The sequence below is a fragment of the Aulonocara sp. 'chitande type north' Nkhata Bay genome, linkage group LG11 (assembly GCF_057382095.1).
Source record: "Aulonocara sp. 'chitande type north' Nkhata Bay isolate Kocher_YH1m ecotype deep benthic linkage group LG11, A_spYH_male_GT1.1, whole genome shotgun sequence".
Classification (NCBI taxonomy): Eukaryota; Metazoa; Chordata; class Actinopteri; order Cichliformes; family Cichlidae; genus Aulonocara; species Aulonocara sp. 'chitande type north' Nkhata Bay.
In genome coordinates, this window is record NC_141354.1 from 7,370,119 (window position 1) to 7,442,207 (window position 72,089).

General features: G+C 39.9%; 3 protein-coding genes across 4 annotated transcripts in view; 2 read left to right on the forward strand and 1 right to left on the reverse strand.

The window, feature by feature from the left end:
• The first annotated feature begins 7,092 nt into the window (after window positions 1-7,092).
• On the forward strand, window positions 7,093-50,508 carry tgfbr2b (transforming growth factor beta receptor 2b). Of its 2 annotated transcripts, XM_086310328.1 has the most exons (11): window positions 7,093-7,357; window positions 17,950-18,088; window positions 18,209-18,399; window positions 19,035-19,061; window positions 37,786-38,102; window positions 38,179-38,427; window positions 38,521-38,634; window positions 39,301-39,438; window positions 41,323-41,464; window positions 47,768-47,895; window positions 49,363-50,508. In XM_086310328.1, the coding sequence occupies exons 1-11, from the start codon at window positions 7,273-7,275 to the stop codon at window positions 49,621-49,623; spliced, it is 1,791 nt and encodes a 596-aa protein (XP_086166454.1). In that variant the 5' UTR covers window positions 7,093-7,272; the 3' UTR covers window positions 49,624-50,508. The 2 variants fall into 2 exon arrangements, with proteins under 2 accessions (XP_086166454.1, XP_086166455.1); XM_086310329.1 differs by lacking the exon at window positions 19,035-19,061 and having other exon boundaries at window positions 7,094-7,357.
• A 5,289-nt stretch (window positions 50,509-55,797) lies between these two features.
• LOC147318405 (voltage-gated potassium channel regulatory subunit KCNG4-like) lies at window positions 55,798-62,346 on the reverse strand. The gene is made up of 3 exons (XM_086309831.1): window positions 62,242-62,346; window positions 59,578-60,357; window positions 55,798-57,040 (listed from the first exon to the last, which is right to left on the reverse strand). The coding sequence occupies exons 2-3, from the start codon at window positions 60,304-60,306 to the stop codon at window positions 56,162-56,164; spliced, it is 1,608 nt and encodes a 535-aa protein (XP_086165957.1). The 5' UTR covers window positions 60,307-60,357; window positions 62,242-62,346; the 3' UTR covers window positions 55,798-56,161.
• Window positions 62,347-69,196: 6,850 nt separating this feature from the next.
• Window positions 69,197-72,089, forward strand: part of LOC147318406 (acidic amino acid decarboxylase GADL1-like) — a 7,389-nt gene continuing 4,496 nt past the window's right edge. Inside the window, exons 1-3 of the mRNA XM_086310330.1 lie at window positions 69,197-69,299; window positions 70,737-70,915; window positions 72,058-72,089. The exon at window positions 72,058-72,089 is cut by the window's right edge and continues 95 nt beyond it. Coding sequence (XP_086166456.1) covers window positions 69,281-69,299; window positions 70,737-70,915; window positions 72,058-72,089 — 230 coding nt within the window. The 5' untranslated portion in view covers window positions 69,197-69,280. The remainder of the gene's footprint in view (window positions 69,300-70,736; window positions 70,916-72,057) is intronic.

Sequence of the window (72,089 nt, forward strand, 5' to 3'; positions counted from 1 at the left end):
AACCATCACTTTTGTTGTTCCAACAGTCTTGGAGGGATCCATCCAATGTGGGTTAGTGTCAGACCAATAGCGGTGGTTTTGTTTGTTAACTTCACCATTCACAATATAGTTTGCCTCATCACTGAACAAAATCTTCTGCGTGAACTGGGGGTCCTGTTCCAATTTTTGTTTTGCCCATTCTACTACTAGTGTATATTATGTTATCCAAACTTTGGTAAACTTACAATTTGTTCCTGAAATCTGTTGATTACCAAGCTGTCACATTATGGTGTGATATTTCAAACATTTTAGTTTCTGATACAGAGAAACAGAGTAGGCCAGATTTATTTCAACTCAGTGTTACAACCAAATATGTAATAGACACGATGGTCAACTGTGTCCATTTCATGCTTTGTCTCTCCAAAACACGAACTGGATACATATGCAGAAGTTGCATCACCAGCAAGGGGAAATTATATATTTAAAGCCATGAAGTTGGTAGTGAGCAAAAATTACATGAATTGCATTCCAGAGTGCTTAATCATCAGAAACAATTTAATTACTGCTACCAAATAATTAAACTGAGTCCTTAATCTCCCTCTGCTGTTACAGCAGATTACTCCAACTTAACACTACTTCTGCATACATGTCCTGCATGCACGCTTTCGAGAGGCAAAGCATCAAATGGACACGATGGACCAGCATGTGTATTTCACGCTTTGATAAGAGGTTGTCTGTTTTCACCTTGACTACTGGGATGTGGTTTCTACTCCTCTTACCAGATGTACCACCATGAGTCAATCCAGTTCCAGCATGGCCAAAGGTGAAAGTTGAAAGGTACTTGCCTGCTCATAGGAACATACCAATTTCTTGATAGTTCCTTGCTCTTTGTGCCCGCTTAAACCCCTTTCTATGTATTTTGATTGTATTTGACTGTAAGACCAGAGTCTTTCTTATTTGTTTTATTAGAACGGGGTTGTCAAAACATGAACTCGAACAGGGAACGTGTTAAAACATGGCTGTATTACAAAAACATGGGAAGACTGTGTTTCTGATATTTTCATTAATAGTGTAATTATGCCAGTCAACTTATATAAATATATAGATCTTCAGAAAACAGTACAGTACATACCGGACTGTGTGGAGTTCAACATTTTGATTGCTTTTGTGTAATTTTACTGAGTAAAGCAAAATTAGCATTCAGATCTGGATCCAAATGAACTACAGGGCTAGATTTTGTCCCAGTGCCAGGTCCTTAAACATAGCGTATCTGCTTATAAGTCTCCTGCGGCAAAAGAAACTAAACAGATACCACATGAATCAAAATATTCTTTTAATAGCGCTCCAAAAAGTCTGTCCCATCTGCATCCAAGTTTCCATTGTTGCAAAAATTCCCCAGTCCAGAAAACCGGGAAAACATGATGAATCTGTTCTGTTGGAAACCACATAAGGTTTTAATGTGTTGTCATTTAGTATCACGTACAGCTTGGTATTGAGCTTTTTGGGCCTGTTGTACATGACAGTTGGAATTAATACTGAAGAGATTAAACACACCAACACCTACACATACTGACTCATCCTACACATCACTGTAGTTCTTGGGAATCAATTTACCACAAATAACCTCTTCGCCTGAATGCACTCCTGTGATCTCAGAGGACAGGTTTGCCTTATCTACAGTTAGTTTCCATGGAAATACATTTTTCCTTGTTTTCAGACTCTCTGACTGATAACTGAATTTTAGATATTATACTAGTGTCATGATCCGAGTGAGCGGAGGCCGTATCTCTGGGGCAGCTATGTTTTCCCGTGATATGCTTGTCTATGGAATTTGTGATATATCGTATTGAATCTAGTAGTGCCAGTGATGTTGATCTGCTTGATATGAACCCGTACTGACTCTCTGTGAGTGGTTTATGTTTATCTGTACATTTTTCCAGTCGGTTCTTAAACAGTTTTTCAAGAATTTTTGAGAACTGAGGTCGCAAAGAAGCAGGCCTGTAGTTTGTGAAATGGTGTTTGTTGCCAGACTTGTATGGAGGTACAACGTTTGCTATTTTCATTCTGTCTGGAAATAGAACAGTTTGAAATGATATGGATTATAGATGTATGTAAATGGTTTTAAATAGCCTCAATGATGTTTTTAACCACTATCATATCAACATCTTTACAATCCAAGGATTTCTCACTTTTACATTTATTTTTTGTTTAACAATTTCAAAAGCTTCTATTTTCATCAACAGCTGTGAGGAACACTAAATAAGGATTTCTGTCTATTGAGGTATCCAGTCTTTCCTCTGCTTTCCCAGGATCAGTGATTGTTCCTGCTAAATTTGGTCCAGCAGTTACAAATTCTTTTCTTCATGGTCATTATCAATGAAATTCTCCTGTGGTGCAAACCCACTGCTTCAGTGACTCTCTGCCCCAGCACTGTGACAAGCCAGTCACCTGTGTTCACCTGTAGCCCCAGTGTTCCCCACACTGCTTTGTAAAAACGGTGATTAGCCAAATGTCACCCCAGTGATTTCCCTCGCAAAATTGTGTGGTATTCTTTGTTTAAAATAGTGTGTAGAATAAAGAATTGTGAATCTGATCGCTATTTGCACATTGGCATCTGGATTTGGGTCTTTCTCTTGTGGTGGTCAGAACAAGATGCATTTCTGGAAGTGCTGTAACCAGGTTTAAGAAAGTGATTTCTCAATGCCATGTGCCAACACAATGCAGAACAGCTAACTCAACGCTACTCCCACAGACGTCAATTATCACATTAATAGTCTTACTGTGGTTCCTCTAAAAAAAAGAGGGCAAAGCAGATAACGTGTAATTTAGACTCATTTAAAAAATATTTGTTTGATCTGGAAAAGTAGTGTGTTACGTCTTTTTAAGCCCCCTGTAAAGCTAGGACTATTTCTCATTAATCAGGAAAAACAGGAACAGCCCCAAGTTTCTCTTCAGAGCTGTGTCGAGCAGAGTATTCATTTAACGTTAACTAGCATTGACTTCATGAATCTCTTGACAGATGAAATTTTAACCACTGGAGAAAAAATTAAACTCTTTTATTCTTTCAATCTTTCTGAGTTAACTTTAATAAGGTTTTCCTCTAAACCATCAATTTGCCGTTGTCTACAACATGGGGGTAGTTTTTAAAACAGTTAACTAATCATTTGCAGAGGAATGGTTCATTTCAAGTATTTCAGTCAGGTTTTAGGATTTTTTTTGCAAGCTACAAATGATCTGGCTCTGACAGTGGGCTCATTTCTGTTCTTGCTCTGCTAGATCCCAGTGAAGAACTGGATAGCACTGATTTTATTACAGATATTAGTAAACATCATTGTTGTTAAAGGCATTGCTCTACAATAACTGGAAGCATATCTACTTAATATACTTGAATTTGTGCATGTAAATGGGGAGTCTTCCCTGCAGACAAAGGTTAATCAGAGGCCTACAGGCATCCATGCTAGGATCAATACCTTGGACAGTATTATTACCAAACACTGGATACATTTTAATTGCTATGTAGACGACACTCAGCTTTATTTATCCATGAAACCAGATGATATACATCAACTAGTTAAACTATAGGCATGTCTTAAAGAAGTGTCTGCACATAATCAGACTTTTTTCCACTCTTGTGTTCTTAGTGTTAGTTGTAGATCTTTTAGAATGAAAAGTCAGATATATTAATTGATTCGCGTCTAGAATACACACCTTGCTGAGAACAGAGGAAAAAAAGAATCTTCCCATTTAACTTTTTTGTGATTTCCTGCCTCTTCTGAGATAAAAGATGCCACCCAAACACATGAGATATTAATGGAAAGCTCAGGATGTCCTCCATTTAGCACATCAGGATTTAGGGTAGCTAAAATAAGAACAAATGTCCATTACACAGGACATAAATGAATAGTCTGGTTCTCAGGAGGATACAGAGTTAGTATAAATCAAAAGATTCCCCCCCAATCGAGAAAGTTTGCTTAATATTGTTTGGGTCTGCATCAAGCCTTTCTATGATTACTTAAACTATGGAAAATATTGATATTTTTGGAACGAGGTCATAAAGAAAAATTTAGTCCAAAGGTCATATAACATATTTTCGGACTTTTTACAAAGGAATGCGTAAAACACAAACAACTGCAGTTTTGGAGTAGATACCAATGTCTAAAACACATGAAACAATAGTATAGTGTAATAAACAGCAATACAAGAGAAAAGACTGCTGGCCAGAATTATCATACCAAAATAGGATTCTGGTTAAAATCCCAGAAAATTCCCACTAACTAAAAAAAAGAGAGGAAAAAAAATCTTATTTTTAGACATTAAGGGAAACTCACTGTATTTGTACCTTCTGCCTATAAAACATATTCTACTATTGCTGTCTCGTGGGATCTCAAAACCAAAGGCTCGCTGGGCCCTGACCTGTGGCTTTAGGAGCAAGACTCTGGAGCACTGGTAGAGAAGAGGGGTCGAGAGGCGGGCTGTGAGACTCTGGAGACTGTAAGGCTCGGTTCCAATGTTGGTAGAGAGCAGCATGTTCAGACTTGAGCAGACAGATGGGCTCAGCTTCATTACCTCTCTGTCACTGGGCTCAGTGTTTGTGCTGCAAACAGTGCCACACGTCTGTCAGCAAGCTCATCAGTCTCACACACACACACACAAACACACACGCACAGACAGCTCAGTGTTCCGGTATTGCCATATGAATACATTCATTTTAAAGTTTCATAGTCAGTCACTTTTGGTTACTTAACTGAAAAATTGTGAAGTGTGTGTGTGTGTGTGTGTGTGTGTGTGTGTGTGTGTGTGTGTGTGTGTGTGTGTGTGTGTGTGTGTGTGTGTGTGTGTGTTAATCTTTCATCTAGTAGCATGAGTTGGACATACAGACATGCAGTTGTGAAATAATCTCAGAACATCTTCTCAATTATTGTGCTTATAATGAGTTTAAAATGCTCGTTTCCAGTTCCATAGTTTTGCTTATGGACTCTAGAAAAGGTCTGCATGACTCACAGTACCAAATACTCCTTGTTTGTATTATGCTGGGCCTTGTTGCAGCTGCTCAACTTGTCACTGTCTGAAACAAGTTGTTTTAGCTCTCAGCAATGGTTTCAGAACCTGGTGCTCTGAAACCATGCAAGGTGTTACCACCTCCTCCACAGGCTAGAGTGAAGGGTCGAAAGGCAAAGTGTAAACCTAACCACCAAAAAAGAATCTCATTCTTTACTGGAAATGGCAACTACACAGTCACTTGTTTCAAAAAGGTGAGATCATTTGAAGTAACTGAACACGATTTATGGGATGACATGAAATACAGAGTTTGAGTGATACACTATTTGATGACTAGATTCTGTTGAAGCTCCATAGCAGAAGATAGAGACTCCAAAAACTTATTTTTTTATTGAACTTATGCATACACACTCCAGCCCTGATGAGAATGGACAACATAAACATCTGCAACAGAGATTACAACTGGAAGTCTCTGTTTAGTAACTATTACCTACTACCTACTGTGGGTCTTACAGCCGGTTTAGTCTTTTTATAACAGTCAGTGCACAACAGTGTCAATGCTGTCCCTTTTAATAGCTGCATAAAAAATGCACTGAAATGCTGACTGGAGTGAAAAACCTCAGCCGACAGGAAATATCTAAGGTAAGGTACACTTTTCACTTCAGAAGACACAGAATTGTTATGTATATTATAGAATTTCTTACTGAATCCCTTGCAAAAAAAATGCTAATCAGATTATTTCCAGGTGATCAAAATCAGACACTGATAAGAAATACTATTCTGTATTCATAATTCCAAGATTTTCAACACCACTAATGCAAAGGTGTAATCTGGGATGGGGTGTAACACAAAGTGAAAAAAAAAACCCTATTAATCACCGCATAGTTAACGTCAGTAAAACGCCATTTATTTTAAGATTAAGGCAAACCAACCAATTAGGATACAAATAAAACACAGGGAAGCGTCAGAGTCTCTGAAGCCAAAACAACAAACAAAACACAACTTTCTAGCTAAAAAAAAAGACCACTCTTTCTGCAAGAATACAATCTAGACAGCATACATACGAGTGGTGTAGATAATGTGATAGCTGATGTACCTTCCTGGTGCAGTGTTGACCTTTCCCGATGAACATGGTGGTACTTCTTAAAGGAGTTTCTGTTTTACTCTGTGTGATGACACAGCCTCCACCATGTAAAAAAAAAAAAAAGGTAAAATGGCCTGCATTTGTATAGCGCTTTACACTACATTCAGTCATTCACACACACACTGGCAGTGGCAAGCTATATTGTAGCCACAGCTGCCCTGGGGCGCACTGACAGAGGCGAGGCTGCTGGACACTGGCGCCACCGGGCCCTCTGACCACCACCAGTAGGCAACATGGGGTTAGTATCTTGCCCAAGGATATTTGACATGCAGCCTGGGATCGAACCACCGACCTTTTTGCTGCTGTTAAATGAGCATTTTTGTCATTTTTGAAATATAAATTACTATAATCTGTTTCTTAATGTATTTTCTTTTAAAATACAGTGTGTGTATTTTTTAATATTGTAATTATACAAATCTGTAACTATGTGGATATTAGATAGTTTTTAGTAAAATAGAACCCATCTAGAAAGGCAGGGAAAGCCCTGTAACTTACTTTAAAATGAAATATGTTCCTTTAGTCTTATCATAAGGTGGCATAAACAGTGACTGATTTAAATATTCTCATATGCTCATATAATATAAATGGTGTCCCTTACAAAATAGCGATCCAAAAAGAGAGGTCTGTATTTTTTGTATGTTGTAAGAAAGAAGAAAAAAATTTATTTGTGAATGTAAAATATGTAATTTACTGTGTCCTGCAATCTTTAAATGTAAACTTTCTGGCAGTTCTGTATAATTCCAGAACATTTCCTGGCGAAGTTTCACAGATCACACACTATTTAAATATATAATGACTTGTTTACTGTTCCGATTTCCAGTATTTGGGTAGGCGGTTACACACACACACACACACACACACACACAGAGAGAGAGAGAGAGAGAGAGAGAGAGAGAGAGAGAGAAAGAGAGAGAGAGAGCCCCTCCTGCCTCCTCCGGTTTCCTGTCAGAGCAAAGTGAGTGTGCTTGCTTATAAACGGTGTGAGAGAGTGTGTGTGTGAGTGTGTGTGTGTGGATGGTTCAGCAGTGACTCTCCAGCTGCTGAGCGGAGTGGAGCGCACAGCGTAGCGGACGCACAAAGCCAACTCCCTGGACTCTCTCGTACTCCGCGGCTCGTGTGACTGAGAATCTCGGGCAGGGGGACACAGAATCATGAAGGCACGGCGCTGCTCTCTAACTTTCCGCGGAGTTGTATCAGCCTTTCTCATATCTGTGCTGCTGGAGCCCGGGGCTGCCGGTGAGTTACACAAACACCGAAGTTTAACAAACTTTCTGCTTGTTCGCTGTCACGCGCTCTGGTGTCACTATATAACGTATTTAACGCGAACTCGGAGTTCTGGAGCTGAAGGGGGCCGGGGGAAACCTTTCTCTCTGGCGCTGTTCGCGTGGCTCTCCGCAGAGCCGCGAACAGCGAGGTGTAACAGGTGACTCAGAGCGGGCAGAGACGCTTCTCAGCTCTGCTGCCCGTGCAGCCTGAAGCGTACCCACAGAGCGCCTCAGAAAACTTTCCCTCTCGCTGTCAGACCTTTCACTGCTGAGGATCACAGGTTTTAGCAGACCGAACGATTATTTTAAACAGGATTAGGAACAATGATAAAAGGTGTGTGTGTGTGTGTGTGTGTGTGTGTGTGTGTGTGTGTGTGTGTGTGTGTGTGTGTGTGTGTCTGTGTGAAAATAATGGTGCAAAAGTAAGCTGCGTTGTACAGAATCACATTTCTGCCTCTTGCGCATCCATAACGTCAAGACTTTTACTTAAAAGGGTCACTCCACCTATTTTAGGCTTGCATACAGCCTGAACAGGTTTAACGTTTCTTGTAAAACGCACTAAATAGTTATAATAGCATTATGGAATCTGTCAGCTGGAGACCTGTTAGTGCTAAAAGGCAAAAAAATGTGTGCATCTTCTGAGGTGTTCCGGTTCCTCGCTTTGATCAGAGTGAAGAAATGTTTTCATCCATTAGGAGTTTGACTTTTCTCTTTAGCTGTTTGCAATGCAGTAGTGCTTCTTTCCCTCCCAACATGCCAATTAAATAGATCTGGCCACTTTCCATCTGTGACACCATGACAGTTGTCATGTTAGTAAACCACAGAAACTTCCCCTTGTTGACAAGCGGTTAGCTCAACTGTAACAATGTTGACAAGAAGATGAAAACTGGAGTCGTGTATTTTGTTGTCCTCATTACACTTCTCCTTCCCTTCTCCCCCTCTCTCCTGTTTGTTCCTGCCCTCCTCCCACAGCAGGAGCCTATTTTGAACCTGGAAATCCCGCATACCACAAGGACTGTGTGGTCCTGCTGCATTACGTGTCACAAATAGACACACATGCACACAAGAGCAAGAAGACATACAAACTTGTACCCACATGAAGACACAAGCTCACACATAAACTTATTCCATGCCATTCCTCCAGAGCTCCTTGAGCTGCAGGAAGCTCCTCGCTGCTCTTCCACTACTGGACCAGCTTGACATTTTTGGTTATCCAAACAGCAGAGCTGGACTGTTTTTTATCTTCTCCTACTTTTTTTTGCTTCCGACTGATGTCAATAACAATCCGCTCAGCAGGATTTCACAAGGTTTCGTTTTCCTTCATTTCCAGGGAATCTTCATTGTGTTGAGGCAAATGTCGCTGTGCATTTCCTATTTCTTGTGCACAGTACTACGTTTAAGCATGGAAAATATAACTTTAAGCTGCCTGAGTTATGCTCCTTTGATTCCTTTTAACCATATTTGTCAAGTCTTCATTCTCAATACGCTTCACTGGAGCGTTCGGATTCTTAGAGACGAAGGAGGGATGGAGGAAGAGGGGAGGCCGAGAGAGGGAGTTAAACAGGAGGAAGATAAAGACAGGGAGGAATGAGAGGATTAGGGCCAAAGTGGAGTGAGGGGTGGATTAAAAGAGGTGGGAGGATAACTTTCAGGAGCAAAGGGGGAGAGCCCAGCCGCCTGCTGTGGCAGTTATGTGGCCCCGAGCTGCCTTCTGCCAGTTGTCTTTGCACATTTCAGTGACAGCGCTGCAGGGAAAAGAAGAAGGGTTCTTGTTTCAACTCAGATTATTTCACATTTTTATTTCCTGTGTTGCTCCAGAAAAGTGTCAGCAGTAAAATCTCTTTCAGGGTTTTTTTTATAGGATTACTTCTGAAAGCGCTGTAGCTTCACATTGAAATGTGAGCTCATTAGGCCAAGCAATGCTGTCATACCTGAAAGCATAGTTCTAATGTCATTATACTAAATGTCTTAAAATGTTGTTTTTTATTAATTATTTTACAATTTTTTACACATGAAACATTCATGAGTGAGTGTTTGAGCACAGAAATCTTTCACTTCTACTCACAGTAAGAATGCATTTAATTTGGAACAAATTAATTCAGAGCCTTGAAGTGATACAAACCTATTAAATGTTTGCCTGGTTTGCAGATTTTTCCCTTTTTCCAGCAGTCCTTCCTGTATAACGGTGATGAACTGCAGTCAGGTTTCCTGCCTGTCCTCCTATCCACACTAACGTCCTCAGTGCTTTGGAAAAATGGGGAAAGAGGAAGAGAAGCAGGGAGGAAACAGTTTAGCTGATGTGATAATGTGCTCTATATCCTTTAAGTTAGCATTTCTGTTTCTATATATATTCAATTCAAATTATTTCAGTTTTATTTATATAGTGCCGAATTGCATCAACAGTCACTTTAAGGGTAAAGACCCTAGAATGATATGGAGAAAACCCCCCAACAATCAAACCATCCCCTATGAACAAGGACTTGAACATGGTGGTACTTCTTAAAGGAGTTTCTGTTTTACTCTGTGTGATGACACAGCCTCCATACACAGATTTACTGTTGTCCAGATAATGTTAGAGACCACTGGATGTTATGGGATGCTGGATGTTCTTGCTCTAAGCAAAGAAGAAATATCAGTACTATAAAGTAGTTAAAATGATTTACGTCCATCACACCAGTGTACAAATATGTTTAAAAATGTTCATGACTTGTTAGTATTCCTGCCAAGGCTCACAAGAAGACATATCCTGTATATGCCAGTCTGGATGAAACCTTACACGAACATCATCACACAAATAGCAATTATTAACAGAAGTTAATAACCACTGACTCAGCCACTAACAATTTTACAGATGAAGCTCATTGATTCTTAGTGCTAACATTTTCTTCTGCAACATAACACTATTTAACATGCAAATCTTTAACATGTCAAATTGTTTGCCAAAAGTGAACAGTGATGAAGTGGCTCCTCACTAGCACCAGTGCAGGCACTGACAGGGACAGTGCATTTTTGGAAATGCAGTCTAAGATTATAGGTGGAGCCTTCCGCCACCAATTGATGGTTAGCTCGTCTCAGTACGTAGTACGCCAGTCCTGCCATTAGGCCATTGAAGTTGCTCAGGTCAGTTAGTGGCCGCATTGTGTTGGCTGATTGAAATGGATTTTAAACACCATATCATTTATGCCCTTCTAAATCATTAAGCACAGTTGCTGCTAGAAAAACTGTTTAGCATCCAGAATTTTATAACACTCTTATTAAAAAATGTGTACTTAAGCATACTCCATCTGGATAGTAGATACTTCTCAGTCTTTACTTTCTCTGCCACTAACGAGTAGGTATTTATTGTGGTTATTCATTGGTCTGACTGCCAGATGGAAGTCAGTCACAGTAGCATGATTTCCCTCCTGCAGCACAGAGAGATATTACATTTCAATTACCGCTCCTTCAGAAGCCATCAAGAGCATAGTTAATGACAGCCCACACTTTTCCCCTCCACTTTCTCGAGACGCACTGAGGTCACTTGTGTTTTCATACTATAATCCTTGCACAAGGACTCGCAGCAGGGAAAGAGTGCAGCAGTAATAAAAAAAAGACGCTTTAGAAGAGCTTTAGCAGCTGGAACAATGACCCAAATCACAATGCAGACCTTCATGCACAGTTACCCTTTAACTTGCTGCACCAGTCTGCTGAAACTTCAAAGTTAAAGCTCTAAGGCTGCCAACACCACCCATCGAAGATCAGAAGTGCTGGTAACCTAAATTCAGAATTTAAAGTGATTTTTCTTTCCTAATCTTTGTTAAGGATTCTGTTATACCCTGTGCAAAAATAGACCTAAAGTCACTGTTAATGAGCTCTTGATGTGTAGTCAGTATTGCACAAGAGCACAATAAAGATCCATCACCATCGTAAAATATTTGTGCTCAGCGTGTAACTCTAGCTGTGTTACTTATTCGGATTGATGTAGTCTCGGTGGCACTTTGCTGCACTAAATCAGCCACTTTTATTTGTCTCTGAGGTTGTGTGTGGGTGTGAGCGCTCTGCTATTTCACGCTCTCTGTCCTGTTCCAAACTAGGCTCAGTGTGATGGAATGTGCCTTGAAAATATATTAACTGTGCTTCCTGTTAAATGAATAACCCAGTCTGTGCAGACTATGATCGAGTGTCACCCACCCATGTGAACACACACTGCGAGTTGAGGCCTTGCAGTTGGTACTGCATAGGGAAGGTAGCGAGCATCTGTGCATCTGGAAGCCAAATCCCTACTCTGGTCTGGTCGGGTTTTACACTTTGACTTTGCAGAGTTGATCTGACGATAGTGCAGACTGCAGTTGTTTTGTCTGTACCTGAGATTTCAGGCCTGTGAGGGCTGTTGTTGTTTGGAGCTGGGGGCCCCTTTCATCAGATGGAATTGGTTATCTATCATATCAGTCGTCATCTTTCTTTACTCACTCTGTGAAGGAGTCTTTTAAGGATGTGTTTATCTGAAAAGGAAGTAAAGGAAGTAATCTAGGAATTCTTTACAGCAGTGTGGATCATTAGCTCAGGTAGAGAGCTTAAGTGGAATCTCATGACCGGCATAAACTGCTTTATTTGCACTTCTGAGTCAGTGATTGTGAATGATTGACTCAGAAGTAATTGGACAAATACACATGATGTCAAAGTAAATCATGATGCTCTCCCGCTGCGACCACTCTCGTGCCATCCTGTTGTAGCATCCATCTGCTTTTAGTCTGTTTCTCGGTAAGCAGACTGCACTGAGTTCAGAAGACTGACTACCTCATCTGGTGGTCAGATTTTCGAGCTCTTCCTCCCTGAAACCTGCTATTGAGATATATATTTTACATCTTTGACCTGCTGGAGAGCAACCCATTTCCACCAGTAATTCAATTACATTTTCAATTCAATTTTATTTATACACCACCAAATCACAACAACAGTTGCCTCAAGGTCCTTTATATTGTAAGGCAGACCCTACAATAATAGAGAGAAAACCCCAACAATCATATAAGCAAGCTCTTTGGCAACAGTGGGAAAGAAAAACTCCCTTTTAACAGGAAGAAACCTCCAGCCGAACCAGACTGAGGGAGGTGTAGCCATCTGCTGCGACCAGTTGGAGGTGAATTGATGAAGACAGGACAAAGACATGCTGTGGAAGAGAGCCAGAGATTAATAATAACAAATAATTAAATGCAGAGAGGTGTTTAAAGACATAGTGAGTTACAAAGGTGATTGAAGAAGAAAAACTCAAGCTGAGCACCTGAAAGATGAAGACTCTGCCTCCCATTCTACTTTTGGTCATTGGACTCATTCTTATATAGCGCTTTTCTACTCTCCCGGAGTACTCAAAGCGCTGTATACAACATGCCACCCATTCATACCCACTCATACAAGCACTTTCTTCTATACTTAAGTGCAATCTATGCATTCACACACAGTCAAACTCCAATGGACGCATCAGAGAGCAACTTGGGGTTAGTATCTTGCCCAAGGATACTTGGCATACAGACTGGGGAAGCCAAGGATCAAACCATCAACCTTCCAGTCAGTAGCTGATCTGCTCTACCACATGAGCCACAGCCACCCTTTTCACTAGCTGGGCTCACAACCTCAGGACGGCGCGGCACGAAAACGAGAACAGGTGTCATATATAGACAAGAACCAGAAGGGGAATGTTTGGAGGTGTGGTCCCACTCCTGAAATTCAGATAATTTATGTCTAATCAAATACTCAACAAGTAAGCCCGCAGTCTAAGAGTGAAGTGCTCTAATGGGGTTATATGGTACTATAAGGTCATCAAGATAAGATGGGGCCTGATTATTTAAGACCTTGTATGTGAGGAGCAGGATTTTGAATTCAATTCTGAATTTAACAGGGACCCAGTGAAGGGAAGCCAATATAGGAGAAATATGCTCTCTCTTTCTAGTCCCTGTCAGTACTCTTGCTGCAGCATTTTGGATCAACTGCAGGCTTGATCCTGATATTAATGAATTACATTAGTCCAGCCTAGAAGTAATGAATGCATGAACTAGTTTTTCAGCATCACTCCCATAAGAGTTTTTCTTTCTCACTGTTACCAAAGCACTTGCTCATTGGAGGTCATATGATTGTTAGGACTTTCTCTGTTTTCTTTGCATTATTATAGGGTCTTTACCTTAGCCTCCTAGGACCTGGCGTCCACATATGTGGACATCACAAAATACTCAATTTTACTCTACAAGCGCCCCGATATCCACTTACGAGGACATTATACTGCTACTGTTCTCTCGAAATTTTAAACGAATATCCTCATATGTGGCTCTCATTTTTCTTAGAAACAAAAATTAGGTAAAAAAAAAATCTGGTAATTCTTTGTTTTTACATTCATCGGGCCCCAATCAGCCCAAATATCAAAGAGAAATTAAAAATGCATGCCGTGGAAGAGTTCGGGTCTTAGGAGGTTAGAGTATAAAGCAAAAAAGGTAGAAAAAAGAGGGAAGAACCCCCCCCCCCCCCCCCCCCCCCAATTAAAAAGAAAACCCAAATAAAACTGAATTGAATTGAAAATTGACTGATAATTCAAAAGAAGGGCACCTTTGTTCAAAGCCGATTAGTTGCCCCTCATTAGCAGCCAATCTCAGCAGCAGTGTGTACCTGAGATAACCCAAAGAGCTGTGGATTCATTATAAGTTTAAGTGGCAAAATAAGGACAAGTGTAGGAGAGCCACTAAAAGCTTACCAAGGAGCATACCAAGTATCTTGTGCTGAATCCTCTGAGGTTTGAAATATTATCAGTTTTTGACGATTGCTACGTTCCCCCATGCTGAGGCATGATCTGGATTTTCTGCACACTGTTTGTTTACTATGATAAAGCTTTTTTGAGAATCCATAAGACTTTTGCCAAAGGCAAAATGCCTTTGACGTGTCTGTAGTTTGAAGTCTAGTTTCACTATGATCAATACTAGCTACATTGCCCACAAAGTTTTTAGTGATAAAGAAAACATATTCAAATTAGAAACATCAGAAAGGGTCCAGGCTGCAGTAACTTGGGTTTTTTTGAATTTTAGAAAATAAATAATGGGTATTGGGTATTTTATTACGAGTCAGATTCAAGCGGCTCCACTGCAGTTTTTGGTACTTCTGCTCATGAGTTCATTTTTCAGCCCCAAATCTTGGTTTTAACCTGAGGTGTAGGAAAAGATTAAAAGTTCAAAGTTCTGCTCAGTGAAGCTGAACCATAACAGCCTTAGGAGCAGACCTCCCAGCAGAGGAAGGCTTTCAACAACACTAAAACCATCCATGTGTACCACAACACCTGCACACTATACACAGAGCTTCTGTCCCACCCAGAATCTAAAGATTATTTGAACACGAAGCCACACAGAGAACTCTTCCTGCCCTTCCCAGATTTCAAAATACAGCCATAAAGCCTAAAAAGCCCTATGTCGTCTCAGGAACTGTCATATGACATCGTGGCTTAGCTTTGTTTTTTACATTTTCTCCTAGGCCAGCAGTTTGGCAGCTTGGAGCAGACAGGTCTGTTCATGTCACGAAGCAGGGAAAGATCAGAGAGGCGTAGGCGGGTCGAGCCACGCAAAGGAGAACGGCAGACTGTGCTGATTACACGAGCCACCGTACCACATGCAATACTTCTCAGATAACAATCATACAGAGATTAGATCAAACAATATCTGAAAGCTGATTGGGTTTTTTTGTGAAGAAGAAATGAAGACAGAAGAGGCTGCTGTGGACGTTTGTCAAGACGGAACATGAAAACCGATCTCAGCTCAAACTTTGTAAACATGAAAAACACATCTATTAAATGACAAACGACATCACGTGACGTCATTACCACTTCTAAGTCTGTGGCCCTGTTTCTAATGTCGCTACATCATGCGTCAGATTCTTTGAAAACCTTGTGAGTCACTTGCACAGTTTTTAGTCACAAATTGATTCTTTTATCTCTAACTTCCTATAAAACTTAACCGTTTACAACATAAAAGTACAAACTGTTTTTCATTCATGGATTATAATTTAAGAAAGACTTTGATTTATCACTTTTGAGTGCCTTTCTTTTAGTGTACAGTGTCACATGTACCTGGCAACAAAAATGCTCACATGCAAGTTTATGGTTATGTATCTGAAGCATCTAGAGGAAAGAAAATGCTGTCGCTTGATAAAGGCTGACTTTTCATTTAGTTGTGGTTGTCTGTATTGGTGCTTAAGTGTGGTTTTGACCTGTTTCTGTATAGCTTCCTGGTTTCTGTAGGACTCATTTAGCTCATTTGTGGTGGCTGATCCAGGTACAGAGTGTGGCTGTGAGACGGAGATGTTTCCCTGCTAGTGGCTGTCTATGTTGACACTTCATGGTTCAAACCTCATTTAGGTCAGGCAGATGATGCTTTCATGTTGCTCCGCCCTACTGTTTGTGTAACTAAACTTTAAAAAAAAAAAAAGAATAAAGACCTTACATACCAGATGCATAAAATCTGTGCAATTATTTTATGCGTTACAAATGTTTTTCAGACTCACCTATTCTTAATGTAGTACTAGTGTCACAGGACAAATGTAAATAAAAACGTCCACCACTACTGAAGTTGTCAAACTATACTACTACTAGTTGCTGCTCCGGGTCAGTCACCAGTGTGTAAATATATTACATGCCAAGTTCGTGCTCAAAAAATTTGGAAATGCGTGTCGTTTTTTCACAAACATTCAGTGTGTAAAGGTGTTTATTCACCAGCCTCTGATATGTGAAAAGCTCCATTGAGGAACCCACAATATTAGCAGTGCAGAGACCATTACAAACATGAAAGAGGAGTGAATAGTTTAAGTAGCAGGAAAAATAATAATATGAAATAGCTTGCTAACATTTCCCTAATGTGAACTATTCTTTTTTTATGCCTGAGACAAAAAATTACCAGTCAAATACTACTAAAGAACAATATTACCGAATTCTGTTTCAGTACTCATGATATTTAAAAATTTTCAGCTGTAGTTATTCATTTAGATCAGGGGTGGGGGAACCCCAGGCCTACAGGCTTTCGATGTGTCCTTGATCCAATACAGCTGATTTAAATGGCTAAATTACATCCTCAACATGTGTTGAAGTTCTCCAGAGGCCTGGTAATGAACTAATCACTCAGGCGTGTTGACCCAGGGTGATATCTAAAACCTGCAGGACATCAGCCTTGAGGCCTGGAGTTCCCCTACCCCTGATTTAGATTGTATCAAAGATTCTGAGCACATCTTCTGTGTGCCATTTATGTATATTGTTTTTCCTTTATACTCAGACCTGCTAACCTAGGGAATGCACTCAACTTTACTAAGAACACACTGGTCCCCCTTTGCCTTCAAAACTACCTTATTTCAACCATGATAGAGAGTGAATATACTCTCATTACCTCCATTTTTGTCGTAGCATTTGCTTTCATGTATGCGTAGGTGTTAGTAAAAACACGATAGCTTAAAAAGTTTTGAATGAATTCTCATAAAACTTTGTTAACAACACAGTAAACTTTGCTACCAAGGTCTTCAAGGTTGACTTAATGAATTATTGGTCAAAAACTGACAAAAAGACTTGTGTGTCATGTGTATTGCGAACGTATAGAAAGTACTGTATAAAGATTTAAAATCGTGTCACGTTTGACCTGTGACCTCTACTTCAATGTCAATAGATATATCTGGTCAAAGTGATAATAATCCTAGAAAGAGCTATTTAAAACAATGTGTCTTACTACCATTGTTTGTAATTACAACATACAGGCATATAAGGGGAATGATATGGGGAATTCTCAATACCACCTTATTTTAAGACCTTGCTGTGTAAATTAGAGTAACAGGTTATAACCTGTTACTCTAATTAGAATACGTGTACAATGTTAATAAATGAGTATTAATTTTTTGGAAGACAGGATAAACTGCACATGTACAATATATACATATTAGTTTTATCAAAATTGGTTTCAACAGGTCAAATAACAAAAACCTGCACTCTGCGATTGTTTTTACTGAACTACAAACTCCTTAAAGTACTTTTCAGTACTGCTCAGACAATGAGCTGCCTTGGCAGAGGTTTGCACTCTCTCAGTGCTTCTTGTTACTAATATATTAATTTGTTTTGTCTTGACTTTTTAAACTGCAGTCTTATTCTATACCTACTTTTCTCATTTGTTAATCATGAGCTCTTGTTTAGTTTTGGTTCACGTGTAGCTTGGTTATGTGGTGCATTTTGTTTCAGTATATCATTATTGTCCTTACACTGTGCTTACAGCACATCAAACATTTTTTTTGTGAATCGATTTTTCAAAAAAGTTTGGCTGAAACTTTAGGTCTTTAGGCAGAACTTTGGTAATGTTTGGAGAGTACAATTCCAGGAATTTGCTCCAGCAGTCATAACAATGTCAATGCTCTGAACATAAAGCCCACAATGTGATTTTGTTCTAATATATATAAAACAATATATCAAATTTGTGATAGTGCTTGTGTTTCTTGTACAGGCAAAAAAAAATTGTGACTTGCTGTATGGGACAGCAGCACTTGATGAAACATGAAACTAATGCGTGTTGTTGTGTGTGTTATTTGCAGGTCTTGTTTTTCAACTACATGAACTTTGTAAGTTCTGTGATGTGGAGCTTACCTCCTGCAATGGCACAGGTATCTGCAAGACCAACTGCAGCATCTCATCCATATGTGAAAAACCAACTGAGGTCTGTGTTTCTATCTGGTAGGTATCCAAGAGAAGTAAGCAATCTTCATCTCTTAGATGTGATTAACTAAGTGGATGGTATCCTGATAGTTCTTAAGGTATACACTGTTAAACATTATACCTCAATGTGTGTTTAAGGAGAAGGAACGAGACAAACTTGTCCATCGAAACTCTCTGCCACAACCCAGCAGAGCCATTGTACGGCATTACCCTGGATGACTACAACAGCACCACCTGTGTGATGAAGGAAAAGAACACAACAACGGGGTTGGCTCATTTCTGCTCCTGTAAAGGAGCAGAGTGCAACGAAGAGCTAATATTCTCCCAAAGTGAGTACCTAAAATTTTGAAGAAGCTTAAAGCTGTAATTAGATTTTCCTGAAGCCAAGGAGAATAATTCCTGGAGTTCCACAGTTTAGAATGTTTCAGCTCTTTGCTTTGGTTTCACAAACTCCAGCTTCAGTGCTCACATCTACTTCTTGCAAAATGCTAGCCAGTAACTGTTAAAAGTAGTGGTTTGCACTTCCATTTATCAGAAAATTCCAAAGGACTGTAGCTTCCGGTAACTGTTTGCTAACACCATTAATTTCACAACATGTGCCTTGAGACAGTTGTTGTTGAGAATTGGGACTGAACTCTGTGTGTGACAGTGTTTACAGCTACCTCAGCTCTTTCCTGAGGCCCAAAACCTAATTACTGCTGCTTTCAAGTCTGATACTACTTCTTAATGATCCAACCCTGCAATGCCTTCCTTACCTGGTCTGTGACACTTATCCCCGCGCGCAGTTATACCTGCAAAAAGATCACCAAAAACTGTTTACAGACATGCAGGCTCAGCAGCTGTAGGGACCAAAATGTATTTTTTCATTATTGTTCTGACTCACATTTGTCACGATGGTGATATCAGTTTCTAGTAGTTGCTACAATGGGTGTGGTTTCACCTTATTTACCTGGTTGCTCAACAGGTGATAGGATCATTGAGGATGGAGAGGGTAAGTAGGGCTCAGGTATTTTCTGCTGACCGTCTCCTCTGGTCCTGTTTTCATCACTCATTGGCTTATGGCAATGTCTTGTTCACTGCCAATTCATTCATTCATTCATTTATTCTGTTTCCTTCGATAACATCATCATCCGTCAATTCGTAACTTGTTGGAAACTGTTGTGTAGTGCTGTCACAAAAAAGTTTGGTTCCTTCTCTTGGACTTCTTTTTTTGGACAGCAAAAAAGTACAAAGTACAAAAGTACATTCTTTGAAAAATGCGGTGTTTTATATTCTGGTCTCAGTATTTGACTACACAGGAAAAAACACCAGCTTTCAGCTAACCAAATGCAGTTAAGTGTGACACAGTTAAGAGAAAAAGACGCATTTAGCAGATAGATTATTTTATAGTGGCTGCACAGCCCTTCCTGCTGACATGCTTGGCCAGTTCTAAAATGGACCGGCTGTTAGAACAGCACATCTGTATTCCTTTGTCAAGTGTGTCAGTAGCTCTTTGATTCTCCACATTATTTGTTCAGTCATTCGCCCATCCCTGGTACTTTCATTTATTGATACCCGTTCATTCTGTCATCTTATCACCCCCACCTTCTTCTCCTCCTACGCTAAGCTTGTTTCCAACCACTGACAAGGAAACTGCTGTGCGTACCTTGGCATGTACAGTAAAGCTGCTTGCGAAGTTCAAAATGTTGTGGGCCTACTTTTTTTAGGGTCTCATTACGGTTGCTACTGTCTTGTGGAATGATTTGAGAATCCACCGTCACCGCAAACAGGAAGTGGAAACGCAATACTCACACGTAATGATGTTTGGGGAATCCTCAGTGTGGTCATAGAAACACAGCTGGGTTCTGTGTGCCTCTCACAGTGCTGAGAGGAAAAAGTGGGTCTTTCTCAGTGTGTGTGTGCGCGCGCGCATTGTCGTGTAGGCCAGCCGCACTGTAGAGCTCAGACATATGGTTTCCTGTCTGTGTTTAACTCGAATCAGAAACATCTCTTGCACATGGTGAAAGGCTGCGTAGACTTGCAGCACCTCTGTGATGAAGTACAGCTGTTTACTGTTCTCCTGCGTCAGTCTTCTTCTTCCCACCTTATTGACTAAACCGTATCTTTAAGTTGCTTTGTGGCAGGATGGTTACAAACTGAAACACATCAAAACACCTGCGAGCTGCATTTGCTAAGCCTGAGCTGCTGCTTTGTTTCCTTTAAATTCTCGCTTCATTTGTGTCCCTAACATGTAGCAATACCATGCAGAGGCTTTTGGATTCATGAGCTTTGACAAGTCTCAGCCTCCTGACATTCAGTTGTCTACCTTTGTTGCATTGTGCCTGTATCTAGTCACTTTCAAAATCACAGCTTAGACAGGCTACACATGCCATCTTCATTAGGTAAGACTTGAAAAGTGCTGTACAACATCTGTACCTAAGTGCTTTCGATCTGAGATTCACACTCTCATGAAAAGGTTGGAGACCAACTTGTGCCCAATGATACTTTGATCAATCCATGTTTTTTACTTTCATCTCAACATTTGAGGTTTGGCAGGTATACTGTTAGTTATATAACCATGTTAGACCATTTATTGATTTTTAAACAACACAAGTGGATAAAAACAGGGAAAAAAAGAAGTTAAAATGTGTGCTGCATTTGAAAGTAAACCTAGCTACAGTCTACAGCTAGGTAAAGTAGACTTTCTACTAAAGTTTATTAAATGTCCTGGTGGATTGGCTCATGATAGGAAAAGAAATGACTCTGGGAAGTGTTATGCTGGAATTTTCTCATGCTTAGATAATTTCAGTAAAACATGCAAGTTTATGTTTTGGTCCCTTACAGTACATCAACCATAAGTACCTTCTACCTGGGCCTGTGATGATGAGCTTCACAAATCCAGCAAAAACATACTTGTTGCCACGATTTAGTGGGTTTTTGTTTCTACTCGAGCAAAACATGACGTTCACGGCCTCCTCAACAAACAGCAATTCCCCGGGGACAAAATGAGCTCTCATTTTTCACTCACTGCACACGTTTCATAAACATGCTGAGATCCTCATTTTCTCTTTAGTAAGTGAGAATGTTTTCTTCTTGTGTGCGGTCTGTGTGGGTTATAAAGCTGTCTGAAGTCTGATATCTGAATTCATCAGCTCCTCCTTCTGATTTTGGCAAGTTCAAGCGTTCTGTCAAGGATGTATACAGCACTTTGTGTAAATCGTAATCAATCTTTCCGAAACACACCCGCACACATACACACACACACTGAGTTCCCATAGGGTAAGGGTTGTGGTTCCTTCCTCCCATTGAGGATGCATGCAGCAGGAAGTCCTTGTTTGTTTGCTGGACCGCTGCCATGGCTTCCTCCCCTCCAAATACCTCACATTGTTCTGCCCCTGCGTTACATTCTTGTGACATGCTTGCAACAGCATTTGTGCATCTGGTTTATTGCTTGAGAGCAACACATGTGGATTCTCCCGAGTGAGAGTGAGCGTATTTGTGTCACAGTGAGGGAGTGAACATTGTGATCCCACAGCAGCGAACGCAAACAGGGCCCATTGTGTTCAGCGAGAGGCCTGTTAGGAATAAATCAGATGGGGAAGTGTTTGCTGTGTTGTCACTGACACAGTGTGGTAAGATGACAAAATAGATCAGTGCTGCTGTTCATCAAAGCCACTTACAGCGAGATCCACAGCTGTGTCCACTTTAGAGATTTAGCCACGGGGTATTAGCCCTGCTAATCTTTCATGTTGGCTAAATAAAGCTTTAACGCTCCACTAATCATTATTTTTATAATAATAATGGCTCACATAGCTATACTGAGAGGTATTGCCTATAATAAGGAAGCCACAGAAAATTATCACCTAAGGTTACTTAATTTCTCGATTCTGCAGAATTTTATATTCCTCATGATTGTATTTTTTTGGGGGGCTCATATTTTTACACTTCTCTGCATTCTCGCTAACCTTGTGTCCACATTCAACACCCAGCTGAAACAGCATAAAGATGTATGCGAATGCCAAAATCTACCCAACACTGACAAAGGGAAGCATTTAGAGGCAGATATTTTGCTGCTGATGGTGAGGATTCAAGGAGCTTTATTGTCATTTCCTTCCACTTCATGTAAACGTGATGCAAATGACAACTTCAGTGGTGTGGGACTGGTTTAGCTTTTGTCCGTCAGATGCACAACAAAGCACTATTTTTGGTAGAGCATGCTAGCGGGCCGTCGTTATTACCGTGTTTTTTGGAAAATACGGCACACTTAAAATCAATCCTTTGATTTTCTGAAAATCGACAGCGCCCCTTATAATCCCGTGTGCCTTGTGTATGAACTCTGGTTGTGTTTACTGACCTCGAAACGATTTTATGTGGTACACGGCGCTCAGCAATCTGTCAAATGTTTTAGTGCAACTTTGCTAAGCTACGAAGCCGCACCGCTTGATGGATTGTCGGAGCATTACGGCATCGTAGGCAGGAGCCTCGCGGAGTGATACGTACTGTGCTTCAACATAATATTACCGTATTGTGTGTGTATAACCTCTTTTTAAGTTTTGTGGATATTATACATGGTTATGCTGAGGATATGTCGGCCAATTTCCGCTGGAAATACCTTTTGGTTAAACTGTCAGCAAGGAATTTGCACTGTTACATTTTTATAGAACTTTAATGCACATGAAAAACAGCTGCTTGTTTAAGTGAAAATACATTGATGGGGTTTTTTGCACTAATAAAGTTGTGGAGTTGTAAAGTATTTTGTCTAGTGTCAATTATATCATCAGTTATATCGTTATTGCAAATTTTCAAATGTATATCGTGATAAATACTTTTGGTCACATCGCTCTGCTCTAACAATAAAGCCCCTTAAATCCTTGAATCAAAACACTAAAAGGAGAGCAGATATTAGAGTACCTAAGTTCAAACAAACCAGACACAAGTCCTAATATAGATAAATGGACATATCCTGTGTCCTGTGTCATTGGCCACCCACTGTACAACCAACAAACCAAACAGAAATGTAGCACTTTGGTCGGACACCAAACAGGATTTAAGATTCAAGACTTCTTATTGTCATTATGCAACCATAACACTGTATTATTGTAGGGTATTTACCTCACAATATAAAGTGCCTTAAGGCAGCTATAAGTATAAATACAAAACATGACATATTCAATTCAATTCAACTCAATTTTATTTATACAGCGCCAAATCACAACAACAGTCGCCTCAAGGTGCTTTATATTGTAAGGTAGACCCTACAATAATACAACAAAGAAAAACCGAACAATAATATAACCCCTTATGAGCAAGCACTGTGGCGACAGTGGGAAGGAAAAACTCGCTTTTAACAGGAAGAAACCTCCGGCAGAACTAGGCTCAGGGAGGGGCGGGGCCATCTGCTGCGACCGGTTGGGGTGAGAGAAGGAAAACAGGATAAAGACATGCTGTGGAAGAGAGACAGAGATTAATAACAGATATGATTCAGTGCTGAGTGAGTGAGAAAGGTGACTGAAAAAGAAACACTCAATGCATCACGGAAATCTCCCAGCAGCTCACACCTATTGCAGCATAACTAAGGGAGGATTCATGGTCTCCTCTCTCTCACACACACATACATATACATATATATATATAATGTGTGTATATATATATATGTATATGTATGTGTGTGTGAGAGAGAGGAGACCATGCAAACGACACACACAAAATCCCTGGCTGGACGGTGGATTTGAATCCAGGTTCTTCTTCCTGTAAAGCAGTAGTGCTAACCACCACACCACCACCCTCTTTGATTTCTATGATTCAATAGCACTTGGGAAAAAAGACACATAGTAGGTAACTGTCCTCTTTGGTAAATCTTAAAGCACGTTTACAACTTTTCTATTCTTCGCATTAACATTTCTGTAATAATTTCACCCACTCATTTTTTTTTAAATAAATCAGCCACATTACACCATTTTTAACATTTACGTGTGGGGTAGATGTCACAATTTTCAAACAGATTTAAATGACAGTGTCTCCTCAGATTCAGTGTTACAGCAACAGTGGTTTGAGCATGACTGATCACACTCTACCATCCAATAAGTCTGACTGTTTTTAACAATGCCCAGAGAGAAAGCCTATTTAAAACCAACTCAGTTTAATTGGTTATTAATAAGTGTATATTAAAGACTGGCTTCCAGAAAACAATAGCCTTATGTCTGGTGCATTTTATTGACCTGTAGTAGCCTGGTAAAAAAACAACAACAACAACAACAAAAAAAACGCATCAGTTGTTTCAGGAATTGGCCCAAAGCTATTGCAAATCGTACCAAATCTCACTTTTGAATCCTCATTTTGACTCCCTGCATTTTCTCAGTCACTGTGTCAAGAGCATAAAAAGTGGTCAGAGATGATCCCTTGCACCCTGACAAGGCTGAACTTCTTTATCTGAAGTGACAGTTGCTTTTAATTAGGAGCCTTGTAAAAACGATTCGGCACGGACTAACGCCGCCCTCCAGTCAGTATCAGCTGCACATGTGTTTTGACGCTTGTGGATTCTTTTGAGTGAGAGGCGAGGATAGTAAATACTGCCTTGCCATAATAACGTGCTATTTTTTATGCTGTATTCACAGCTGTGTTCTTGTGAAGCTACAATCAATTGATTTTTTTTTATATTTTTGCACAGATGTCGCCTGGTCTCTTCCAAGTAATCTCTTCCTTTATTTTGGCATCGCTCATGATAAACGCTATTTCCTCATGACATGGAGAGGGGATTTTTGGTGCCAGTGAGGTCTCTATTTTGATGACAACGAATAACAATAGATAACAGTGGGAAATGGAAAAAATAATGATAATTACAACGGCTTCTTTATCCAGCTTGAAAAAAAAGGAAAGAGAAGACGACATATAAAACTGACCTTTTTTCCAAGATGTACTTTTTTAAATCCTTCCTCCTTAACTATGGAATCTTGGCTTGTCATCAGTGAGTACATCAATCATTCAGTTACACAGCAGAGCGCTTTATAGAGAAATGACTCAAGCAGGCCAACTCTTAGACCCATAAAAAGAAGGAAATGGGAAGGACAGTGTGAGACTAAAAGAATGGTAGCCAGAACAGACACTGAGATGGGAAGATGAGATGGAAACAGAGCAAGTTGGAGGAAGGGGATGTTGGAGCTAAAGAGATATGAACCATGTTTATGGTGTAGTCTGAGCTTTGGAGCCTGCTGTTACCATAACAAGTAAATAGTAAGTATGATACTCGGTTTTAGTTGGTGTTACCAGCCTGTCTGCGGCTGGTGAAGCATGGCCACAATCACACACACACATAATATGATACCAGCCTGGATAAAGCCAGGTTATTTTTACACATTTGGGAGGATTCAGACTCCACCAACAGTTTAAGTCTCAAATCAAATATTCTGACTTGAATATTTATTTATTAAATGGACATGTGACTCTAACGCCAAAGCTACAGTTACTTCTTTTTTTGGTTTGTTTGTTTTATTCTGTTGAGGAAGCAGACGTCCATATCAAAAGACAAATTATCACTGTACAGGCTGAGCCATTTATATGGATACACCGTAATAAAATGGGAATGGTTGTTGATATTAAAGTCCTGTTTGTGGCACATTAATATATGTGAGGGGGCAAACTCCTCAAGATGGGTGATGACCATGGTGGGCATTTAGAAGTCGGCCATCTTGGATACAACTTTTGTTTTTTCAATAGGAAGAGGGCCATGTGACACATCAAACTTATTGGTAATGTCACAAGAAAAACAATGGTGTGGTTTCAACGTAACTTTATTCTTTCATGAGTTATTTACAAGTTTCTCTTTGTTCACAGCCATTGGCATGTCGAAGAGGTTAACACGTGAGGAGCGGATCGAAATTGTGTTGATATCTGGTGAACGCAGTAACCGGGTCATTGCAGCAGATTTCAATGCAAGACACCCTACGAGACCACCCATCTCCCATGCTACAGTTAGCAAACTGCTTGCTAAGTTTCGTGAAACTGGTTCAGTTTTGGATTTGCCAAAATGTGGACGCAAGAAAACTGTCACTAATTAAGAAACATCAGTGGCTGTCCTAGCTTCATTCAGCAAGAGCCCACAGCGTAGAACTCGCTGCATGTCACTGGAGAGTGGCATTAGTCGGTACAACTAATGGACCCACTATCGGTACAACGATAGTGGGTCCATTCTTCATCAATGGAAACCTCAAGGCCACTGGATATTTGAAATTGCTACATGATGATGTGTTTCCCTCTTTATGCACTGAAGCTGGCACATTCCCTGAGTTTTTCCAGCAAGATGGTGCACCGCCACATTATGGATGCCAGGTCCGAGCATTCCTAGATAAACAGTTTCCTGGAAAGTGGATTGGTCTTCGTCGGCCAGTTGAATGGCCCACAAGGTCTCCCAATCTGACCCCCTTAGACTTTTATCTTTGAGATCATCTGAAGGCAATTGTCTATGGTGTGAAGATACGAAATGTGCAGCACCTGAAACTACGGATACTGGATGCCTGTGCTGGCATTTCTCCTGTGTGAAGAGTGGGAGAAGAGGGTTGCACTGACAATCCAACACAATGGGCAGCACAATAAACACATTTTATAAGTGGTCAGAAACTTGTAAATAACTCATGAAAGAATAAAGTTACGTTGAAACCAAGCACACCATTGTTTTTCTTGTGACATTACCAATAAGTTTGATGTGTCACATGGTCCTCTTCCTATTGAAAAAACAAAAGTTGTATCCAAGATGGCCGACTTCTAAATGGCCACCATGGTCACCACCAATCTTGAGGAGTTTGCCCCCTCACATATACTAATGTGCCACAAACAGGACTTTAATATCACCAACCATTCCCATTTTATTGCGGTGTATCCATATAAATGGCCCACCCTTATAACACAATGCAAGTGTATTGTAATATTGAGTATTTTTAATCTGATAAATATTGCATACAGCTGGAAATGTTGTTCTCTTTTGGCCTTTATCTGCCTTCAACTATATTATAATGTGTTATAAATATTTGACTAATGACATTGTATCATTTCAGGATATCAACCATATTTTCTTTTTAACCCTTTAAGACCTACCATAGAACCAAGTCCGCCAGAGCTTATATTATATTTTTACATGTTGTAGTGCCATTTTTGGGAGCATTTCAAGTTGCTATACATCAATACAACCACTATAGCCCAAATTTTAATAATATGTATGCATTAAGTGCATAGTAATTACATAAATTGCAAAAAAGTGAAATAAACTACAAAAAAATTGAAAATAGTTTTGTCTTTTTAACATATATTTCTAGTTAGAGAAATTTAAGAGGCTTATCCCTCAAAACTGTAAATACAAAAAAGTTGCACAAAATAGTTTCCCACCACAGGAAATTTATTTTGAGTGCCTTCATAGTTTTATTTTTGAAATACACCAATTTTTATATACTGCAGAAAAAACGAAAATAAATATTATAATGCAAATTTGCAAAAAAACAGCATTTGCATCAAAATAAACTACTTCCAGCAGTGCAATTTGACTTCTAAGCATCCCAGAAACGACACAGAAAGTCATAAAGTCAAACACAACCTTTAAAAACACTAGTAGTAACACTACTAGTAAATAACACTAGTATATGCTTGTATCGGCCCTGGAGGTTAAAAAAAAAAAACTACATTTCCGTGAAAATGACGTCACTTCCGGTTTCGGACGGGTAATGGCGGACATGTGATAGTTCGCGCTGACGTAGCGCTGACGAAAATAAAGTGACAATTATGAATCACTTAATATGATAAGGAGATTCTGCAGGTCATTAATCAATGTATAAAACTAAAATAAAATGTATTTTTAGTGACACAAGATACAAATATGGAAGCAAGATGTATAATTAGAATTATTTATAATAAATATGAATAAATCATTGCAATTTCTTTAACATAAAGAATAACTAAATCCTTCAGGACAATGTCACATCAATGCACTGAACTCACTATGTTATCCACCTAACAGTCTCCACATGTTCTCACTGTAATTTCCCCTCATGAATGAATTTATGCTGCACTAATGTGAATGTTTGCAGGGAAATCAAACGCATTTCACACGCAGTACTCGAGCTGACTTACCTTTGTTTAAATGACGACTTGTACGCGCTGATTCCACAGATAAGGTACGAAAATATGTCAGGCTACGTCAATAGCGGTTGGTCTTCAGGGTTTCTACTCCACGGCCGTATTTCATACAGGTCCACATTTCCAATGCACACTATTTTTTGCAAGTACCGCTGCTTCACCTCTGAACGAAATCGATCTCTATACAGTCCATTCTCTTCTGAGTTGCTTTTAAGCATCTTGTAATCGTCGTTCCAACACAGTGTGTTTGTTTTGATTCGTAGACCCCGAAAATGGTGCCGCGCTCCAACAATGCATTGCGGCGTGACGTCAACTCCAAAGCCCTATCCGGTTGTTAAGTGATGACGTGACGAATCCTACTTCCGGTCCTAAAGTAGTCTGCGTTTAATATGGCTTTTGTGTTGTTAACATGTTTAATGTTTTGTATTTTCTATTTAATCTCAAAAAGCTCCTAAAACAGTCGGTGATCACTGTTGACCTCCCTCGGCTTTTATTACCGCTAATCATTTATATAAGCTCAGTTTTTAAAACCTTAGAATGTAACTACAGCCCAGCCCATGCAGCAGTATATGAATGACTAACCTCGTATTGTGGATGGATTATCTCAGTTGTTCTCCTGGCTGAAGTTTGGTCCTTTTACAGCATCCTGCCATGCGATTACATTTGTTCCTGACCACCGAGAACATTCACGTTAACTTTTATCGAGTGGAAAAAAAGTTAGCTTGTTTATATTATGCTAACTTAGCTGTGTCACTAGCAGTCATGTAGCACATCATTATATACCAGCTAGCCAAACTTCAGTAACCCTACAAACGTCACTGCTGTTTAGTTTTCTGTCTTCATTTATGTCGGAAGTGATAACAGAGCTGTACATTTTAATTTGTTTCCAAAACCCCGCAGTCAGGACATGCTATATTGTATTTAGATAGAAGCTAGCGACCTAACTTCCTGCTAACTTCTAACTCTGTTAAATGTCATAAATTCCCTTTTCATGGATGCCTGGATGTTAAACTCAATTGTTACACCTGGTAGAGCAGAACGCTGATCATTTTATTAAAGATGATAATAAAATGATCAGCGTTCTCATTACTCTCAGTAATGCCATAGTGATCGTTTGATATATGGACCTGCAGCGGAGTTTAGGCCCAGACACGGCTAGTGACGTCAGACTTAACGACCGGATTCCAACGTAGGAAGTGTTATGAACAGCTGATCAGATCGGCAAAGTGTGTTTCTGGAATATTATGTTTTTGTTGCTGCAAGCGCTTTTTATGCAATTTTTGCAAAGCTATATGTGGAAGGAAACCATGACCTAGGACAAGCTAATGGCTTGGTTTCATATGCAAAAAAATTATTGCGCTAGCTCATGTGGTTGCAGTGCTACCGGGATTTAAAAATAGTTACGCAAAACGGAGCGTCCCTGCTCCCACTGGCTTTAAAGTTAACCCTTTAACCCTTGTATGGTGTTCGGGTCTGTGAGACCCGTTTTCAGTTTTTTTCAAAAGAAAAATTAAACAATTAATTATTTTTTCAACCTGAAATTCATTGGCTTTGGCTTATTTTCTGTGAAGAACATAAATCCGAACTAATTTTCAATGACCTCATACTGTACCTCCCCCCCACGCATTTACATTACATACAAGGTGTTCGGGTCCACTGGACCCAGGTCTAATAAAAGTGTTGAAAGTGTAGGTCCTGTGTTCCCACACTCTGTCTTCCTCCTTTCTGGTGCTGCTGATAGTGTTTTCTTCCCCTCCTGCTCCCGCACAAAGTTGCAACATTGTTGAAAATTCAACTATCAACACCGTCTGCTCTTACATTCCCGCACATTTTACCCTCTTTCTTGAGGGATCCAAATTTTATTTTCTCATACCCTGTCCCACCTGCAAATTAGGGGCATAATACTATAAATAAGACTTTGCCAGTGTGGTTCTTTATCACAACTGATCAAGATGGCAAAAGATTATCTGCTGCGAGGGCCATCCAATTGATTTTGGAAGAGAGAGGGGCTTCGGATGATGATGTTGACAAAGAGGTTTCAGAATATTTCACATTTCTGAAAATTCAGAGTCTGACAGTGACTTTGAAGAAGAGGAGGTTGAGCATCATTTAGTAACAAAACGAAGACGAGTACCCCATCAGCAGACAGCTCCAGGACCAAAAAAAGCCCACCAGACAGCAAGTGAAGAAATATGGATGTCAATAACTGGTGAAATTGAATGGTCTTCTTGCCCAAGAAATGAGCCACCCTGCAGAGCTGTTACTGTGATAAGCCAGGGCCAACACGGCTGACAGTTACTCATGTGCAGGACATCAAGTCTTCATTTGAGCTTTTCATCCCAGATTCCATCCAGAAAATTATTCTGGATTGCAGTAATCTAGAAGGAAGGTGTGTTTTTGGAGAGAGGTGGAAGGAGATGGACCAAATTCATCTAAGAACCCCAAAGGCCTACTTTGGGGTTCTCATCCTTGCAGGAGTTTTCAGGTCCAAAGGGGAATCCACAGAATCCCTGTGGGATGCAGAAACCGGCACGAACCTTTCCATGCATCAATGTCTCTGGAAAACTTCCACAAAATTTCCAGGATTATTCGTTTTGATAACCGAGACAACAGACCAGCTCAACGGCAGAGAGACAAGCTAGCTGCCATCAAGACAGTGTGGGATAAGTGTGTGCACCACCTCCCCGTTTTACAACCCTGGGCCTAATATCACCATTGATGAGCGGCTGATCCCATTTAGTTGTGAAACATATTGCTTCACGGGTAAATGTGTTGTGTCTTTCCACTCACTCCACTTGATTATAACTGATTTATTTTTTTTATAACATTTTATTAAAAAAAAAAAAAAAAAAACGAGAAGCACATTAATTCATAAATGTGATCTAACAAAGGTAAAGGGAAAAAAATAATCATGTTTGCTGTTCATATGGCTTGTAATTGGGATGAAGTAAACATCTGTTGAGTAATTTAACATAAAATTGTTTGATAGTGTTAATTTGGAAAGCCAAAACTCTAGCGGGTCCACACAAGGGTTAAATAAGACAGAATAATACTTTGTTAATAAGCATTTCATAAGGATTTGTAACTAGCATCTTACCTTTTGACATTTTAACACAACATATATATATATATACTCATTATTCACATAATAGCATCAACTCTTTAATAATAACAAAAAACTTAATGTTACAAAGCACTCAACCAAACAATAATGAAAATAGATTTTCGTATGATATAATGACATAACACAGATATTGTGGCTTAATGCTGACCCAGACAAACTCTGCCTAATGAGGTAGAGCAAAACAGCAACGCTGAGCATTGTAAACCTAGTCCTGGAATTAAAAGATGCGAAAATGGTTGGCAGTTAAGTGGGTAACTACCTAAAACAAGGTAGTTGCAGTAGGCTAACGCTAGATTTTAAAAAAGAACTTACTTCCTTATGTTTCTTTCGGTTGGAGGTGGAATTGTTTGACGCTGAGAGCAGCTTGGTTTGCATTGCACGGTCAGATTTCGTCCATCCCTTACTTCTTTAAATAAGAAGTAGTGTCAGAATTTCCAAGTAAGAAATGTATTCCTTTCCGTGCACTGGTGGTTCTGTTGTGCTGGCTCCGGGTCCATTGTGTAGCTGACTCCACCAACATTTGACAGGACGCTTACATTAGAGCCTCTTATTTCGTGTTTTGTTACGGTTTCCAGCAATGAGTGGAAATGCCAACATGAGAGAGGGGATAGCCTAACATATGAAAAAACCACCATGTAATCCATTAATTTCAACAAAGCAACTGTATTCTAATTATCACCTATTTAAGCATTAACTGTAATGGCATACAGCGGGCAGGGATAGCTCAGTAGGTAAAGCGGTTGCTCCATGTTAGGAAGGTCAGGGGTTCGAATCCCCTGAACGGCTACCCTGAGGTACCCTTGAGCAAGGCACCATCCCCACACGCTGCACTGGTGGCTGCCCACTGCTTCACTGAGTGAATGGGTTAAATGCAGCGAAGAATTTCCCCACGGGGATCAATAAAAGTGTTCATTATTATTATACGGTTACTCATATTTTGTATTTTAAATACGTCACACCGGTACATGTATTCAGTTACTCCCCAACACTGGTGCTACAGTATCAATCATAAACCTACTGGAGCACTCTCTTATCAGTTTCCGGCCAAAACTCCCTTGTCTAGACATCATAAAGCTATCACTTGTTAAACATTACATCATCCCTCACTCGATACCTGTTATAGGCTCCATACCTGTGTTATGCTTGGTTCAGCAAATGCATTAGGAACAGGCAAAGCTGGGAGCTTTCTTTCAGAGAGCAGTGAGGAGAATTTACACCACATTTACTTTTAAATCTGAACCCTCAGCTTTCCATTACGTGACCAGATAATTACCAAAATCAGGGGCTATGAATGGAAATGTTCAAACAAATCAGGATGAATACTGATATTTAAAGTGTTTTGCTGGCACAGTAAACAATCTGGCACAGTGGAAGCCCTGTTGGAAGTGTGCTTCTGCTTACACTCTGTTTATAATGGCTGCCATCTATCCACCCATCACCTGTTTTAAACATGAAATCATGTCTGGCTCTGTCTTTTTTCCAGTGAAAATAGTTCCTCTTTAAAATCCAGCTCGTAACTTCACTAAGCGTAGTAAGCAAGTAAGTAATTAGCAATTGGTCAAAGCATTAAAAGTGTGATTCAGAGATGGCAGGTTCAGTAATCCCAGAATTCACTTCCTGACACATGAATACACACTGATGATGTGAGTAATTACAGGCCGGAGGCAGGGATGCCTGCATTTGGCCAAATTATGTGTCAAACCTCTTTAAACGCCGCCTGAGAACACTTTGGCATCCTGATTGGAAAAGGCAACATGATTGTAATTGCCAGTTTGTCTTGGCACTGCGTGATTGGCTGTTTCTACCTGAAACACACACCCTTACACACTCCAAACATGGCTGCAAGACAACAAGGAAATAAACTTAAAACCCCAAAAACCTCTAAGCAGTCTTAAAACCCTTAAAGCATACACACATGTACAGACACTAGGAATTTGAGTAGAAATGCCATGTCTGACTGGCTGGTTGGCTTATTTTGCAACTAACTTTACTACTGGTCTTTTGAAGTTGTCTCAAGCCTAAAAAAAAACCACTGCATGAGCTTGTGTTGGGTATTTTTGATTCACTGCATCTGCGGTTTTGCCCGAAGTGATCTCAAAAAGTTTTAGTGCTGTATGCCCACATACACAAATACACACCTACATGCTCACAACCACAAAAATGAACACAATACTCGTTCCTCTTTTACTTTGCTGAAGAGAAAGCACATCAGGCAGTTTAAATCGGACAGTTAATGACGCTCTGTGATGTGGGCCCAGCAGTTCGTAAGTCACAAAGATCAGAGTGAGCGTTGACATGACAAATACAGTCTTACATTTATGCGCCAAAATATGACCGTGAAATAACAGAAAATAACTGTCCCATAAAAATACGGTTATTTCCAGTAATGAAAATACAATTAGTTGCGCTAATTTGACATGGGATCTCGACTTTTTCAAGTGCCGCTAAACATTAAATCAGGAACATGTTAATGTGATTAAACAATGAAATCATCTATAAATAGGAAAAAAAACATCTTAAAAAAAACGGTAATATTCCGGCAGCTGGGGCGCCAAAATATGACCGTAAAATAACAGAAAATAACTGTCCCATAAAAATACGGTTATTTTCAGTAATGAAAATAGAGTTTGTTGAGCTAATTTGACATGGGATTCTGCCTTTTCCAAGTGCTTTTAGACATTAAATTAGGAACATTTTTACGCAATCAAACGATGAAATTACCTATAAACAAGGTGAATGAATGTGGAAATATGAATAATAATACGTAAATGTACAGAAATATACAGTTAACAGTTGGTTTAAATAATAATTGATTGCATGCCCTGGGACAGAGGTGAGGCTGCCATATCGCACCATCGGCCCCTTTGGCCATCACTAGTAGGCGGTAGGTGAAGAGTCTTTACCACGGACACAACGGCGGAGAGTGTCCGAGCCGGGGCGCGAACCGGCAACCTTCTGATCAGAAGGCGAGCTGCCAACTCTTGAGCCACGAACGGCCTAACTAGCAGCGATAATAATACTTATGTGATGTAACACAAGCTTATAGGGATCATGTTATATACTTTTCCATAGCATTACATTTGAATTCAACAGTTCAATCTTTCAAATAACGGACAGATATTTGTGAGATCATGATACATTTGTGAATGTATTTTAACAATCTAAATATGCATATGTACAGACAGATACATTTAATAATCATGACAATCATGTTGTATTACATTACAGTGATTTAACATTTTACATTCAAAATGTGAAGTCAAAGTCTATTTACGTAACTTTAATGATATTCTAGAAGAACAGAACATTACCGTGAAATGCAGTAAAATACCTTCATATTAGGGTTTTTTTCCTCTGGTCGCAGCGTTACCCGCGACCTTGTTGTTAGTTCACATTCATTGGCCGATGCTTAGCGTCATGTTATTTATATTAATTGCAATTCCTACCTCTACATTTCTTTTATAAAATATATAATTAGCACAGCGTGTCCGTGCAATGTTTTACATTGTGGCATGCAGAGAAATCTTAACAAAGAAGCTCACAGAGAGAGATTGAGCTTGTTATTTAACCCCAAGCTGGTAGGGGGAGCTCCTTATTAAAACACTTGCTGTGCTACAATGTGCCTCAAGGATCAACAACAGCACAACAGAAGTCACTCATGGTACTGCACTCTCTCTACAAAACAACAACTGTCAGTGACGCTGCACCACGGCGTAAACACAACATTCAAGATAACAGTTAAAAGTAACGTAACCATAAACAATAAAACAAGAACATCTAAACAGCAGCACATGTCCCAAGGCATGATGGGAGACATTCCTGGATGTATTTTTACGATCTAAATATGCATATGTACAACAAAATATATTTAACAAACAAGTAAATTGTGTTTTATTACATTTACAGTGATGTTATGTTATTTTACATTTGACGTGTCAGATCACAGTCTACTTATGTAAATGTAATGATATTCTAGAAAAACAGTACACAACTGTAAACTACACAGTAAAGTACTTTGACATTACTATTTTTTGGAACAGTGTAGTTTTGCCTTTGTGCACCACCACAGTGGCTCTTAGGTCAAACTATTAATGTGTGATTGAAGTGGCTTTGTGCACTTGGCTTTAATTCAGTTAATTACAAAAAATTACATAAACTCCTTAAGGCTAGCATTTTTAGAGTTTCAACATTCATAACATAAATTTAAAGAAACTTGAATGGAAAATGTTTGGAGCCTAAAGTCTAGAACCCATAGACATCACTAAATGCTCAAAAGTCCAGCAACTGGTTCAATTCAATACATTTCTATTTATATGTCACAAAATCACAATGCCAGTCACTTCAGGGCACTTTATAGAGATAGAGGAAACCCCAAGAATCAGACAACTTGGCGACAGTGAGGGAAAAAAAACATACTTTGAAGAAACTTCCAGCAGAACCAGGCTCAGTGAGGTGCAGCCATCTGCTGTAACCGTTTAAACAAGACGGGATGCTACAGAGTGGTCAACATGGGCAATTCCTAACTTTTTTGAGACATTAGTAAAAAAAAATGGTTAATTTTCTCATTTTGAACATTTGATATGTGAATAAATGTTTTCAAATAATTGCATTTTCTTTCTATTTACATTTATACAGCATCCCAACTTTTTTGGAATTTGGATTGTAATAAACAATAGTTGTAGCTAGGTAGCTTGCTAAAAAGGCCATTGCATAGTGCATTTAACTGTATTTAAATGGACAACAGTTCTCTGCTTTCCAGATGTGGAACCATTCTTATTCATGGCCAGTAGGGGTAGTCAGTTAGTGTCTGGTTTAACAGAAGTTTCAGCTCCCTTGTTCTATGACCTCAGTACATACTTTCCTGATAAGTTTATTACCCAGTTTCAAGTATTACTGAACACAACAGTGCGTTCTGTGTGTAAATGATGGTCCCCAGTAGAGCCTAAAAGGGCAATAAAGTTTATGCTTAGATGGACATGCAGTATCTTCGAAATCTTGGTTGTCAGACAAAACACTGAGCAGACTTCACAACAGTTAGATTCAGTCATGTGTGGCTGAGTCTACATTTTATACATAGTCAGTGATTACATTCAGTCTATGATATACAGAAGAATTCACAGAGTATCAAAGCTCGAAGTTTTTATTTTTGCTCTATATGCTGATGTTTGCTTTGTATACTTTGAGCCTCTATAGTGCTCACTAATACATGTACTGTAAGTGGAAAATCTTACTGCAAAGTAGATGTAGGGTGGAGCATTTTCTTCAATGGTCAGTCCTTGGCCTGACCTCCTTCAGCTCGCCAATGTGGCAGCTTTGCTCAGGAGGGTAATGTTCCCTTGGGACTATGAGTGAGACACTCTTTGAAAAGGTGCCCGGCTAGAGCAGATCAGTCCAGGCCAGGCCAACGCAAGACAGACAAGCGTTTGACTGTTCTTTCACTGCCGCTGGAGCTCCGAGGCTTGGCTGCCATTCTGTCCCAGCTGGCAGTCAGAGTCAGTGGATGGAGTTAATGCTATAGCTCACAAAGCTATAAAGCCTGCTCAAACTGTGAACCTTCTGACTGCACAGTTAGGTCCCTGAAAAGATCAGAAACCAAAAGGTTCAAACTTGCACTTCTTGTTATGATGGACAGTAAAAGATTTCAAGCTGTCTGTGGAGTGGGGAACACAATGATGTTTTTATAGTGCAGGGTTTAAGAATGATTTCCCTGTGGTGTCCTCAGTGTGGTGGCAGTGGGAGGAAACTGACATGTGCTGCTGTTGCATCCACCGCACAGAGCACAGAAACTAGCCTGCGTGTCCTTTTCAGCAAAGGTCGACCCCGGCTTCATTTTAAAGAAAGATCTACTAATTAGTAATAGGTGCCGAAAAAGTTGTGTGAAACTAACACGAGCTGTAAGTACAAGCTGTTCAAATGCAAAAGTTACTTTTCCAGAATCCACTGATCACTGTAGGTTGTTAATGCATCTCACCAAATCAACAATACCAACTAGAATCACATCAGCATCATAAAACAGTCTACTGAAAAACTGACTTTGCATTAATAGCTTCATGACAGTCCCGAGAAGACTATTATGCTCATTCTTTAACAGAGCTCTGACTCACGTTGGCGGTTTCAAAAATATCTACATCTTCCCACCTTAGCTTCAGATAGCTAAGGAAAACTCTGAGCAAACCTGAAGGCGTTTTGTGCAGCAGGGAGAATTTTTTTTTTGTTTTAATAACATGACAGCAAATGATGGTGAGTCATTTTTTAACAATATTCTTAACGTATCCTCATAGCTGACTTTCATGATTCAGTTCAAAGTCCACCCACGAGCAGTTTAGCTCTTACATGGGGAATTTTTGCGTTCTGCTACTATCTCGATACATTTCCATTTCTGATGTCACACAACCTTATGTTATCGTTGTGCGTCTTCTTTCTCAGTTGGGACTCATTAGCTTACGCATCTCATGCTCACACTTTTTTCATGTTTTTCATCTTCTCTCCCCAGCTGTGGATCCAACTCCAGATCCACTGGAGTCCAACCACTCTTTGATATCTGCAGTTCTGGTGAGCATGCTGCCCCTGCTGGTGATGGTGATCGCGTTTTTTGGAATGTTCTACTGGTGCAGAATCCATCGGCAGAGGCGTCCCAACCGCCAATGGGAGAGCAGCTTTAACTTTAAGCGTAAGCCAATAGCCGGTGGGCTGGACTGCAGTGACGCCTGCGCCATCATGACAGATGACGATAAGTCCGACAGCAGCTCGACTCATGCCAACAGTCTGAACCACAACACAGAGCCGCTGCCTATAGAGCTGGATCTGCTGGTATGCAAACATATTTGATACATATGTGGAGCTGTGCTGCTTCAAACTCTAATCTTAACTTTTGCTTGTGTCCCAGGTGGGAAAGGGTCGCTTTGCTCAGGTATACAAGGCTAAATTGAAGCAGACTACGTGGAATCAGTTTGAAACAGTAGCTGTAAAGATCTTCCCCTACGAAGAGTACGCCTCCTGGAAGAACGAGAAGGACATTTTCTCCAACACAGACCTCCGACATGAGAATATCCTCCACTTCCTGACAGCTGAGGAGCGGAAGGTGGAGAAACAGTACTGGCTGATCACGGCCTTCCACCCCAAAGGAAACCTACAGGTGAGTGCACAAGTGTCCGGAATATGAAAGTGGTATTACTTTAGTTTGTAACTTCTCAAAATGCTAATACACCGTCACATCTCTGTCTTCTAGGAGTACCTGACACATCACGTGATCAGCTGGCAGGAGCTGCAGGTGTTCAGCAGCTCTCTGGCACGGGGTGTTGCCCACCTACACAGTGATCGCCTCCCCTGTGGAAGCCCTAAGGTTAAAGATCACAAGTCATATTTAGCAGTAGGGCAGCAATCCATCCATGTGACTGCTATTAGCCACGTTAGCAGCATTCAGATGACACTTGTTCCAATAAAAACACTTCAGCCTTTCTTCACCTGTTATGAGTACTGCTGTCCATCAAGTTTTTAGCAAATATTAACTGGATACATCGAATTGTTATAGTGAGACGATGGCATTAATTCAGTTCAGTTAAATTTAGTTTATGCAGTGTAGAAAGTACAGATCCTACACGGTACAAAAAAAACTCATAATCTCTGACAGGAAGAACTCCCTTTAAACAAACAGAAAAAAAATACAAAGTACAGGAGGGAGCAAATAACAGTGAATAACATGCAGGGAGTGAGATGAAGGGAGGTCCTCACAGCAGCCCAAACCTGTAGCACTCTTTGAATTAAGTAAAAATGTCAAATGTAAAGCCAAGAGGGACTTTCTCAGCATCAAATTACAGCTAGATTAAGGTTTTCTAAAAGACACAGGACACAATGCTTAATGCCTGGTGACACTAGGGGAAAAGTCAACAGATCAACATCCTGTAACTCAGGCTACATACATCGTATTATCTCTTTACCATTTTGATCTCTGCTTTCATGCTTATTATTTTTATTCATTTGGACGATCAAGTGTCTGTTATTCTCCTAGGTGCCGATAGTCCACCGAGACCTGAAGAGCTCCAACATCCTGGTGAAAAACGACGGGACGTGCTGTGTTTGTGACTTTGGCCTGGGACTCTGTCTGGACAGCAGCCTGTCAGTGGATGAACTTGCCAACAGTGGACAGGTTAAATATCATTATGGATTCCTCTTTTTAACAAATGGTCTTTAAACACAACTGCCAAGAGATATCAAAAGCATAACCTGCAAATATCTGCGGTAATAGATTTGTAGCTGTCATATCTCACCATATCTGATGAGCGGGTTGTGTTTGTTTTGCCTTCCTCCTACTTCTCCTGAGAATGTGTTTGATTGTTTGCTGACAAAAGAAAACTGACAGACTGATCAGTAATCAAGTGATGAAGGAAGAGGTGCAGTGAGTGCAACCACAACAAAATCCTGGCTGTTCAATCTTTTCTTCCTTTTTGGGGGGGTTTTAACCTCAGCTCATGCGTAGGCCGAAGTATGATTGTTCAATGTCACTATTGGTTCCACTCACAATTAAAAGTTGGAAATTCCCAGCTAGTAGGTTGTAATTATAACTTCCGTGACTGTGTGTGTGTGTCTCTGTCAGATATTATCCTGAGCTTAGGTTTCGGTGTAAATTCTTTTCAATCATGTGTGCGCGTGTGGTCGAACTTTTCTTTGCATAAAAATGCAACTCGTGCAACCACTCGCAAAACCATGTCAGCAGTATTTTTGCATATACAGCACATGGGAAATTTGATGTTATGTAAATCTCAGATGTTTTATGGTTATTAAAGCAGCAGTGAAAAGACAGATTTGGAAAATGCTCATGGTAAGCACTAATGGAACAAATGCATGTAAATGCACTACAAAGCTGTTGAACTGACAGAGTACCTGTGGTGGAAAGGACATAAGTCTTGCATTAGCATTGCAAGAATGAATTTGCATATACAGTCAGCTAGCTTATTTGACCAGTTTGCACATCTAAACTCAAAGCCATTTGGATTACTGCTTGGGTTACTGTGGAACAGTACAAGCCACCGTTTTACTAGTGGGAAAGTAGATGGAATGCAAAACGGTTATGCTAATTGACTTTGATTGACGCACAAACGTCACTTTTAAAGGCAGAAAACTGTTCCACTTTCACTTTCAGCTTATACGTTTCCATTACAGTCCATGATGACTCCAAACTCTACTTTACAAAATCAAAAGAGTCCCAAGATTTGCAAGCATACAGTTGCAAAGACGTGCAAACTATTAGATTTGACGTGCAGCGACTTGATGAGAATGGTATCCCTCTACTTTCAGTAAAAACTGGGAGAGAGTATGTTCTAAATATTCACCTAAGCCACTGAGTTTAAGCTGAGACTTGAAATAATACTTAAATAATTCAACATTGGACTTTAATCTTGTTTGGTTTGAACTCAAACTGATTTCTCCTGACAGGAATTTGTGATTTTGACTTGGAAGTCATTGATTGTCTTGACTTGTGATTTAACGTGAGGCTAAAGATCTTTATTTTGGACGTGACCTTGAATTGAGTTTGTCTTCAGCTGAGACTTAATTTTCTATATCTGCTTTTAGTTAAAACTTTGACAACTTGTTGATCTTGGCTTGGAGGTTGACTATTAAATGTAGGACTCTGCAGACTTGCAAAAAATATATATTGTTCCATGTCTGGCTGTGAAGAAATGCATCTGGAGTATACAGAAACACTGCAGCATAACAGCAACATTGAAAGTTGTCTGGAGCAAACAGTGCAGTAGCTACTATGTGTAATTTAACAGCGCACATCAAACAGATGAATGGCTAGACTAGAATCTCTCTGTTTTATGATGTCAAATGTCATTTCTTTTTCTTACCTGTTTCTGAATGAAGCGAGGAGTGAGTCAGGTCTTCTGCCACTGAGCCAGTGCTTTGATTTATTGCACCAGCACCATTAATCAGGCTTTGAGAGACAGTGTAGTGATAAGGTGATAATCTGTTTAATGCTTGGGTGTGCCTGTTTGTGTGTTAACCCCTGTTTGCTGCCTCTGTTCGGCAGGTGGGCACTGCGCGCTATATGGCACCAGAGGTGCTGGAGGCCCGACTAAATCTGGAGAACATCGAGTCTTTCAAGCAGACTGACATTTACTCCATGGCTCTGGTCCTGTGGGAGATGACGTCAAGGTGTGAAGCTATTGGAGGTCAGTGCACACAGTGCACACTGCACACACATGTAAACACACAAACGTGTTCAGTAATTACCAAGCTGTGGGAAGTATGATGTAATGTAACACATAAGCGCACACTCACTCTCAGAATAAAACAAATCTGCTCAGGTGAAGTGTCTCAGCAACTGAGATGACTCTACAGTGACAGCATGCTCTGTGAGTTTTGGCCTGTCAGATCAAGCTCAGCAGGAGAAGCAGTTGGGCAGAATGATGTTAACATGTCACATAATGAAGGTGTGTGTGAGGTCTAACTCAGTTTGTGCCGTGTGTAATGCAATGTCATAAAAATGACTGCTTATCTTCTACCTTCCTTTCTTTCCGGTCATGTCCCTTCAGTCATGAAACAACTGGAAGTATTTGGCTATTTCCTATACGTCACAATTACTAAAAGAAAAGGAAAAGGTCACTTTAATCAGCTGACTTCACGCAATACGTTTGAAGGCCAATGTGTTGAAAGCTGCTTGAAACTGCTACCGTGTGTGTGTGAGACCTACATAGTGTAGACAGTAGTTTCAGGACTACTGTTTACTGTTAGGCTTTTGTTTTTGATGGGGGCAGCAAGGAGGCTGATGGCCTCATCTGTTGCACTGCACCTCAACCTTCAGCTTTAGCAGCAGGAATTTGAGGAATGTCTGATGTGTGAGGGAGACAATCTGAACCGTGCGGTTGCCCTTCTTTGGGCAGGAAATCAGGGGGAGAGAGCTGGAGTGGTTACTGTACCTGCTACAGCTGTGTGTGTGTGTGTGTGTGTGTGTGTGTGTGTGTGTGTGTGTGTGTGTGTGTGTGTGTGTGTGTGTGTGTGTGTGTGTGTGTGTTTTAATTTATTTTTGAGGCTCAGAATGTGGTTTTAGTGTAAGGGTTACAGTTAGATCCCTGAAACTTGTTCTGGTCTTGTCTTGCTTTTTCTGCCAGTTGAAAAAAATAGAAATAGAAACTCCTAATCCACCAAGCAATGAACTGCAGTCCAAGCAATCAGATATTCGTGGCCTAAACAGGGAACCAGTGACACACAACCGAGCTGTTTCACATTTGGCTGCATGCTGTATAATGAATAGTACCAAATCATCAGTAAAGAACAGAAAGGCAATTCTTAAGCCACCAATTCAAATGTCAGTGGAAGATCACGAGAATCGAGGACAAGGAACAATCTGTAGGGCAACAACACAACAACACACTACTACCTTACAGTAGCTAGACACGCACACAATTAGGAAAGGGAGTTTTGATACCACCAGTTTTGTTTCAGTGCTGGAAGGGAATCATTTCGCTCTTATGCACATGAGGGTGTGTGAGTCCGGTATTAATGCCACTTTGATCAAAAATCTTTCTATCAGTAATTCTCACCTTGCAAAATTAGATTGTACTATAGACTTTAAATCTTAGAGAGGACCTTTTAATGAAGTACAGCTCACACAAATTTGTTTTTGTGTGTTTTATTCCAGTCTCCTTAGAGTAGAGAGGGACTCTCTGTGGTTTATGTTGTTCCCTCTGTCTCTTGGGCTTTTCTAGACAGTCTGAGATATTTAGAATGAGACAGTCACATTCCAGTGTGTGTGTGTGTGTGTGTGTTTATTTCCTCTGTCTACACAGAGTGTGTGTATGTGTGTGTGTGTGTGTTTATTTCCTCTGTCTACACAGAGTGTGTGTGTTTCTTCAGAGTAAAGAGAGTCACCTGGAGACAGTGGAACAGAAATGGAGGTCTTAGACAGATGCCCTCATCTCATCCTGTTTCCATGTCTCAATCTGGGAGTGTGTGTGTGAGCGTGTGTGTGTGTGTGTATTTCCTCTGTCTCCACCGCAACAACAGGGGTCAGAATGGTGGATCGAAATACTACCCTGCTCTGGCATTGTTGTTGTGGTCACTTATAGTACATTCTCCGTGGGTCTCTGAGCATTTTATTTACTTATCCTGAATTAGCCTGCAGGGCGCAGCAGGGCCCGCATGTTCAGTCTGAGCTGAGGGTTATGCAGAGTAAATGGAGCAGGGAGAAAGGTTTGCACCATGCCAAGCAAAAGCCTTGTGGGCCATGTAGGGACACTGCCATTAGCAGCAGCTGGTGAGGGGTTGATAAAAAGCTAAAAGAACACAGAAGTTAATGATCAACATTTTGGAAATACGCTCACTTTTTACCTTAGACAAGACTGAGACCACTCTCTGTAATTACTGTAGGGTTATTGTAATCTCAGTTGCCAGTTCATTCGACCCGTTTAGCTAAAAGTAACGTGGTTAGCCCTTAAGAACAATCCTGCCCTGATGATGTTTAGATTGAAGAATTTCTCGACACTGAGTGTGTAGGACTTAGTTTGTGACTAATTTTAAAATTACACGTACGGTGAAGAATATTTACAATTTTATTACAATGCAATTTTCTACTGGGAAATCTTGGATACATGTGTGCTGCTTACTTTAACAGTTAACACCCCTCTAACTGTTGCTGTACCTCTGGCAACAACAGGGGTACGCCATGTTCCCTAGCAGGATATTTTCTTCAACATTTCCACAGGAAGTGGAACTCTTAAGATATACCCCTTTTCTCATTTCTTAGTTTGCATGTCCTCCCTTTCCTCTCATCCTCTTCTCATGTCTTACTCCCTCTTATCAGAGATGCAAAGTAAGGAGGGGGAGAGAGACACACAAGAAGAGAAGAGTTGAAGCAACAGGTGTTTAATTCAATGAAGCATCCTTGCATTGGAATCTCATTTTAAACTGATGTATAATCAGTAGGAAATGGATGGTTGGGTGAACAATAAATGCACCAGGTGCAGGAGAATGAGCTTGACCCACTTAAGTCTTACAACCAACAGACTCCCACAGGACACCCTCAAAGGACCCAGGTCCATGCGCCACATAATTTTGATGTCATAGCTGTGCAATATACTATTTTATATTACTATAACATCTCTGTTGGTGGCTTTTTTTCTTTTGTTTTTCTCTAAATTCTCTAAATAGCTTTTAGTTATTTTTAGCTAAGTGTATCTTACATAAACTGGCAGCTGAGTGTAAACATTTCAAGATAACTAAGTGTGTCATCTCCGGTCAGATACTAAATTACCCATTAAAATAAAAATAACGCAGATAAAGAGCAATAACAGTAAAAGACAAGTCAAATAAGACTAAACAGACAAAGAGCTGAAGAATACAGTAATTCCAAACAAACCAATCAAATGAGAACAGACATGAAGATAGGACTGACTGCTTCTTTCTTTTAAGTTTCAGGTATTCATTTGGAGGGAATCTGCTATTTCAACTTGTAACCCCCCCCCCCCCCCCCCCCCCAAATCAAAGTACTACTAACAGCACTGACATTAAACTTCACAGCACCCCAAGTGCTAGCCACAAACCTGCCACAGGAATTCAGCCCACAACTTTCTCTAGAGATGGGCGGATTCTTTGTTTCTGTGGAGAGGAGATTTTGTTTCGATGACAGTGTGGTTCATTAGAGTTTACGCAGGTTCATTTCTTGCAATGTAGTTTGTTTTGCATCAGTGTGGGATCAGTTTCATGTTATACTTCTCTCGAGAGTCTGAAATCTCTCAAACGCCAAACATGGAGATGTTTGTCTGGAGATAGCAGATCCCAGACAGCGTAGCCAGCCACGGGGTTTCTGCTAACCTTCAGGCCACAAAGGTTTCAGACAGATAATCTGAAAAGGAAACTGTCGTAAACCACTTTCCAGCACTTAGATTGAATATATCGGGATTTTAACTGCGGGCCCCAGACAGCAAGAGGAAAGTGAGACTGAAGCTCTGGTTGCAGTCTCTTTTGAAATCTCCTCTCAGATGAAATTCTTCTCATAGCTTTTCAAAGGTCCAGAGAAGGAAAACAGGCCCCGCCTCATGTAGACCGCACGTGTAGTCCCCATGTATCATTCACAGAAAAAGGACAAGTGTACAAGAGCCAAATCAGTAATGGAGCATGAAATAGGACCTTTTCCACTCTGTGATGTCTTGATGTTTAGAAGGTACTCCACCTCTTTTTATTTCTGTTTTCAACTCTGTGCTTCAGCTGTATGCAGTCCAGGAAAATGTGTGGTATTTATACCAGCTCCACAGCAGGAGATCTAAACAGCAGAAAGCTGAGGACAATACCAGGCCTGGCATAAATAGCCCTGCAGGGAATGGGCCATGCCCGGCTGGGTCCTGTTTTAAAATACTAAAACTGAGGGAACTTCCACATGTCAAAACAGGAAGTGTGGGTCTGTAGAGTCAGCGTTTCTGCACATAGTCCCAATCCTAGCCCTCCAGTTTCCTGTCTGCGGGATTTTACCCCAACCTCCTAACTTCCTGTATTTGAGGATAAGCAGCAGGGCTGCACGTGGTTATATGAGACTGCATCACTTATCATGTATTTCACCGCATCATTCTGCTAACCACTACATCAAAGCATCTAGTTGATATGGAAATATACATAGCTATGTAGACATTTACTAAGTGCTTTGAGATTAAATGGGAATTTGAACAGCTACAAGTGCCGCTTTCTTCAACTCTGGTCTTTCTGAATTCGTGTTTCCACTCTCTCACTGTACATAAATAAATTTAAAATGGGGAATTGACACTCATCACCTAAAGCTTATTCAGATAATAGGTCCTTTATTAAAGATACATGCAGAAAAAAACACTGGTTAGCTTGAGTGACAGCTGTGTGTTAGCCTAGCTTGCTCTGGTAGTGCTTCATAATGCAGCCCTTGACTTCCAATGTAATCTCCCATCATTTCTAGTGTCATTTTAAACAAACAAGGGAGTAACATTTGTAGCTGTAGTTTTAACGGTAATAGCAAATTATAGTATAGCATAATTTATACTGTACCAAAAATGTTTAGGTAGTGAAAATATAGAAAAATGTATGTAGATGGTAAATATTGAGAAATGACTTCTGTATCTCATAAAGGATATTGAGTTTGGAAATTTAGGATTTTACTATAGGTAGTGACATACCAATGACTGCATCTTTGGTCAAAGGTGGTAAATACACTTTAAGTTTAGAAAAATTTCCAAGTTCTTAAAGTGCTGTTGCAGACAATGTGAGATGATTTGAAGCTTCAGAGGTGCCAGTTAAATGGTTGTGAGGCTGTTGAAAGTTCACGAACGAACATTGAGCAGCAGGCGTTTAAGAATTGCAAACCAAACTAGTGAAACTTAACCAAACATGACTAATATTTTGGAAAACGAGAGACCGAATGGAAAGGGAAACCGAGTACTTAGCCCAAATAGAGTCAAGGATATTTAGACCTGGTCTAAAATGTGGTCAGCCTCAACTGACTAAAACACCCAGAGATCCACCCAGACACTGGACTGAGTGTGACCTGTGTGACTCACCAGGTCAGGATTTAGTTCCCTTTAGAATCAAATGGACTTCCAAAGACCATTGGTTTGGAGGCAGCAGAACAGAGAAAAGCAAACTGCAGCAAAATGTAGGACAAATTACAGTTTATTAGAGAATAATACCCAGTGTTTGACAGGTTGGGAAGAACACTTTGTTATTAAGCATAAGAACACTGACGTCCAGGGATAGATTATTTGCTAATTATTTGTGCATCATTTCCAGTGTCAGATGGGCAAACAGAAATGAGTTTGCAGTGATTAGTATCTCATTACACAGCAACTGTGAGATCCTGGGAGCCTTCCTTTCCGGGGTTGGAGGCAGACTGCAGCTGTTGTGAGTTCGGTTTCATGAGGTTTGGACCCAATCCCAGAGCCTTGTTTTTCATTTTTCATGGTTTCAACATGATGCCCTTCCACCCCCTGCACCCCAGCTATTTTTTGAGCATAAAAGAGTAAAAAAAATAACCGATTGTTATTTTGGTGTTCTTTGCTCTGAGGTTGCAAATAATGGCTTGTTAGCGGAAGCTGATTTGTTTGTTTTTAGACACGATCGTCATTTGAGTGCCAAAGTGGGCATTTTTCCTCCCGCCAAGGCTTCATAAAAGCAATTCTTTCCCACTGTCAGCATTATTGGTGCCAGCGTACAAGGCTCAAAGCTCGGGTGGAAATTCAAGCTCAGTGGTTTTGGGGTGTAATGACCTCATACCAGGATGCTTTTGCACTTTCTAGTAAGGTTAACTCAGCCACCTGTCACACTCAGTCTCCCTCTCCCTCTCTTTCCTTTTCTTCTTTATCTTAAAATTTTCACATATCATCATACGCACCTTTCAAGATTTTGAAAATGACAAATACTGGTACATACAAGTGGCTGTAAAGAAGGATGTGGTTTACTTGCAGCTCAGTTTAGGGTCTGCAGTCCATGTCTGATCTGTGAGTTGTGCTTGTGTTTTGCAGAAGTAAAGGATTACGAGCCGGCGTACGGCTCTAAAGTGCGAGAGCACCCCTGTGTGGAGAGCATGAAGGATAATGTGCTGAGAGACAGAGGGAGGCCTGAGATCCCCGACAGCTGGCTCAGGCACCAGGTGAGTGCATTAGACTGCAGTACTAATCAAAATTGTAGATGCAGCTTTCTACAATGTAGAACAAAAGTTAGGATGAAAATTAAAATAACACAATCAATCAATTGAGTGTGAACACTCAAATAAGTTTCATATTTTACATTAGTAAATATGTATCTATTGTCACGATTTTTTGCACACATAATTTTATATAACACAAGTGTACATTTTGAATGTAATAGTATGTTTAACTAATTTATACGATAATGTATCCCCTTTTGTACATTGTACTTGTTGTAGTTTATTTATTTTTCTATGCTTATTATTATTTTTCTTTGGTTTAGTTTAGTTAGTTTACCTGTGTGGTGGACTCATAGCTAATAAGCACAATGGAGTGAGAACAAGTTTAAATAACTAATTTTTGCAGTAAAAGAGTAAAAGCCGGCCTTTGACACTTGAAAACATTTTTCAGCATAGGCTGTGGCTCGTCTCTTTGCTCTTTAAACAGTTTTGCATTTAACACTTTCCCTATATTCAATCAATCTTTTTGGTAAATCCTAATCATAAATTGCTTTGCTTGTTTGTGTGAAGACAGCAGAGACAGAGAGACATGTTAATGCTGACATAAATGCCAGTCACATAAGTGGAAGATTCAATTCAGCGCCAAATCACAATAACAGTTGCCACAGGATCTTTATATTGTAAGGTAGACCCTACAATAATACATACAGGGAAAAATCCAACAATCATATGACCCCTGTGAGCAAACACTTTGGCGACAGTTGGAAGGAAAAACTCCCTTTTAACAGGAAGAAACCTCCGGCAGAATCAGGCGCAGGGAGGGGCGGGGCCATCTGCTGTGACCGGTTGGGGTGAGAGAAGGAAAAAAAGAGCATTGCTCTCTAACAAATGTGATGCATTAAAGTTGAAGTACAATAAATACTACAACCTTTTTAGTCACAGCGGTTCCAAGCAGCCTCTTTGCTGACTGTGCTACAGTCAGCCACCTTCTAAATACGGAGACAGGTTTGGTTTTAATAACAGTTTAGTCTCAGTAGAGGTGCCTCCAACTTTACTCTGCTCACTGTAAAATGGCAATTAGCTAAACTTTGGTTTAATGAGGTGAAAGCTGCCTTATGCATTTGTAACATCTAAAACCGACTGAGTTCACTGCTTCCAAATAATGAAAGTGTTGTTTTTAATTTGCTTTTTAACTTCAGTGCTTGTACATTTATAACTTCTCTTAGAACCACTATAACCGGTTTGATTTCATATGTAAGAAGTTTTAACTAAACTAACCAAGTCTCAGCATTCCGTGACTATCTTGGAATTATCTGACTTTTATTTCAGTGGTCACTGGGATATAAAAACTACATATATAGAATAGTTTTATTTCTGCACTCATCTTTGCTTTTGTAGAATTCTCCTAGCACTCTCTCTCTTTTAAAAAGTTTCTATCTGATAACACATGCTCTCTGCCTCCCTCTACAGGGCATGGCAGTGATGTGCGCCACCATTAAGGAATGCTGGGACCACGATCCCGAGGCCCGCCTCACTGCACACTGCATTGCCGAACGCATCTCTGAGCTGGAAGACGAGATGGGCAAGCTGTCCAGCCGGAGCTCCTCGGCGGAGAAGATTGTAGAGGAACTAAAGATCCCAGTAGAGGTGGAGATCCCAGAGGAGGAAGTGAAAATTACAGAAATACAAAACATCATAGCTGTGGACTGCTCCATTAGCGACAAGAAGTGAGAAAAATGCCACTTCCTGGGATGGGACTGAGGACTAAACTCTGAATAGTGTCCTGGAGCTCAGCTCTTGTAGGACTTTGAGCCAAGCCGAGTGTGAGTCGCAGCGTCATCTGTCATTGTAGCCCAGCAAAGATCAACTTTTGGATGCTTTTGGTCTTCGCCACATTTAAGATGTGGCTCGACATAATCAGCTGGTAGCTACAGAACCAAAAAAGATAACTGGAAGCTTCTCGAGATACGCTGAGCGTGGCGAGTCTGACGGGCTTCTCTTCAAGGTCTCTCCACGAGAAACAAACTGGGCAATACATCCTATACCAAAGATATTCAGTGTGCACTTTACCACCTACTACTTATTACAGATGTTTTTATGTACTCTAACGTGCCTTTTGCCTGAAAGTGCCTTTGTGTGTTCAACTTTGAGCCAAACTGTCAGCAGCGCCTTAACACTAATGATGCTACAGATTCCATCCTCACCAGCAGGAAATTAAAGGAATACGTGTCTGTGGGTGTGTGAATGTATGTGTGTGTTCTTTTTCTTTCTACCAAGCTATGCCTTAACTTTGTTTTCCAGATAAGCAAGCACGTTGTACACAGAGACATAAACTGTAATACAGATGACAAATCAAAGCTAAAAGGGAAAGTCTTCCTTCTACAGCGCTTATGCAGAGATCAAAAGACTATATAAAGATGCATTTTTTACAACTGTGTATGTTTTCTGTCTGTATCACCAGGAAACTGAGTGTGCCAAAGATCATTTATCCCGCTTTTCAATATGTACCATATGTAAGATATTGTAAATCTTTTAAGAATTAAATATATCTATATGCTGATTCTGTTGACACTGATTTTTTTTTTTCAAAACTGTTAATTAAAACTGTGTCATGTTTCCTTTTTATGACTGTTTTGTTCACATCTAACTCCAACTGTATCATTAGTTTATGAGACTTCTACATCATCAGTGTCCTTTCTCTGGCCATAACACACTTATATGTTTTTGTTTGCTTAAGATCAAAAGCTGTAAGCAATAAACTACACAAAACATGCCAGATGTAGCAAAAAACTATAAATCAAATATGTAAATTTATGTTAAATTTTTTGGGGTCAGAAGTACAATAAATGTAATTTTAGTGGTTTAGGCTTTAATATATTTGGATCAGGTAAGTGAAACTAAAATGATTTAAAAGTGAAAGCTGGATTTATTCATGTTTGACCAGTTAGAGGCAGCAGAGCAATCCCCACCTCACAAAGTTATGGTAACTACATTAGTTATCAGCTGACCTATTTAGATGCAGAGCTACTTATCTGTTTGTTTCACTTTCAGCTTGACTTTGTCCTCCACAACTGAGGAAATATCTGCTCTTTAGTTGCTAACTGCAAAGGCTGCAAAGCTTTATCATTTATATATGCATGCAATGCCGAGATGTTGAGGTTTTCTGCAATTGACAATACAAGGATTCCCTTTCATATACTATAAAGAAATCTAATCCACTGCACATGCATCAGTATAAACAAATGGATTAACAGTGGTCAGTGTTGGGGAGTAACGGAATACATGTACTGACGTTACGTATTTAAAATACAAAAACTGTATTCCGTTACAGTTACCATTTAAAAAGGTGGTATTTAGAATACAGTTACTTTGTTGAAATAAATGGATTACACGGCGGTATTTTCCTGTTTCACATTGTCGCAGGTCAGGACTGTTTGGGTTTTGTTTGACAGCTATGTTCTGTTGTTCCAGGCAGCAGCGTTACGGTTACCATGGTTACAGGATGACGCACGCTACTGTGTGTTTCCTGGGTGAGAGAGCACCTTTTTGTTGTTGTTGTTGTTGTTGTTGTTGTGCTAAGCTAATAGGCAGAATGCTACAGGCATAGCGCTAAAAAATGTAGCCTGATGGGCAGTGTAGTCCGTGCTGCAGGGAGAATGGACTGCCATACCCGTTATGTGTCTGTGAGCGAGGGAGGGAGAAAAAGGAAAAGTACGAGCTGTCATCAAGCAGAAACGGGAGCTGGAAGCATGTAAATAATAACCACTGCAGCCAAAAAGAGTGCCTGACGAGTCCAGTTGTAAGTAAGCTATTAAGACTCGACTGTACGCTGTGTTCGTGTTTTCGTCCGAAACAATAAGTTCCGTTGGAGCAACAGATTCCCATGATGCATAAGTATTTTATCCAGTCTTCCTTCTCTCTCCCCAGCTGGTCCTGGCAGATGGCCCCGCCCCTCCCTGAGCCTGGTTCTGCCAGAGGTTTCATCCTGTTAAAAGGGAGTTTTTCCTTCCCACTGTCGCCAAAGTGTTTGCTCGTAGGGGGTCATATGATTGTTGGGTTTTTCTCTGTATGTACTGTATTATTGTAGGGTCTAGCTGATATAAAGCACTTTGAGGCGACTGTTGTTGTGATGTGGCACTGTAAAAATAACATTGAATTGAATTGAATAGGATAGAAACACTGTTGGGAAAAATTCCATAGGAATTTAAACAGGCTATATTAAATTTCCTCATTTATTTCAGGATTTTTAATCACACAATGGGCCTACATATGATATTGTTCTGAAGTTGTGTTTTTTAATTTAGTAAAACAACCTGCAGAACAAACAGATGTCTTACAATTTTGTGTTATTCAAAGGTTACATCAAATTACCAGGAAGTGTACCGCTAAAGTGTTTAGTTTGTATTACTGTGGTAACGTTAACAGTGATGTAATATATTGGACTAGTGCTGAGCAGCAGCGGTGTTCATGTCAGTGTCACAGAGTCATTAAATTCCACCTTTATATACACTTTGTCATCTGTAGGGCTTGGAGAATCGCCACGATAGCTCTTGTAACATCGATTGAATTTGGTTTGCTAAATCCACAAAGAGCAGCAGCACACTGGTCAGCCTTGTATACAAAGAAAACATCCTGGAGCTCACAGTAGAAATTATTGTGACTTGTATAGAAGTTTTCATCACCTAATCTGTCTTTGTCACTTAGTCACATCTTGTTTTTGTGTCACTCTGTTTTCTATTCTTGAGAGAAATTTGTGTGAAAAGAAATCAAGCATAATTTAAAATTGCATGCTAAGAATTCTTTTCCATTCACTTCATAAGACTTTATAATGTCCCTTTCCAGACTATTCGTAGCTGTACTACATTTCATTTTTTTGTGCTGTAATGCTGCTGTGGTTACTGCTCCTGACAAGGTGTCAGGAGCTGAGAAAAAAGCAGTTTTCACATGCAAATGCAGAGTAGGTCCAGTGTTAATCCACTTTTAGCTCTAGTTTTGATCTTCACCCCGTCTTATTTGACTCTTTAACTTCTAAATGCTCCACTAGATCCATCTAGTAGAATCTAACTATGTCTGTATGTTTGCTTATTAGAGGCTTTCACTGAAAACAGGTGAAAGAATCAAAGAATTTTGGATGGAAAAACAGCAAAATATACTTCCCAGAACACAAAATGAATGAACTGAAAGATGCTATCAAGTTCTGCAAACTTAATTCAAACTAAAGAGCTGTGTGATCATTTCCTTTTCCTATTTACATTTAAACTACTCATTTGATCCATTTTTATTATAAAATTAGAATAAGTAGTGGTTCAGGTTCTGTTTTTTTACGTTTGACTTGAATTCAGGCCCCAGAGCTGTAGCTTAAGATCTATTTTGTGATTATTTTAAATAGCACACTCTGATTTGGAGCACAGCTGCTGTTGCTGTTACTGGAACTTTGTTTTTTGTAGTGCAAGCCCTGCTTTACCTTTAAATACACAGTTACAGTGACTGAGAGCAGTCAGCAGCTTCCAAGCAGCCGAGGGTTGAGGGTCAGTTGAGCAGACAAGCTGTTTTTAGTGCAAGAGGCTTTTAGGGGCAGTGTGGAAATGGTTTTAGTGGGATGTCAGACACAAAGTGTGTGAGTGTGGTGCAGACATTCCTCTGGTTATTTTATATCAGGAAAAAAAGTAATGACAGGCTTGCGATTCCCATGAACCAGAGAACAGAGGGTACCACATCACAAGTAGTCATATAAACACACGTGCTTACATGTTTCTGTCCCTCCAAAGGACCTAACCAAAACGTCACCCCAACCTAAACATAAATCTTCTAAGCCCCCAAAGATTACGTCATTTACGATTTTCTTTTTGCCCTCAATATAATGCTATGTAAACAGATTCATGTTGAGGCGACAAGTGTACAAAGAAACACATGTACATGCCTACAAAAATTCGGGTAACCTGGGGTTATTAAATATTTTAAAATTATAACTTGCATAAAATAATGGCATTAATCTGTCTTACAGGTTCCTATATCTTTAACTCTTTGCCTCTTGAAGCATGTATTTGCATCAGACATTAGTGGAGGTGATCTCTACTGATATATACTGAGGTGTCAGATCTCATCATTAAGGATACAGGGGAGATCGTCAAATGTCACCTTTATGAAGGAAAAAGTTTGGGTTTTCATTCACGTTCCAGTGGCTCAGCCGAGAAGCTTTAGTGTATTTTTGCCTCACTATATAATATCTGTCTGGACAGCTTCCAAGCTACTCATTGATACACAACCTGAGAAACCTGAGAAGACAATAGGTCAACTTCCATGTTTAACAGCTGGTGAGGTGTTATTAATTGTTTTTTGTTTTTTTTACCCCCATTTTAAACCCAACATACCGTTACTGATTATGGCTTATTTTAAAGCAATCTGAGTCATCCAAATGTTGCTCCACAGACTTTAGGCCTTTGTGATTAAAAAAGGTCCTTTTGATCTCTTTTGGTAATGAGATGTGGTTTCTGTTTGTGCAAAACTGCTGCTCATTGGAGTGGACAACTACTCAAGTGTCAGCAACTACTTCCTGCAGCTCCTCTGCAGTCAGGTTAGGTTGCCATGCTTTTCCACCTTGCAGACATGCAGTTTGATCTTCAAGCTTTTTGATCATGATTTTTTTTTAATGACATTTATTACTGACATTTTAGTCGGTGCGAATGTTGACCTGGAAGTACTATGACTAGACAGCTGCCCCAGAACCATTCCCAATGATCAAGAGTCCTTGGTAGCCATTCATTGTCTGTTTCAATGCAATGATACTCTGCAGGCCAAACTATTCTGAAAGAAAAAAAAAAAAAGCAAAGTTAGTTTTATTTGTTCAAGGTTGGCCAAACTTTTAAATCCAACTGGCCTTCATTCCCTCCTCCGCCTCTGTTTCCCCTCCTTCTCCCTGGCTCACTCCTGTTCTCTCCATCTTAAACCTCATGCCACTCTTTGTTGGTGAACTCCTGGCATCCCTGTCTCTCATCAGAGGCAAACATTCTGCATCCAGAATTAACTTTTTTCCATTCTTTTACAGGCCTCTGTAGTAATCCAGGGTTTTGTGCATATCCCAGAAGCCCAACTCTGCCTTCCTGTTGCACTCAAATCACCAGACCGGATCAGTCGCTGTCAGATCATTTCCAGGCGTGATGCACCTGCCTGGCACAGACTTTAGTGATAACAGCTTCAAGAGTCCACCTTGTATTAAGACTTTAAACTAATGTGGGCATATCTTAGATTTATGTCTCCCTTCAGGGTATAATCACTGAAACAATTACTATGTAATTATTGTACTGCAGTCTGCAGCAGAGAAAATCCTTTCCACAGTGACATGCTGTAGTTTTCTTCAGGGCTTGTTTAATGAACATGTCTGCCCTTTGTTGGACAAAAAGTGGTTTCTGGTTAATAGCATTAAAGCATTAAAACACACTGATTTTCAACAAACAGTGTTGCATCAGCATTTTGTCAGTAACTATTGTTAAAGGAGTTGTCTGCCTCTACTTCCCACTATCAAATGTAGGTCTATCCCCTTTTTGACCAAGAAACTAATGAATTTGTGGATCGTTTTGTCAGAAGGCTGAAAGGCCGAAGCGAAAAGGCGCACCCAAACACAGACTGAACAGATAGGAAGTTTCACAGAAATTCAAGGTTTAACATAACACTTCCCCGGACCGTGACATGTTTCACAGCACATATAAATATGCATACCCAAAGTCTATATAAGTTTAGGTAATGTATATTACAGTAAATGTTCACAGTACTCAAATAATAAATCAGTTATACACTACATTTACATTTAAGCAGACGCGACAAAGGTAGGTGAACAATGTTGGGATGATTACTCAAAAAGTAATGTATTACACACTGTTAATATAAACCTTAAGCTACAGTCCCACACACCAACACAAATCCCTGTCCTACTTAGGACACATGATTTTTTTTGTACCATTTACATATGAACACTACTGTAGGAACTTGAAGAGAAAAAAATAAAGGCTGCATTGCAACAACCCTTACTGCTCATCACTGCCTTAACATTAGTTTCGGTTCTTGGCTAGCTTTGTGTTAGCATCTGTCTGTGCAGATGCTTCCTGAGAACGGAAGTTTTGTTATCAGTATAATGCAGCTGTTTCTGTTCTAGGTGCAGTTTCCAGTTTGCTATCACAATCATCACAAAAATAATGTCCATATCCATATTTTCTACCTCCTACAGCTTTTCTGAGTGTACACCAAGTCCCATCAGGAATGTATTTTCATATAATCAAAATGTAGCAGGAGCAATAAGTGGTTGATGGCTTGTGTTCTTATCCAGCATTTGAATGTCTTTCATGGAGAGGTAATAATGATCATCTAGATCAGGCAGAAAATCAGTTTCAGGCCAATTATCAGGCCATGTTTCTCTTTCTTTCATGCTTTCTTCAGCCCCAGTGGCAAGCTCAGCACCCCTCTCTTCCTTCCACAGCCTCTTGTGCTCTTCTTTAAGTTCATTGTAAGTGCGGTTAAAAGTGTGGAAGATAGATGTGGAAGGGAAGGACAGGATGAGGATCCCTGCTAAGATGATGATTAGCGCCCCCACTTGGCCAGGAATGCTGCGTGGCACCATGTCTCCATACCCCACGGTGGTCACGGAGATGATGGACCACCAGTATGATGCTGGGATGCTGCTGAACATTAGCTGGGGGGTTCTAGCAGCATTTGGAGCCAGCTCACTTTCAGCAAGGTGGACAAGTGGAGAAAAGAGGGCCACAGCGACACAGATGAAGAGCAGCAGCAGGCCAAAGTCAGTCACGCTTCGCTGCATGGTCAGCCCCAGAGTCTGCAGACCCATAGAGTGACGGGCCAGCTTCATGACATACATGATACGCAAGGCCCTCATCACACGCAGGATTAGACCCAGTTTATCTAGAGTGCTCTTCCCTGCACCAGCAACAATATCGTGCACTGTTTCGTCCTTAAACTCAAGAAACAGGGAAACATAGTAGGGCAAGATGGCGGCTATATCAGTGATGTTGAGTGGTCCCTGAATGAACTCCAGCTTGCTCTGTGCATGGAAAAATCGCACCAGAAACTCCAAAGTGAACCAAGCCACGCAAATCGACTCTACCAAGAACATGTTTCGGCACTTCTGAGAGCATTCACCCTGCAAGAGTAACAAAAGACAGAAATCCATTGGTAAATTTAATTGATCTAAATGTACACAATTTAATAATTATCTTGTAGGCTGATAACCAGCATTGGTGCAAAACACTAGTTTAGTACCTTTCTTCCACCAAGGTTATGATGATGGTTGTGCTAATATGTAGCCTGTTTTCCCTTTGAAAACCAGACCACATTTTGACCGGTTTGAGAGCTAATTGTTACATAGTGTTGGTCAAGGTAATTTCCATCTGTAAAAAATTGCCACAAAATTGCTGATGCCAGTGGTTCCAACTGTGAGCCGAGCAATTTTGTGGTGCCATGCACGTGGCAGATTGCAGCTATAAATTCTTTTTATATCTACCTAGTAGCAACAAATAAATACATGAGCAACTAAACAAGGATAAAACTAAAAACTTATAAATACTGTCAGAAACTACAGAATCTAATTCATTGGGTCAAATTTGAAGTTCCACACATGGTTCAACTTAGAAACATAACGAAAGTACAGTAAGTACTGACTGATCAAAGAGGTCTAACTGAATTTATTTACCAACTCTCTAAAGGTTGTTCCAAATTTTAAAGTCACATTAAATTGACTGGTGGTTAAATAGCACTTTTCTACTCTGACTGATCAATCAAAGCACTTTTTACTCAAAGCCTCATTCACACAATCATACAACTATTCATGTAAGCCATTTTTTTTATACCTAAGCACCATCGCAGTCTGATGGATGCACCGGGGGCGGTAGGTTCAGTATTTTGCTCTTGGATACTTTGACATTCTGGCTGGAGAAGACAGAGTAAACCACCAACATCTAGTGATGTGCGATACCACTGATTTGCTTTCTGATCAGATACCAAGTAAAATTCATGGTATCGATGATACTGATGCTGTGTACAAAAACTTAATGTTTCATTGTACAGTATTTCATAATACAATATATAATTGTATTATGTAATTGTAATAATATAGCTTCATAATGATTACAGGACATCAGACTACTTGTTTTTATTGCTTAATAATGCAGAATTATCATATAGAAATAAAAAAAACTGAAGTTGTGCGCTATTTGAACACGTTGCCTGCCTGCAGCACTAAAGGACTCTGCGAGAGATGTCTGTCTTGCCCCAGCTGCACCTGTCCCTCTCCTCCTCTTCAGTTCGCCTCAACATAAGCTCATCATATTCTGTGATAGGATTTACCCTGAGGTATTTAACAACACCTCACTGTCTTGCCACATGTATGGCAAACTGTGTCTTGGCTTTATGTGGAGGTAAAATACGTCCACACATGACTCCGTTTACACTCAGCCATTGTTGTGAGTGTGCACGCCAGGGGCCGCGACACATTTATACAGGCATATTTCGCATATGACCATGAAAGGCGTAAGCGGAAGTAGTTCCATCCAATTTAGACGACCTGAATGATATAGTTTCTTTCCAATTCAATTCAATTCAATTTTATTTATATAGCGCCAAATCACAACAAAAGTCGCCTCGAGGCGCTTCATAGATACAGAGAAAAACCCAACAATCATATGACCCCCTATGAGCAAGCACTTTGGTGACAGTGGGAAGGAAAAACTCCCTTTTAACAGGAAGAAACCTCCGGCAGAAAGACATGCTGTGGAAGAGAGCCAGAGATTAATAACAGATATGATTCGATGCAGAGAGGTCTGTTAACACATAGTGAGTGAGAAAGGTGACTAGAAAGGAAAAACTCAATGCATCATGGGAATCCCCGGCAGCCTACGTCTATTGCAGCATAACTAAGGGAGGATTCAGGGTCCCCTAATCCAGCCCTAACTATATGCTTTAGCAAAAAGGAACGTTTTAAGCCTAATCTTAAAAGTCTCCCGAATCCAAACTGGAAGCTGGTTCCACAGAAGAGGGGCCTGAAAATTGAAGGCTCTGCCTCCCATTCTACTTTTAAATACTCTAGGATAAGCCTGCAGGGCGAGAGCGAAGTGCTCTAATAGGGTGATATGGCACTACACTGTGTTCCTGTTAATGATAAACTACAAATTTACCAGAAAGTACTAAAATATTGATATTTTAATATGAGAATCAATTCTAGAACATAAATTACTAGTATCAGAAGAATCGATATTTCAATATCGATCTGCACACCACTACCAACATCCCAATTTGTAGACAATTCAAACTACGTCCTGAGTCACAGCTGCACATTAAGACATTTTCCCTTAAAATGACCCCACTGGCCAAAGTGGCCAATACTAACAAAAAAATATGCTTCCACTCCGACTGAAGCATTAAGCTATAGTATTGCAATACAAGCAATACACTAGAATATTGCAGTTCAAACTTAATATCTAGTGTACCAGGGCTGGTAAAATGCAGATAATACCAATACGTACTGTGAGCTTTAAATGGGACTTTAAAGAGTAGCTTTGCATGATTCACAGTTCAAAATGACCCTTATTTATCATAAACTGTGCCACAGTGCAAACTCTCATTTCATATTTGGAGTTAAAAAAAAACATGGTCGTGCACACCATTGCTTTGGTTGGTACATACCATAGATTCTTGCTGCTGCTGGTCTGGCATGGTGCTGATGCACAGGCTGACTACAGTGACCACAACCATCATGACAGACATGAAGGCAAACACTTTGCCTGCAAAACCAGAGTGGGGGTTCTCCACTGCTTCTCCCAGCTTGTGGAAGAAGCTTCCCTGCTCTGCATTTGCTCTCATCACTCTTCTCCTCTCCCTCCACTCTTCCTCCTTGCGCTGGTGCTGCACCACCTCATCCACTGAGCACATCATGCGGTGGTGGCAGCAGGGTGCCATCTGTCCTACATCAATGCCCCAGTACAGCAGCTCAGTATGCAGAGCTACATTGCAGACATCCTGCAGCACGCGGAGCTTCCCACGGCCCAGGAAGTTGAAGATCATCTGAAAGGCTAAAGGGTCTCGATCAAAGAAGAATTCATGACACAAGGGGTCATAGTCATCACAAAACTCTGCTATCTCTCTCAGGGTGGTGCAGGAGTGGAGGTGACTCAGGCGACTCTGGGGGAAATCTTCCAAAGTACTCCAGGGAAAAGCATACCGGATACCTCCCACATTGATGAGGGCCCGCAAGGAAGGATCCACAAACCAAGAGGCATCACGTCCACGGAGCAGCTGACCACGCTGGAAGTACAAGCCTTTGACTTCAGTGTTCTCTGTATCTATGAAGAGGTGGTTGTAACTCTCATCACTGCTAAAGGAATGGTCATCAAAGCCAGCGCCGATGATAGCCATGGTGGTACGTGGGTATTTGGCTGAAGAGCTGGACTGTAGTTATGGTAAAGTCTGAAAAGATTGATTACATTAAAAATTCATACATGGTGATCGATGAGTGGCCTACCCTCTTATATTAGCTGTATATTAACCATCATACACTTCAATGCCAGTATGTAACTGAAACTGCTCTTTTAAAGGTCTACAATGATCTTCTAATGGCGCCTAATGTAGGAAATTGTTCTGTACTCATACCGCTTGAATTTAGTGCTGTCTTTGATACTATTGATTACTATTCAAGATTTTGGCTTCTATCTCTGAATAATCAGTAGATTCATCATCCTCCTTTTCTTCTAGATCAGGGATGGGGAACTCCAGGCCTCAAGGGTTGGTGTCCTGCAGGTTTTAGATATCACCCTGGGTCAACACATCTGAATTAAATGACAGGGCTCTGGAGAACTTCAACACATGTTGAGGAGGTAATTTAGCTATTTAAATCAGCTGTGGTGGATCAAGGACACATCTAAAACCTGCAGGACATCGGCCCTTTAGGCCTGGAGTTCCCCACCCCTGCTCTAGAAGGACATTTTGTTCGCGCGTACACCTTCTCCTCTTAGATTGCTTGTTTAACCTCCACAAGGTTCAATCCTGGGTCCACCGTTATTCTGATTTTACATGCTTCCTTAAGTAGGTATCATTTAATCTTTGTGCCTGCCGTTTTTTAGCATTTCTATGCTAATGACATTCAACTGTATGTGTCTTTTAAGCCTCACCAGCTGCATAGGCTATACACCCTAGTTGACTGTTTATCCCGAACCAGTGAGTTTTCACTTTTCTGTTTCTTTTATTTAAGGAATATTTCAAAATTGTGAATTATAGTCTACTCTTCTGAAATGTTAAGGCTTTTGTGTCACTGCACCTAGATTATAGCAGATAAATCTCAGCCATGTCTCCAAGCAACACAAAATGCTACGGTCAGACTCTTAACAGACTCTAGCAAGCAAGCTGACATTTTATTCTCTTTATTGACTCCCAGTTTATTTTAGAATTAATTTTAATATTCTCACCCTTGCATGGACAACCTCCAGACTACATGACTCAACTTCTTGTTAAACACAATGCTGTTTACTGTCTTCGCTCACAAGCTCAAAATCTATTAGCTGTCCCTCATAAGACTGAAGACCAGGGGAGACAGGGGAGCTTTTCAGTCTGTGGCTCCAATGTTTTGGAACAGTTTAGCTCCTTTTAGCTGAATCTGTGGAGTTGTTGGAAAAAAAACTGTTTAAATCTTTTCCGGTTAACCAGGTTAATCTGCTGTTATTTTGTATAGGCTTATTTTTATTCTGTTTTTAATAATAATAATAATAATAATAATAATAAATGCAGATTTAAAATCTATTTATTTCTGTTATTTTCTTTCTCTTTTTGACTTTGAGTTTGATGTAGCTATTGATGTAGCTGGTAATCATTCTAACATCAGACGCACAACAATGGTGACAGACATTAAGTAGCCAAGTCAGACATTTTTTTTTTCCATTACTCACTTAAACTTTACATCTTGAAAACCGTCCCTTATAGAAGTCTGCTACAAGGAAGGTGTTTCAGATCATACACTACTGTCAAATTTAATTATGTGGACAGTTTTTGTTGTAGCCCATACAAATTCCAACAGGTGGTTGTGTTGTTTAAATAATAAAGAAATTATTTTTAGAAAATCTGCTAGAAAAATAGCTTTTACTGGGTATAACCAGTTCTAAGAAGGGTGTATGTAGGATGGCCACTATTGGCCTCTCTTTGGCTCTGTGCCTGCAGTTATTTCCCTACTTAAATATCATTCAAACACTTGGGTTTTTTTCTCACATAACTACAATTTGCTTAACCAACATCTCTTAGCAAAAGCACAACACGTTTTCTGGTAAATCCACCACTTTAGTCATGATAGGATACAAAACTTACCTTAAATCTGTGTTGTGATACCAGTCCGTTCAAAATGCCTCTAAATATTCCAAATATTGCTGCTGTGTGTGAAACATTTAGCACTGAATTTCATAAAAAGTAATGTCCAATTACTGCAGGGAAATTTGTCATTAATTCTTACACGTCTCAAGTGTAAGAGAAGCTCAAACCCAGAATGAACAAAGCCGTCCCAGATGATCCATCTGTTTATCTTTTCCTCCCTCTCTCTCCTCTCAATGGTCCACCGTTTGGGTGACTAATGCATGACCCTGTAATCAGCCTGAACATAATCACAACTCTTTGAGTCTGATCCAAACATCATCCATTAACTTCTGTCACACTGCATCTCTAAGCTTTGGGCTTAAATGTCGAAATGCCAACTCATCTACAGAAAGTGGGATTAATGAGATATATCAAGAGGATATAAAGAGAATAAAGAGCCAAACATGCATTAAGTGTCATCATAATACCAACTGTAGTCAGATTGTGCAGTTGGAGTTTATGCTGTATACATGTGTGTATGGCATGAATGTGCACAACAGAACTCATCATTTACAGATACATACAGTTGGAGAAATAAGTATGTTGAATTTGTAAGTCTGCTTAGTTACAAAGAAAAGAACAGTCTCTCTCAGTGTTCATTTTAATGGGAGGAGATAAACCAAAATTCCACAAAAAAACTCAAAGTTATGAATTGAGTATTTGATCCCTTACAACCCAGCCAGAATTCTGGCTCAGACAGATTGGCTGTGTCCTAAGGTTGTCACGGTCCTGGGTCTTCTGACCCAGCGTTTTTAGTTCTTTGTGATGTTTGTATTATTGTACTTGTGTGAGTTATTCTATGGATTCTAGTTTCGATCCCTTGCCCTTCATGTTTCTCTGTGTCCCCTCTGTTCTGTGTAAGTCTGTGTCTGCATGTTTGAGTTCCCCTCTGTGTCTCTCGGTTCTTAGAGTCCTCTGCCTTATGGTTTATGTCTCTGTTTTTCTTAGTTGCTGTCTCCACTGTGTCAAGTTCGCGTCTCTGTGTGATCCTTCCTGTTTTACTTTGAAGGTCCGTGTCTTATGTGAATGTGTCCTGCTTTGCTTGTCTCATCAGTCCTGATTTCTCCCAGCTGTGCCCTCCTTCTGTGTCTCATTCCCCTCGTTACTCCCCAGTGTATTTAAACCCTGTGTTTCTCTGAGTCAGTGTTGTGTCGTCCCTCATGCTGTGTGTGAGATTCTCCCTGTGTCTTCTTGTATGTGTTATAATTAGCTTTTCCCAGTTTAGTTTTGTATTGCTTGTGTTCTATTTTCCAGCAATAAAGCTGTGCTTTTGAGTTCAAGTTCTGTCCCCGTGAGTTTGCGTTTGGGTCCAATCCCTGCCTGCCACACAGCCGAAACATGACAAAGGTGGCATGTCTGGGACAAGACTGTAGACCTGCACAAGGCTGCATCAGCAAGAAGCTTGGTGAGAAGGTGACAACTGTTGGGGCAGTTATTCAGAAATGGAAGAAATATCAGTCGTTGTCTGTCTAGAACTCCATGCCTCATGGGTAAATGATGAAAGAACTGGTTCTTATACAGCACTTTACTACACTTCCGGAGCACTCAAACAGCTTTCTGTCACACACATTCATATTTCAATTAATCCATTGGAGAGCAACTTAGGGTTAGTATCTCGCCCAAGGATGTTTGGAATGGAGACTGGAGCACACAGGGATCAAACCACCGCTACAGCGATGAGGTGCAAACGGTCACAAGAAAGCTGGTGGGTCAGCTCAAAATGGGAGGAGCATGTTATTAATATCAAGGTATCTGGGGCCACAGTCAGTAGGAACACCATTGCTAACACACTACACCGTAATGGGTTGAAATCTTGCAGATCCGCAAGCAACAATTTGATAGATAGTTTCATCCCACTGCAACAGTCAAACCTGCAGCTACAGTTTATCCAAGCTGCATCCTCTGCAGCAGAAATGCAAGAACTGCATTACCTCTGAAAGAGTCATCTCCATGGATTCCCACACTTTAAATATCCAGCAGAACCAAGAGTATTTGCAGCCTCATACAAAAATAGCTATTTTCCTCTTTAAACAAATTTACAGTGGGTGAAATCTAATGACTTACTTAAACTTCATTAAGGCTTAATTTTAGGAACATAAGCACGCTGATATACAGGTGGATGCCTGCTATAGCCAGCAGTTGTCTTCTAGGCTTTAACTATATTATTTTGAGACACTTATGATGATGGTGATGCAAATGGATTGTGTGACAGATAGAAAGGTTTGTGCTCCAGTTTTAGTGAGTAAAATTCTGCCCTTTAATCTGTCTATTGCTCAGCATAACTAGCAACTAGCTGTGCTTTTGGGATGTACCCAGATCTGTGGATACACCTCGTTATCCAAGATTGCCAATGAAACTCCACCCTCTTTGTCAAAGCTTGTCACCTGTGGCTCTAAATACCAACATGGCAGTGATCAAACACTGAAACCTTAAAATGCGTTCCACCAGAGTCAATTAAAGGAGACACGTTCAAATTCCTATTTATACCATTGCACGGCACAGAGGTTGCTCACAGGATAATCCTGTAGGAGTAAGCTGAGAAAAACAACTAAAATAATTATTAACACTAGCATCTAGACAAAAAATGACAACGTTTAAATGTGAACTTTGGGGGACGCCTTAGCCCCTAGCTTACTTGAGTCCCTGTGAAAGTGGTATTCTAGAGAGTGGCTTCACAGTGGCTAGTTCATGAGTCTGTCTCGGTGAGAAAGCTGGTTTACCCGACTGGCCCATATGCACATATGACCTGCAGTCATAATTCTAAGTAAAAGCAAGGAAGTATTATTACCTTAATGATGTGCAAGTAATAACAGAAAATAGCAATAAACATAGCAGTTCTTGCGTTGTGTCTGACAAAGAAAGGTAAAAGAAAGAAAGACCTCCAAGTAAATAACTTGCCGCTCCAGCTCCTCTCCCACAGGAAAAGGGCTGCATTTATTTTTACATTAAACATAAAGGATGAACTTACATGGAACATATTTGACATAAGATTAAAAGAAAAACACCAACACAAATCCGACATACCTGACAAAGAAAGGTAAAAGAAAGAAAGACCTCCAAATAAATAACTTGCTCGCTCCAGCTCCTACGACCAAATACAAACAGTGGGGAAGAGGGTTAGCTCAACCCATCACAGCTTCCAAGCTAGCCAGAATTATATATTCATCCTAGCATTAATGGCCCCTAAAACACATTTGTGGCACACACATACTGCACATTTCTAGCATCTAACAAAAACAGGCACAATGATGACAATAACTGAACTAAAATCACAATCAGAAACAGGGTGGATAAATATACATTATATGAGCATTTTACAGTGTTGGGAAAGAAATGACACCAACCTCTCCTACAGGGGAATTGTAGAAAAGGGCCAAAGGGGTACACTGTATTTATATGGTTGCACCGAAGAAGAAGAAGAAGAAGAAGAAGAAGAAGAAGAAGAAGAAGAAGAAAAGATGAGGAGGAGCTCTAACTGATAATGAATCCGGTCTTTAAGTGATGACCTGATGAATCCTGCTTCCGGGCCCAAAGTAGTCTGCATGTTGTGTGTTGTGTTTTTAACATGTTTTAATGCTTTGTATCTTGTTCTATTTAATCTCAACAAGCCCCTAAAAACAGTCAATGATCACTGTCGGCTTCTCTCGGTTTTTATTACCACTAATCATTTTAAAGCTTAGTTTTTAAACCCTTATATGTAACTACAACCCAGCCCATGCAGCAGTATATTAATGACTAACCTCGTATTGTGGATGGATTATCTCTGTGGTTCTCCTGACTGACATTTGGTCTGTTTACAGCATCCTGCATTTGCCCCTAACCATTGGGAACCCTCACATTAACTTTTAACGAGTGGAAAAAAGTCCTCCGTTCATTAGTGTTTGTCCTTCAGCTTTACTGTTTATGTTATGCTAACATAGCTTTGTCACGCTAGCGATCATGTAGCACATCATTTTAAACCAGCTAGCCCAACTTCAGTAACCCTACAAACGTCGCTGCTGTTTACTTTCCTGTCTTCATTTATGTTGGAAGTGATAGCAGAGCTGTACGTTTAAATTTTTTCAGAATCCCTCAGTCAGAACATGGTATATTATATTTAGATGGAAGCTAGCGAGCTAACTCCCTGCTAACTTCTAACTCCGTTAAATGTCATAAATTCAGTTTTCATGGATGCCTGGATGTTAAATTTAATCCGGTCGTTAAGTGATGACGTGAGGAATCCTACTTCCGGGCCTAAAGTAGTCTGCGTTTAATATGGCTTTTGTGTTGTTAACATGTTTAATGTTTTGTATTTTCTTCTATTTGATCTCAAAAAGCTCCTAAAACAGTCAGTGATCACTGTTGACCTCCCTCGGCTTTTATTACCGCTAATCATTTATTTAAGCTCAGTTTTTAAAACCTTAGGATGTAACTACAGCCCAGCCCATGCAGCAGTATATGAATGACTAACCTCGTATTGTGGATGGATTATCTCAGTTGTTCTCCTGGCTGAAGTTTGGTCCTTTTACAGCATCCTGCCATGCGATTACATTTGTTCCTGACCACCGAGAACACTCACGTTAACTTTTATCGAGTGGAAAAACAGTTAGCTTGTTTATATTATGCTAACATAGCTGTGTCACTAGCGGTCACGTAGCACATCATTATATATCAGCTACCCAAACTTCAGTAACCCTACAAACGTCACTGCTGTTTAGCTTTCTGTTTTCATTTATGTTGGAAGTGATAACAGAGCTGTACGTTTTAATTTCCAAAACCCCGCAGTCAGGACATGCTATATTGTATTTAGATAGAAGCTAGCGAGCTAACTTCCTGCTAACTTCTAACTCCGTTAAATGTCATAAATTCCGTTTTCATGGATGCCTGGATGTTAAACTCAATTGTTACACCTGGTAGAGCAGAACGCTGATCATTTTATTAAAGATGGAAGACTTTAGACAGTTTTTCAACTCTCAGTAATGCCATAGTGATCGTTTGATATATGGACCTGCAGCGGAGTTTGGGCCCAGACATGGCTAATGATGTCAGACTTAAAGACATAACTACAGGCTTGGAGGTCCTAACAGTCATGAAGACAAAGAAGTGCAAAACGAAAAAAGATGAAAAATAGATGAGACTGCAGCCAACAAAGTGGCAAAACAGCTGTGGACACTTTTTTAACAGGATCAGTGTGTTTGGAAACATTTTTTAACCCTCTCAAGGCAGGCGTTGCAGATTTGCAACAATTAAAAACTAACAACCTGACTACCCCACATACATATTTTATGAGTTTTTTTACTCAGAAGTACCACTGCAGGACTTGGTTGTGCATGAGAGGGTTAAAAGTAAATGGCATTTTACATTTTTGCATGAGCTCCCAGGACTATAATTAATAGTTAATGATAAATCAATCTTTTCCATTTAAAACTTTGTCTCTGGATTGCGTTAAGGGATATTGATGCCGCTTATTTCTTATCTTATCTCTAAGATGAAGGCTCCAGTTTCTAAGAAGCCCCTCCTTCTCTCTAGGAAGGCAATAAATCAGTAGCAGAGGATTCAGGATGGTTGTGGGTCTGCAGCAGCATAAACCTGTTACAGTGCTGTACTAAAGCTGCAGGGCTTTATTGCTCAACTGCTCCACGTTGCATGTAGGTTCAATAATGGGTAAGGGTTACAAACTGTATGAACTTTATCATTCTTTAATGATTTTTTTCCCCAAATCAGCTGTCTGATAAAGGCAAGAGGTTAAAGGGAAAAAAACTGCTACTGGACTTTTGCTATGCATGGATCCAACTCAATGCATGCCCGGCAGGATATAATGCTAAGTAACAGACTAATAAAATACTAGAATGCTGCTCACCAAAACTCCCATTAAAAATTATCCAAAAGGCGCCAACGCCACAAACATGGTTGAGACGTCCACATCAGTGACTTGATTTAGAAGGAGTGAAACACCATGGGTTACAACTGCCAGTGCTGGAACACCTGTCAATCAAAGGAGCCGCAGGCTTAACTGAAGGCCTTATCAGTATAACTCTGTGATGATTTCTTTTCACCCGCCTTACAGTTTCTATGAAGGAGAGGTTGTCCATACACGCTGTAAACGTGCTGTTTAATGCTGTAAAGTTGGCCATTGTGTGAGTCCACACTCATTGGAGCAATCCTCAAGTGGCAGCTTGAGGAAGTGCAGTTTTTGGCTTCATTTGTCAACCCAGTTGAAGCGAATGCATTCTGTAACTGTCATTATCATCCTAGTTATAATCATCGCTGTTTCTGCCACTTCTGAGCATCCTTGTAATGCACACGCCACCTTGGCCAGAAATGTGTTTTCATTATATTTTAAGCTAAAGATTAACCACTTGGAGTCCTTTTCCAACACACACAAAAAATACTCCTTCTCATGTCCTGTCTAGGACTTTTTGTGCACATCATTTTGCTTTTTTTGCTGTTGCTAATTGCTGAAGCTCATGCATTTAATTATGTTTTTTTTTTTTTTTTTTAGCTATCAATAAAATACACCACATAACCGAAATTGAGAGATTCTGTAACTTTCCACAGTAAGGGCAGTTTCAGTAATTTTCCACAACAGGGGTAAAAGGACAATGTTCAGTCCAGCAGTTTGGTGGTGCTCAGCTGCATGCAGCTACCTAAACGTTTGTTACACAACCTTGAGATCAATTGCACTTCTCTTTGATGCACTTTTGCACGTCTATTTCTGTGTTTCACGGCCATAACTGTACAGCTGCATTGTGCAGGGTTTCTTTTTTAACCTCCAATCAAAGAACAGTAAGGTACAGTAAAAACATAAGTCAGCATAACTATCAGTGGTATTAGCTGGTAAGTTTGTGTAGTGGTGCAGATGTTACTGATTACTGTGCATCCAAACCCAGATCTGGGAAATTCCATGACATCAGAAGAGTCCGTCCTTCTGTGTATAAATAGGACGGCTTAGTGGTAATGTGCAATAAAGAAGAGGCACAAAATAAGGCAGCATCACAGCTGGGAAATTTCATCAAATATGGAGAGACACATTAATGGTAAGACTTTTTCAGTGGAACTTTTAGTTTAGTTTGCAAAAGATCACTTATAACACTTATGTTATATGCACTTCACTTAGCACAAACTAGCACATGCTGCATCTTTTTAGGCGCTATAAATTATATTCTTTCATAAATGTAATGCTCTGATATGTTTAAAGTCATTTTGTATTTTTATTCTTTATATTTTATTCATGCACAGTAGAAATCAATCAGTATTCCTGCAAGAATAACAACTAAAAATGATGTTTTGAGCTTGATAACCTCATCAAATTTTGGAACAACACTCAGAGGGAAGGAAAAACATTTTAAAAAGTAAAAAAGGATTTTGAATTCTTTAACTCAGTTCCTCAGAAAGCCTTCCACACATCTAAACTTGTCGCTTTAAAGACCTTTAAATATTCTATTTGTTATCTCTCTGCACTGCTCTGTATCTGCTGGAAATAGCCCGGCCTTGAGATAACGCTAAAAGGAAAAAAACTGAATTTGAAATTGTTCTTTTCAAATTGAAAAGTAACATTTGTCTTTAATTGAATTACTGGAATGGAGTTCAAAAGATAAGCAGCAGTTTGTTTTGAGGGTGACTGAGTTCATTAAGTCCTACAATTTGGACTGTTGCCATAACTGACAAGGCCAGAGGTCAGTCAGCTCAGAGGTCAGGTGACAACTTGGACAATCATGCCAAAAGAGTGCAAGAAAGATATGATAAGACATGAGAGGGCATAGCACAGTGAGATTTTAAAGTTACACTTACACAGGGAAAAGGTAACGTAAAGTACAGTTAAGTGGCAGGTGACGCTTGAGCACAGGGTTAGTTCAAGCAATCCGCAGAGTCAGGAAGGGCTGCAATCAGCCTATCAGCTCATCTCAGTGCCAGCCCACATTATCTGATGACTCGGCTGATATGTTATGTGCATCCTATTGGCAAATTAGATATGGTGTGTGCTATTTATGCTGCTCCAACCTGCATGGAGTCGCTGCTGCCTCGACATGCTGCTTTGCAAACCCACCTCCCTCCACTGTTCCTTCTTTTCATGTTTTCTGTGCTCTCTCTGCCTTTTTGGTTCCCCACATGTGCATTTAGAAGGGCAGAGCAGATGGATCCTGCCAAATATGTGCATTTATGCAGCTGCTTTATTTTTTTATGATAATTATGCAACATTAAACTGGAAGTAACATTTGTGTAAAATCACAAATGTATAAAGCTGCCATCACATGAAAGCTGTTTCTTTCATTCATGATCTTAATGCCTCGAAATGAATTTGAAGTGAATCAAGAAATCGTTGGAATCAGAGGGAAAATTAAGAAACTAGAAGCAGGACTGGGTAATGAAGTGACATGTGTTGTTCCTTTCTTTTATTTTATGCAACAAGGGGACAAAAAAATGTTGTACTTATGAGACAGAGTAAGGCCCATTTTTTTCTTTTTTCTTTTAAGGTGTGAAGTCCTGCGAAAGCCAGGCCCCTGTGACACAACCTGAAAAATGTTCTCCAGCTGGCAGCTTTGATGTGAGCAGCTCCACTGCAGATGAACAAATAGCAGAGTCCTTTATCAGACAAGCAATGGAAATCATTGTGGACGAGGCAGTGAAGAAGGCCACTAACGTCCAAGAGAAGGTAACGCATTGTTGTATTTATTTATTATTTGAAATCCAGGGTATTTAAAATGGATTTAAAACATGGAATTCCAACTACTTTCTTTGAAAGTACAGTGCAATTATATTTACCTATAAATATTTAAAAGTTGGCACTCTAGAATAAGGGGATAACAAGTTTGTTTTTTACAAGAAACAGTTATAGTGTAAGTAATTTTACACGGATGGCAGCACGGTGGTGTGGTGATTAGCACTGTTGTCTCACAGCAAACATTTGAATTTCAAAAGGAGTTTACAGGAAAGTGCAGCGCACTTACAATGCATGATGTTATTCCAAAAAATTACCAAGAAATTAGCTTGGCAGTACTTAAAACGATTATAATAATTTGTTACACTTGCTGTAACACACCTGAAGTTATGCAAGACTTAAAATTACACATGCACCACCTAAAATTAATTATGACTATTTAAAGACTACATACACTTACTTACAGTTTAAATATTCTTTGTTTCGTGTAGCAACCTGACATATTTATTATAGTGTACCTACATTTAAGTATTTGCGAATTTGCATGAAAATATAATTACATTTTAATTATTCATTCAAATTCCATTTAATTGCAGGGGATTATAAAATCCTTGATTATTTTATCTTACACCGTGCTTTGGCACAGCCCTTAAGTTTGAGCTGTATTAGCTTGTTTTTGTTTACTTGTTAAACCATATATATTATAGACCAACTTACCTGTGATTGGCTGGCCCTCCCTAACAAAGGTTGGTGTTCTCACATTTTAAAGACATCGACCCGTCATACAGAACAAAGACAAAGCTGTGAGCTGACACTGTAGTTATATTTAATATAAACATCCATCACTGTAACAGTATGTAAATGACCAACAATAAGGAAAAGCACTGGTTAGTGGTTGCATTTAAAATCAGCAGCATTTAAAAAACATTAACAACAGAACTGAATCTTAAAGTTATAATTATATTGTTTGTTTCTGTCTAAAGTAATCAAATTATATGTATATATATTTATATTTAATTTATATTTAACATGCTTTTTTTTAGTTTTGTCTCTTTAGATGGTGGATAGTGTCAAATATGCTTCAAGTATGGTTATTGGTTGACCTTGACAGTGACACCTCTGTGCCTGTTTTCCAGGTTTGTGAGTGGCACTCCCCCGAGCAGCTGAA

Bases quoted from the DNA above. Each gene is read 5' to 3' on its own strand.
- tgfbr2b (XM_086310328.1), top strand. From the start codon at position 7,273: ATGAAGGCACGGCGCTGCTCTCTAACTTTCCGCGGAGTTGTATCAGCC. The intron at 18,089-18,208 runs GTAGGTATCCAA...TGTGTGTTTAAG, and splicing joins GAGGTCTGTGTTTCTATCTG to GAGAAGGAACGAGACAAACT. The intron at 38,103-38,178 runs GTATGCAAACAT...CTTGTGTCCCAG, and splicing joins CTATAGAGCTGGATCTGCTG to GTGGGAAAGGGTCGCTTTGC.
- LOC147318405 (XM_086309831.1), bottom strand. From the start codon at position 60,306: ATGGCTATCATCGGCGCTGGCTTTGATGACCATTCCTTTAGCAGTGAT. The intron at 57,041-59,577 runs GTATGTACCAAC...TTACTCTTGCAG, and splicing joins AGCAGCAGCAAGAATCTATG to GGTGAATGCTCTCAGAAGTG.